Source organism: Triturus cristatus, chromosome 1_1, assembly GCF_964204655.1.
Source record: "Triturus cristatus chromosome 1_1, aTriCri1.1, whole genome shotgun sequence".
NCBI lineage: Eukaryota > Metazoa > Chordata > Amphibia > Caudata > Salamandridae > Triturus > Triturus cristatus.
The window spans coordinates 1217744686-1217812401 of NC_140579.1; positions in this window are offsets into that span (position 1 = coordinate 1217744686).

Below are 67716 nucleotides of genomic sequence, written 5' to 3' on the forward strand. Positions count from 1 at the left end.
AGCTCTCTGTCTCTAAAGCAGCTCTACTGACCTGGTTCTCTGGCTCTAGATCAGCTCTGCTTACTTGGTTATTAGGCTATAGAGCAGCTCTGCTGACCTAGTTCTCTGGCTCTAAAGCAGCTCTGCTGACCTGGTTCTCTCCCTCTACAGCAGCACTGCTGACCTAGTTTCTCTGGCTCTACAGCAGCTCTGCTGACCTGGTTCTCTGGTTCTAGAGGAGGTCTGCTGCCCTGGTTCTCTGGCTCTAAAGCAGCTCTGCTAACCTGGTTCTCTGCCTCTAGAGCAGCTCTGCTGACCTGGTGGTTCTGAGGCTCTAGAGCATCTCTGCTGACCTGGTTGTCTGGCTCTAAAACAGCTCTGTTGACCTGGTTCTTAGGCTCTAGAGCAGCTCTGCTGACCTGGTTCTCTCCCTCTACAGCAGCTCTGCTGACCTGGTTTCTCTGGCTCTACAGCAGCTCGGCTGACCTGGTTCTCTGGCTATAGAGCAGCTCTGCTGACCTGGTTCTTAGGCTCTAGAGCAGCTCTACTGACCTGGTTCTCAGGCTCTAGAGGAGCTGTGCTGACCTGGTTCTCTGGCTCTACAGCAGCTCTGCTGACCTGGTTCTCTGGCTCTACAGCAGCTGTGCTGACCTGGTTCTGAGGCTCTAGAGCAGCTCTGCTGACCTGGTTCTCTCCCTCTGAAGCAGCTCTCCTGACCTGGTTCTCTCCCTCTAAAGCAGCTCTGCTGACCTGGTTTCCCTGGCTCTACAGCAGCTCGGCTGACCTGGTTCTCTGGCTCTAAAGCAGCTCTGCTGACCTGGTTCTATGGCTCTAAATCAGCTCTGCTGACCTGGTTCTCTGGTTCGAGAGCAGCTCTGCTGCCCTGGTTCTCTGGCTCTAAAGCAGCTCTGCTGGCCTGGTTCTCTGGCTCTAAAACAGCTCTGCTGACCTGGTTCTCTAGCTCTAGAGCAGATCTGCTGACCTTGTTCTTAGTCTCTAGAGCAGCTCTGCTGACCTGGTTCTTAGGCTCTAAAGCAGCTCTGATGACCTGGTTCTCTGCCTCAAAAGCAGCTCTGCTGACCTCGTTATCTGGCTCAAGAGCAGCTGTGCTGACCTGGTTCTCAGGCTCTAGAGCATCTCTGCAGACCTGGTTGTCTGGCTCTAAAACAGCTCTGCTGACCTAGTTCTCTGGCTCTAAAGCAGCTCTGCTGACCTTGTTCTCTGGCTCTAGAGTAGCTCTGTTGACCTGGTTCTTAGGCTCTAGAGCAGCTCTGCTGATCTGGTTCTCTCCGTCTAGAGCAGCTCTGCTGACCTGGTTTCTCTGGCTCTACAGCAGCTCGGCTGACCTGGTTCTCTGGCTCTAGAGCAGCTCTGCTGACCTGGTTCTTAGGCTCTAGAGCAGCTCTACTGACCTGGTTCTCTGGCTCTAATGCAGCTCTGCTGACCTGTTTTCTCTGGCTCTACAGCAGCTCTGCTGACCTGGTTCTCTTGCTCTACAGCAGCTCTAATGACCTGGTTCTCAGGCTCTAGAGCAGCGCTGCTGACCTGGTTCTTAGGCTCTAGAGCAGCTCTACTGACCTGGTTCTCTGGCTCTAATGCAGCTCTGCTGACCTGCTTTCCCTGGCTCTACAAAAGCTCTGCGGACCTGGTTCTCTGGCTCTACAGCAGCTCTAATGACCTGGTTCTCAGGCTCTAGAGGAGCTGTGCTGACCTGGTTCTCTGGCTCCACAGCAGCTCTGCTGACCTGGTTCTCTGGCTCTACAGCAGCTGTGCTGACCTGGTTCTTAGGCTCTAGAGCAGCTCTGCTGACCTGGTTCTCTCCCTCTGAAGCAGCTCTCCTGACCTGGTTCTCTCCCTCTAAAGCTGCTCTGCTGACCTGGTTTCTCTGGCTCTACAGCAGCTCGGCTGACCTGGTTCTCTGGCTCTAAAGCAGCTCTGCTGGCCTGGTTCTCTGGCTCTAAAACAGCTCTGCTGACCTGGTTCTCTAGCTCTAGAGCAGATATGCTGACCTTGTTCTTAGTCTATAGAGCAGCTCTGATGACCTGGTTCTCTGCCTCAAAAGCAGCTCTGCTGACCTCGTTATCTGGCTCAAGAGCAGCTGTGCTGACCTGGTTCTCAGGCTCTAGAGCATCTCTGCTGACCTGGTTGTCTGGCTCTAAAACAGCTCTGCTGACCTAGTTCTCTGGCTCTAAAGCAGCTCTGCTGACCTTGTTCTCTGGCTCTAAAGTAGCTCTGTTGACCTGGTTCTTAGGCTCTAGAGCAGCTCTGCTGACCTGGTTCTCTCCCTCTAGAGCAGCTCTGCTGACCTGGTTTCTCTGGCTCTACAGCAGCTCGGCTGACCTGGTTCTCTGGCTCTAGAGCAGCTCTGCTGACCTGGTTCTTAGGCTCTAGAGCAGCTCTGCTGACCTGGTTCTCTCCCTCTAGAGCAGCTCTGCTGACCTGGTTTCTCTGGCTCTACAGCAGCTCGGCTGACCTGGTTCTCTGGCTCTAGAGCAGCTCTGCTGACCTGGTTCTTAGGCTCTAGAGCAGCTCTACTGACCTGGTTCTCTGGCTCTAATGCAGCTCTGCTGACCTGCTTTCTCTAGCTCTACAGCAGCTCTGCTGACCTGGTTCTCTGGCTCTACAGCAGCTCGAATGACCTGGTTCTCAGGCTCTAGAGCAGCTCTGCTGACCTGGTTCTTAGGCTCTAGAGCAGCTCTACTGACCTGGTTCTCTGGCTCTAATGCAGCTCTGCTGACCTGCTTTCTCTGGCTCTACAGCAGCTCTGCTGACCTGGTTCTCTGGCTCTACAGCAGCTCTAATGACCTGGTTCTCAGGCTCTAGAGGAGCTGTGCTGACCTGGTTCTCTGGCGCTACAGCAGCTCTGCTGACCTGGTTCTCTGGCTCTACAGCAGCTGTGCTGACCTGGTTCTTAGGCTCTGGAGCAGCTCTGCTGACCTGGTTCTCTCCCTCTGAAGCAGCTCTCCTGACCTGGTTCTCTCCCTCTAAAGCAGCTCTGCTGACCTGGTTCTCTGGCTCTAAAGCAGCTCTGCTGACCTGGTTCTATGGCACTAAATCAGCTCTGCTGACCTGGTTCTCTGGTTCGAGAGCAGCTCTGCTGGCCTGGTTCTATGGCTCTAAATCAGCTCTGCTGACCTGGTTCTCTGGCTCGAGAGCAGCTCTGCTGCCCTGGTTCTCTGGCTCTAAAGCAGCTCTGCTGGCCTGGTTCTCTGGCTCTAAAACAGCTCTGCTGACCTGGTTCTCTAGCTCTAGAGCAGATATGCTGACCTTGTTCTTAGTCTATAGAGCAGCTCTGATGACCTGGTTCTCTGCCTCAAAAGCAGCTCTGCTGACCTCGTTATCTTGCTCAAGAGCAGCTGTGCTGACCTGGTTCTCAGGCTCTAGAGCATCTCTGCTGACCTGGTTGTCTGGCTCTAAAACAGCTCTGCTGACCTAGTTCTCTGGCTCTAAAGCAGCTCTGCTGACCTTGTTCTCTGGCTCTAGAGTAGCTCTGTTGACCTGGTTCTTAGGCTCTAGAGCAGCTCTGCTGACCTGGTTCTCTCCCTCTAGAGCAGCTCTGCTGACCTGGTTTCTCTGGCTCTACAGCAGCTCGGCTGACCTGGTTCTCTGGCTCTAGAGCAGCTCTGCTGACCTGGTTCTTAGGCTCTAGAGCAGCTCTGCTGACCTGGTTCTCTCCCTCTAGAGCAGCTCTGCTGACCTGGTTTCTCTGGCTCTACAGCAGCTCGGCTGACCTGGTTCTCTGGCTCTAGAGCAGCTCTGCTGACCTGGTTCTTAGGCTCTAGAGCAGCTCTACTGACCTGGTTCTCTGGCTCTAATGCAGCTCTGCTGACCTGCTTTCTCTAGCTCTACAGCAGCTCTGCTGACCTGGTTCTCTGGCTCTACAGCAGCTCTAATGACCTGGTTCTCAGGCTCTAGAGCAGCTCTGCTGACCTGGTTCTTAGGCTCTAGAGCAGCTCTACTGACCTGGTTCTCTGGCTCTAATGCAGCTCTGCTGACCTGCTTTCTCTGGCTCTACAGCAGCTCTGCTGACCTGGTTCTCTGGCTCTACAGCAGCTCTAATGACCTGGTTCTCAGGCTCTAGAGGAGCTGTGCTGACCTGGTTCTCTGGCGCTACAGCAGCTCTGCGGACCTGGTTCTCTGGCTCTACAGCAGCTGTGCTGACCTGGTTCTTAGGCTCTGGAGCAGCTCTGCTGACCTGGTTCTCTCCCTCTGAAGCAGCTCTCCTGACCTGGTTCTCTCCCTCTAAAGCAGCTCTGCTGACCTGGTTTCTCTGGCTCTACAGCAGCTCGGCTGACCTGGTTCTCTGGCTCTAAAGCAGCTCTGCTGACCTGGTTCTATGGCACTAAATCAGCTCTGCTGACCTGGTTCTCTGGTTCGAGAGCAGCTCTGCTGCCCTGGTTCTCTGGCTCTAAAGCACCTCTGCTGGCCTGGTTCTCTGGCTCTAAAACAGATCTGCTGACCTTGTTCTTAGTCTCTAGAGCAGCTCTGCTGACCTGGTTCTCTGCCTCAAAAGCAGCTCTAATGACCTGGTTCTCAGGCTCTAGAGCAGCTCTGCTGACCTGGTTCTTAGGCTCTAGAGCAGCTCTACTGACCTGGTTCTCTGGCTCTAATGCAGCTCTGCTGACCTGCTTTCTCTGGCTCTACAGCAACTCTGCTGACCTGGTTCTCTGGCTCTACAGCAGCTCTAATGACCTGGTTCTCAGGCTCTAGAGGAGCTGTGCTGACCTGGTTCTCTGGCGCTACAGCAGCTCTGCTGACCTGGTTCTCTGGCTCTACAGCAGCTCTGCTGACCTGGTTCTTAGGCTCTGTAGCAGCTCTGCTGACCTGGTTCTCTCCCTCTGAAGCAGCTCTCCTGACCTGGTTCTCTCCCTCTAAAGCAGCTCTGCTGACCTGGTTTCTCTGGCTCTACAGCAGCTCAGCTGACCTGGTTCTCTGGCTCTAAAGCAGCTCTGCTGACCTGGTTCTATGGCACTAAATCAGCTCTGCTGACCTGGTTCTTAGGCTCTAGAGCAGCTCTACTGACCTGGTTCTCTGGCTCTAATGCAGCTCTGCTGACCTGCTTTCCCTGGCTCTACAGCAGCTCTGCTGACCTGGTTCTCTGGCTCTACAGCAGCTCTAATGACCTGGTTCTCAGGCTCTAGAGGAGCTGTGCTGACCTGGTTCTCTGGCTCCACAGCAGCTCTGCTGACCTGGTTCTCTGGCTCTACAGCAGCTGTGCTGACCTGGTTCATAGGCTCTAGAGCAGCTCTGCTGACCTGGTTCTCTCCCTCTGAAGCAGCTCTCCTGACCTGGTTCTCTCCCTCTAAAGCAGCTCTGCTGACCTGGTTTCTCTGGCTCTACAGCAGCTCGGCTGACCTGGTTCTCTGGCTCTAAAGCAGCTCTGCTGACCTGGTTCTATGGCTCTAAATCAGCTCTGCTGACCTGGTTCTCTGGTTCGAGAGCAGCTCTGCTGACCTGGTTCTTAGGCTCTAGAGCAGCTCTGCTGACCTGGTTCTCTCCCTCTAGAGCAGCTCTGCTGACCTGGTTTCTCTGGCTCTACAGCAGCTCGGCTGACCTGGTTCTCTGGCTCTAGAGCAGCTCTGCTGACCTGGTTCTTAGGCTCTAGAGCAGCTCTACTGACCTGGTTCTCTGTCTCTAATGCAGCTCTGCTGACCTGCTTTCTCTAGCTCTACAGCAGCTCTGCTGACCTGGTTCTCTGGCTCTACAGCAGCTCTAATGACCTGGTTCTCAGGCTCTAGAGCAGCTCTGCTGACCTGGTTCTTAGGCTCTAGAGCAGCTCTACTGACCTGGTTCTCTGGCTCTAATGCAGCTCTGCTGACCTGCTTTCTCTGGCTCTACAGCAGCTCTGCTGACCTGGTTCTCTGGCTCTACAGCAGCTCTAATGACCTGGTTCTCAGGCTCTAGAGGAGCTGTGCTGACCTGGTTCTCTGGCGCTACAGCAGCTCTGCTGACCTGGTTCTCTGGCTCTACAGCAGCTGTGCTGACCTGGTTCTTAGGCTCTAGAGCAGCTCTGCTGACCTGGTTCTCTCCCTCTGAAGCAGCTCTCCTGACCTGGTTCTCTCCCTCTAAAGCAGCTCTGCTGACCTGGTTTCTCTGGCTCTACAGCAGCTCGGCTGACCTGGTTCTCTGGCTCTAAAGCAGCTCTGCTGACCTGGTTCTATGGCTCTAAATCAGCTCTGCTGACCTGGTTCTCTGGTTCGAGAGCAGCTCTGCTGACCTGGTTCTTAGGCTCTAGAGCAGCTCTGCTGACCTGGTTCTCTCCCTCTAGAGCAGCTCTGCTGACCTGGTTTCTCTGGCTCTACAGCAGCTCGGCTGACCTGGTTCTCTGGCTCTAGAGCAGCTCTGCTGACCTGGTTCTTAGGCTCTAGAGCAGCTCTACTGACCTGGTTCTCTGGCTCTAATGCAGCTCTGCTGACCTGCTTTCTCTAGCTCTACAGCAGCTCTGCTGACCTGGTTCTCTGGCTCTACAGCAGCTCTAATGACCTGGTTCTCAGGCTCTAGAGCAGCTCTGCTGACCTGGTTCTTAGGCTCTAGAGCAGCTCTACTGACCTGGTTCTCTGGCTCTAATGCAGCTCTGCTGACCTGCTTTCTCTGGCTCTACAGCAGCTCTGCTGACCTGGTTCTCTGGCTCTACAGCAGCTCTAATGACCTGGTTCTCAGGCTCTAGAGGAGCTGTGCTGACCTGGTTCTCTGGCGCTACAGCAGCTCTGCTGACCTGGTTCTCTGGCTCTACAGCAGCTGTGCTGACCTGGTTCTTAGGCTCTGGAGCAGCTCTGCTGACCTGGTTCTCTCCCTCTGAAGCAGCTCTCCTGACCTGGTTCTCTCCCTCTAAAGCAGCTCTGCTGACCTGGTTTCTCTGGCTCTACAGCAGCTCGGCTGACCTGGTTCTCTGGCTCTAAAGCAGCTCTGCTGACCTGTTTCTATCGCACTAAATCAGCTCTGCTGACCTGGTTCTCTGGTTCGAGAGCAGCTCTGCTGCCCTGGTTCTCTGGCTCTAAAGCACCTCTGCTGGCCTGGTTCTCTGGCTCTAAAACAGCTCTGCTGACCTGGTTGTCTGGCTCTAAAACAGCTCTGTTGACCTGGTTCTTAGGCTCTAGAGCAGCTCTGCTGACCTGGTTCTCTCCCTCTACAGCAGCTCTGCTGACCTGGTTTCTCTGGCTCTACAGCAGCTCGGCTGACCTGGTTCTCTGGCTCTAGAGCAGCTCTGCTGACCTGGTTCTTAGGCTCTAGAGCAGCTCTACTGACCTGGTTCTCAGGCTCTAGAGGAGCTGTGCTGACCTGGTTCTCTGGCTCTACAGCAGCTCTGCTGACCTGGTTCTCTGGCTCTACAGCAGCTGTGCTGACCTGGTTCTTAGGCTCTAGAGCAGCTCTGCTGACCTGGTTCTCTCCCTCTGAAGCAGCTCTCCTGACCTGGTTCTCTCCCTCTAAAGCAGCTCTGCTGACCTGGTTTCCCTGGCTCTACAGCAGCTCGGCTGACCTGGTTCTCTGGCTCTAAAGCAGCTCTGCTGACCTGGTTCTATGGCTCTAAATCAGCTCTGCTGACCTGGTTCTCTGGTTCGAGAGCAGCTCTGCTGCCCTGGTTCTCTGGCTCTAAAGCAGCTCTGCTGGCCTGGTTCTCTGGCTCTAAAACAGCTCTGCTGACCTGGTTCTCTAGCTCTAGAGCAGATCTGCTGACCTTGTTCTTAGTCTCTAGAGCAGCTCTGCTGACCTGGTTCTTAGGCTCTAAAGCAGCTCTGATGACCTGGTTCTCTGCCTCAAAAGCAGCTCTGCTGACCTCGTTATCTGGCTCAAGAGCAGCTGTGCTGACCTGGTTCTCAGGCTCTAGAGCATCTCTGCAGACCTGGTTGTCTGGCTCTAAAACAGCTCTGCTGACCTAGTTCTCTGGCTCTAAAGCTGCTCTGCTGACCTTGTTCTCTGGCTCTAGAGTAGCTCTGTTGACCTGGTTCTTAGGCTCTAGAGCAGCTCTGCTGATCTGGTTCTCTCCGTCTAGAGCAGCTCTGCTGACCTGGTTTCTCTGGCTCTACAGCAGCTCGGCTGACCTGGTTCTCTGGCTCTAGAGCAGCTCTGCTGACCTGGTTCTTAGGCTCTAGAGCAGCTCTACTGACCTGGTTCTCTGGCTCTAATGCAGCTCTGCTGACCTGTTTTCTCTGGCTCTACAGCAGCTCTGCTGACCTGGTTCTCTTGCTCTACAGCAGCTCTAATGACCTGGTTCTCAGGCTCTAGAGCAGCGCTGCTGACCTGGTTCTTAGGCTCTAGAGCAGCTCTACTGACCTGGTTCTCTGGCTCTAATGCAGCTCTGCTGACCTGCTTTCCCTGGCTCTACAAAAGCTCTGCGGACCTGGTTCTCTGGCTCTACAGCAGCTCTAATGACCTGGTTCTCAGGCTCTAGAGGAGCTGTGCTGACCTGGTTCTCTGGCTCCACAGCAGCTCTGCTGACCTGGTTCTCTGGCTCTACAGCAGCTGTGCTGACCTGGTTCTTAGGCTCTAGAGCAGCTCTGCTGACCTGGTTCTCTCCCTCTGAAGCAGCTCTCCTGACCTGGTTCTCTCCCTCTAAAGCTGCTCTGCTGACCTGGTTTCTCTGGCTCTACAGCAGCTCGGCTGACCTGGTTCTCTGGCTCTAAAGCAGCTCTGCTGGCCTGGTTCTCTGGCTCTAAAACAGCTCTGCTGACCTGGTTCTCTAGCTCTAGAGCAGATATGCTGACCTTGTTCTTAGTCTATAGAGCAGCTCTGATGACCTGGTTCTCTGCCTCAAAAGCAGCTCTGCTGACCTCGTTATCTGGCTCAAGAGCAGCTGTGCTGACCTGGTTCTCAGGCTCTAGAGCATCTCTGCTGACCTGGTTGTCTGGCTCTAAAACAGCTCTGCTGACCTAGTTCTCTGGCTCTAAAGCAGCTCTGTTGACCTGGTTCTTAGGCTCTAGAGCAGCTCTGCTGACCTGGTTCTCTCCCTCTAGAGCAGCTCTGCTGACCTGGTTTCTCTGGCTCTACAGCAGCTCGGCTGACCTGGTTCTCTGGCTCTAGAGCAGCTCTGCTGACCTGGTTCTTAGGCTCTAGAGCAGCTCTGCTGACCTGGTTCTCTCCCTCTAGAGCAGCTCTGCTGACCTGGTTTCTCTGGCTCTACAGCAGCTCGGCTGACCTGGTTCTCTGGCTCTAGAGCAGCTCTGCTGACCTGGTTCTTAGGCTCTAGAGCAGCTCTACTGACCTGGTTCTCTGGCTCTAATGCAGCTCTGCTGACCTGCTTTCTCTAGCTCTACAGCAGCTCTGCTGACCTGGTTCTCTGGCTCTACAGCAGCTCTAATGACCTGGTTCTCAGGCTCTAGAGCAGCTCTGCTGACCTGGTTCTTAGGCTCTAGAGCAGCTCTACTGCCCTGGTTCTCTGGCTCTAATGCAGCTCTGCTGACCTGCTTTCTCTGGCTCTACAGCAGCTCTGCTGACCTGGTTCTCTGGCTCTACAGCAGCTCTAATGACCTGGTTCTCAGGCTCTAGAGGAGCTGTGCTGACCTGGTTCTCTGGCGCTACAGCAGCTCTGCTGACCTGGTTCTCTGGCTCTACAGCAGCTGTGCTGACCTGGTTCTTAGGCTCTGGAGCAGCTCTGCTGACCTGGTTCTCTCCCTCTGAAGCAGCTCTCCTGACCTGGTTCTCTCCCTCTAAAGCAGCTCTGCTGACCTGGTTCTCTGGCTCTAAAGCAGCTCTGCTGACCTGGTTCTATGGCACTAAATCAGCTCTGCTGACCTGGTTCTCTGGTTCGAGAGCAGCTCTGCTGGCCTGGTTCTATGGCTCTAAATCAGCTCTGCTGACCTGGTTCTCTGGTTCGAGAGCAGCTCTGCTGCCCTGGTTCTCTGGCTCTAAAGCAGCTCTGCTGACCTGGTTCTTAGGCTCTAGAGCAGCTCTGCTGACCTGGTTCTCTCCCTCTGAAGCAGCTCTCCTGACCTGGTTCTCTCCCTCTAAAGCAGCTCTGCTGACCTGGTTTCTCTGGCTCTACAGCAGCTCGGCTGACCTGGTTCTCTGGCTCTAAAGCAGCTCTGCTGACCTGTTTCTATCGCACTAAATCAGCTCTGCTGACCTGGTTCTCTGGTTCGAGAGCAGCTCTGCTGCCCTGGTTCTCTGGCTCTAAAGCACCTCTGCTGGCCTGGTTCTCTGGCTCTAAAACAGCTCTGCTGACCTGGTTGTCTGGCTCTAAAACAGCTCTGTTGACCTGGTTCTTAGGCTCTAGAGCAGCTCTGCTGACCTGGTTCTCTCCCTCTACAGCAGCTCTGCTGACCTGGTTTCTCTGGCTCTACAGCAGCTCGGCTGACCTGGTTCTCTGGCTCTAGAGCAGCTCTGCTGACCTGGTTCTTAGGCTCTAGAGCAGCTCTACTGACCTGGTTCTCAGGCTCTAGAGGAGCTGTGCTGACCTGGTTCTCTGGCTCTACAGCAGCTCTGCTGACCTGGTTCTCTGGCTCTACAGCAGCTGTGCTGACCTGGTTCTTAGGCTCTAGAGCAGCTCTGCTGACCTGGTTCTCTCCCTCTGAAGCAGCTCTCCTGACCTGGTTCTCTCCCTCTAAAGCAGCTCTGCTGACCTGGTTTCCCTGGCTCTACAGCAGCTCGGCTGACCTGGTTCTCTGGCTCTAAAGCAGCTCTGCTGACCTGGTTCTATGGCTCTAAATCAGCTCTGCTGACCTGGTTCTCTGGTTCGAGAGCAGCTCTGCTGCCCTGGTTCTCTGGCTCTAAAGCAGCTCTGCTGGCCTGGTTCTCTGGCTCTAAAACAGCTCTGCTGACCTGGTTCTCTAGCTCTAGAGCAGATCTGCTGACCTTGTTCTTAGTCTCTAGAGCAGCTCTGCTGACCTGGTTCTTAGGCTCTAAAGCAGCTCTGATGACCTGGTTCTCTGCCTCAAAAGCAGCTCTGCTGACCTCGTTATCTGGCTCAAGAGCAGCTGTGCTGACCTGGTTCTCAGGCTCTAGAGCATCTCTGCAGACCTGGTTGTCTGGCTCTAAAACAGCTCTGCTGACCTAGTTCTCTGGCTCTAAAGCAGCTCTGCTGACCTTGTTCTCTGGCTCTAGAGTAGCTCTGTTGACCTGGTTCTTAGGCTATAGAGCAGCTCTGCTGATCTGGTTCTCTCCGTCTAGAGCAGCTCTGCTGACCTGGTTTCTCTGGCTCTACAGCAGCTCAGCTGACCTGGTTCTCTGGCTCTAGAGCAGCTCTGCTGACCTGGTTCTTAGGCTCTAGAGCAGCTCTACTGACCTGGTTCTCTGGCTCTAATGCAGCTCTGCTGACCTGTTTTCTCTGGCTCTACAGCAGCTCTGCTGACCTGGTTCTCTTGCTCTACAGCAGCTCTAATGACCTGGTTCTCAGGCTCTAGAGCAGCGCTGCTGACCTGGTTCTTAGGCTCTAGAGCAGCTCTACTGACCTGGTTCTCTGGCTCTAATGCAGCTCTGCTGACCTGCTTTCCCTGGCTCTACAAAAGCTCTGCGGACCTGGTTCTCTGGCTCTACAGCAGCTCTAATGACCTGGTTCTCAGGCTCTAGAGGAGCTGTGCTGACCTGGTTCTCTGGCTCCACAGCAGCTCTGCTGACCTGGTTCTCTGGCTCTACAGCAGCTGTGCTGACCTGGTTCTTAGGCTCTAGAGCAGCTCTGCTGACCTGGTTCTCTCCCTCTGAAGCAGCTCTCCTGACCTGGTTCTCTCCCTCTAAAGCTGCTCTGCTGACCTGGTTTCTCTGGCTCTACAGCAGCTCGGCTGACCTGGTTCTCTGGCTCTAAAGCAGCTCTGCTGGCCTGGTTCTCTGGCTCTAAAACAGCTCTGCTGACCTGGTTCTCTAGCTCTAGAGCAGATATGCTGACCTTGTTCTTAGTCTATAGAGCAGCTCTGATGACCTGGTTCTCTGCCTCAAAAGCAGCTCTGCTGACCTCGTTATCTGGCTCAAGAGCAGCTGTGCTGACCTGGTTCTCAGGCTCTAGAGCATCTCTGCTGACCTGGTTGTCTGGCTCTAAAACAGCTCTGCTGACCTAGTTCTCTGGCTCTAAAGCAGCTCTGCTGACCTTGTTCTCTGGCTCTAAAGTAGCTCTGTTGACCTGGTTCTTAGGCTCTAGAGCAGCTCTGCTGACCTGGTTCTCTCCCTCTAGAGCAGCTCTGCTGACCTGGTTTCTCTGGCTCTACAGCAGCTCGGCTGACCTGGTTCTCTGGCTCTAGAGCAGCTCTGCTGACCTGGTTCTTAGGCTCTAGAGCAGCTCTGCTGACCTGGTTCTCTCCCTCTAGAGCAGCTCTGCTGACCTGGTTTCTCTGGCTCTACAGCAGCTCGGCTGACCTGGTTCTCTGGCTCTAGAGCAGCTCTGCTGACCTGGTTCTTAGGCTCTAGAGCAGCTCTACTGACCTGGTTCTCTGGCTCTAATGCAGCTCTGCTGACCTGCTTTCTCTAGCTCTACAGCAGCTCTGCTGACCTGGTTCTCTGGCTCTACAGCAGCTCTAATGACCTGGTTCTCAGGCTCTAGAGCAGCTCTGCTGACCTGGTTCTTAGGCTCTAGAGCAGCTCTACTGACCTGGTTCTCTGGCTCTAATGCAGCTCTGCTGACCTGCTTTCTCTGGCTCTACAGCAGCTCTGCTGACCTGGTTCTCTGGCTCTACAGCAGCTCTAATGACCTGGTTCTCAGGCTCTAGAGGAGCTGTGCTGACCTGGTTCTCTGGCGCTACAGCAGCTCTGCTGACCTGGTTCTCTGGCTCTACAGCAGCTGTGCTGACCTGGTTCTTAGGCTCTGGAGCAGCTCTGCTGACCTGGTTCTCTCCCTCTGAAGCAGCTCTCCTGACCTGGTTCTCTCCCTCTAAAGCAGCTCTGCTGACCTGGTTCTCTGGCTCTAAAGCAGCTCTGCTGACCTGGTTCTATGGCACTAAATCAGCTCTGCTGACCTGGTTCTCTGGTTCGAGAGCAGCTCTGCTGGCCTGGTTCTATGGCTCTAAATCAGCTCTGCTGACCTGGTTCTCTGGTTCGAGAGCAGCTCTGCTGCCCTGGTTCTCTGGCTCTAAAGCAGCTCTGCTGGCCTGGTTCTCTGGCTCTAAAACAGCTCTGCTGACCTGGTTCTCTAGCTCTAGAGCAGATATGCTGACCTTGTTCTTAGTCTATAGAGCAGCTCTGATGACCTGGTTCTCTGCCTCAAAAGCAGCTCTGCTGACCTCGTTATCTTGCTCAAGAGCAGCTGTGCTGACCTGGTTCTCAGGCTCTAGAGCATCTCTGCTGACCTGGTTGTCTGGCTCTAAAACAGCTCTGCTGACCTAGTTCTCTGGCTCTAAAGCAGCTCTGCTGACCTTGTTCTCTGGCTCTAGAGTAGCTCTGTTGACCTGGTTCTTAGGCTCTAGAGCAGCTCTGCTGACCTGGTTCTCTCCCTCTAGAGCAGCTCTGCTGACCTGGTTTCTCTGGCTCTACAGCAGCTCGGCTGACCTGGTTCTCTGGCTCTAGAGCAGCTCTGCTGACCTGGTTCTTAGGCTCTAGAGCAGCTCTGCTGACCTGGTTCTCTCCCTCTAGAGCAGCTCTGCTGTCCTGGTTTCTCTGGCTTTACAGCAGCTCGGCTGACCTGGTTCTCTGGCTCTAGAGCAGCTCTGCTGACCTGGTTCTTAGGCTCTAGAGCAGCTCTACTGACCTGGTTCTCTGGCTCTAATGCAGCTCTGCTGACCTGCTTTCTCTAGCTCTACAGCAGCTCTGCTGACCTGGTTCTCTGGCTCTACAGCAGCTCTAATGACCTGGTTCTCAGGCTCTAGAGCAGCTCTGCTGACCTGGTTCTTAGGCTCTAGAGCAGCTCTACTGACCTGGTTCTCTGGCTCTAATGCAGCTCTGCTGACCTGCTTTCTCTGGCTCTACAGCAGCTCTGCTGACCTGGTTCTCTGGCTCTACAGCAGCTCTAATGACCTGGTTCTCAGGCTCTAGAGGAGCTGTGCTGACCTGGTTCTCTGGCGCTACAGCAGCTCTGCGGACCTGGTTCTCTGGCTCTACAGCAGCTGTGCTGACCTGGTTCTTAGGCTCTGGAGCAGCTCTGCTGACCTGGTTCTCTCCCTCTGAAGCAGCTCTCCTGACCTGGTTCTCTCCCTCTAAAGCAGCTCTGCTGACCTGGTTTCTCTGGCTCTACAGCAGCTCGGCTGACCTGGTTCTCTGGCTCTAAAGCAGCTCTGCTGACCTGGTTCTATGGCACTAAATCAGCTCTGCTGACCTGGTTCTCTGGTTCGAGAGCAGCTCTGCTGCCCTGGTTCTCTGGCTCTAAAGCACCTCTGCTGGCCTGGTTCTCTGGCTCTAAAACAGATCTGCTGACCTTGTTCTTAGTCTCTAGAGCAGCTCTGCTGACCTGGTTCTCTGCCTCAAAAGCAGCTCTAATGACCTGGTTCTCAGGCTCTAGAGCAGCTCTGCTGACCTGGTTCTTAGGCTCTAGAGCAGCTCTACTGACCTGGTTCTCTGGCTCTAATGCAGCTCTGCTGACCTGCTTTCTCTGGCTCTACAGCAACTCTGCTGACCTGGTTCTCTGGCTCTACAGCAGCTCTAATGACCTGGTTCTCAGGCTCTAGAGGAGCTGTGCTGACCTGGTTCTCTGGCGCTACAGCAGCTCTGCTGACCTGGTTCTCTGGCTCTACAGCAGCTCTGCTGACCTGGTTCTTAGGCTCTGTAGCAGCTCTGCTGACCTGGTTCTCTCCCTCTGAAGCAGCTCTCCTGACCTGGTTCTCTCCCTCTAAAGCAGCTCTGCTGACCTGGTTTCTCTGGCTCTACAGCAGCTCAGCTGACCTGGTTCTCTGGCTCTAAAGCAGCTCTGCTGACCTGGTTCTATGGCACTAAATCAGCTCTGCTGACCTGGTTCTCTGGCTCTAATGCAGCTCTGCTGACCTGCTTTCCCTGGCTCTACAGCAGCTCTGCTGACCACCTGGTTCTCTGGCTCTACAGCAGCTCTAATGACCTGGTTCTCAGGCTCTAGAGGAGCTGTGCTGACCTGGTTCTCTGGCTCCACAGCAGCTCTGCTGACCTGGTTCTCTCCCTCTGAAGCAGCTCTCCTGACCTGGTTCTCTCCCTCTAAAGCAGCTCTGCTGACCTGGTTTCTCTGGCTCTACAGCAGCTCGGCTGACCTGGTTCTCTGGCTCTAAAGCAGCTCTGCTGACCTGGTTCTATGGCACTAAATCAGCTCTGCTGACCTGGTTCTCTGGTTCGAGAGCAGCTCTGCTGCCCTGGTTCTCTGGCTCTAAAGCACCTCTGCTGGCCTGGTTCTCTGGCTCTAAAACAGATCTGCTGACCTTGTTCTTAGTCTCTAGAGCAGCTCTGCTGACCTGGTTCTCTGCCTCAAAAGCAGCTCTAATGACCTGGTTCTCAGGCTCTAGAGCAGCTCTGCTGACCTGGTTCTTAGGCTCTAGAGCAGCTCTACTGACCTGGTTCTCTGGCTCTAATGCAGCTCTGCTGACCTGCTTTCTCTGGCTCTACAGCAACTCTGCTGACCTGGTTCTCTGGCTCTACAGCAGCTCTAATGACCTGGTTCTCAGGCTCTAGAGGAGCTGTGCTGACCTGGTTCTCTGGCGCTACAGCAGCTCTGCTGACCTGGTTCTCTGGCTCTACAGCAGCTCTGCTGACCTGGTTCTTAGGCTCTGTAGCAGCTCTGCTGACCTGGTTCTCTCCCTCTGAAGCAGCTCTCCTGACCTGGTTCTCTCCCTCTAAAGCAGCTCTGCTGACCTGGTTTCTCTGGCTCTACAGCAGCTCAGCTGACCTGGTTCTCTGGCTCTAAAGCAGCTCTGCTGACCTGGTTCTATGGCACTAAATCAGCTCTGCTGACCTGGTTCTTAGGCTCTAGAGCAGCTCTACTGACCTGGTTCTCTGGCTCTAATGCAGCTCTGCTGACCTGCTTTCCCTGGCTCTACAGCAGCTCTGCTGACCTGGTTCTCTGGCTCTACAGCAGCTCTAATGACCTGGTTCTCAGGCTCTAGAGGAGCTGTGCTGACCTGGTTCTCTGGCTCCACAGCAGCTCTGCTGACCTGGTTCTCTGGCTCTACAGCAGCTGTGCTGACCTGGTTCATAGGCTCTAGAGCAGCTCTGCTGACCTGGTTCTCTCCCTCTGAAGCAGCTCTCCTGACCTGGTTCTCTCCCTCTAAAGCAGCTCTGCTGACCTGGTTTCTCTGGCTCTACAGCAGCTCGGCTGACCTGGTTCTCTGGCTCTAAAGCAGCTCTGCTGACCTGGTTCTATGGCTCTAAATCAGCTCTGCTGACCTGGTTCTCTGGTTCGAGAGCAGCTCTGCTGACCTGGTTCTTAGGCTCTAGAGCAGCTCTGCTGACCTGGTTCTCTCCCTCTAGAGCAGCTCTGCTGACCTGGTTTCTCTGGCTCTACAGCAGCTCGGCTGACCTGGTTCTCTGGCTCTAGAGCAGCTCTGCTGACCTGGTTCTTAGGCTCTAGAGCAGCTCTACTGACCTGGTTCTCTGTCTCTAATGCAGCTCTGCTGACCTGCTTTCTCTAGCTCTACAGCAGCTCTGCTGACCTGGTTCTCTGGCTCTACAGCAGCTCTAATGACCTGGTTCTCAGGCTCTAGAGCAGCTCTGCTGACCTGGTTCTTAGGCTCTAGAGCAGCTCTACTGACCTGGTTCTCTGGCTCTAATGCAGCTCTGCTGACCTGCTTTCTCTGGCTCTACAGCAGCTCTGCTGACCTGGTTCTCTGGCTCTACAGCAGCTCTAATGACCTGGTTCTCAGGCTCTAGAGGAGCTGTGCTGACCTGGTTCTCTGGCGCTACAGCAGCTCTGCTGACCTGGTTCTCTGGCTCTACAGCAGCTGTGCTGACCTGGTTCTTAGGCTCTAGAGCAGCTCTGCTGACCTGGTTCTCTCCCTCTGAAGCAGCTCTCCTGACCTGGTTCTCTCCCTCTAAAGCAGCTCTGCTGACCTGGTTTCTCTGGCTCTACAGCAGCTCGGCTGACCTGGTTCTCTGGCTCTAAAGCAGCTCTGCTGACCTGGTTCTATGGCTCTAAATCAGCTCTGCTGACCTGGTTCTCTGGTTCGAGAGCAGCTCTGCTGACCTGGTTCTTAGGCTCTAGAGCAGCTCTGCTGACCTGGTTCTCTCCCTCTAGAGCAGCTCTGCTGACCTGGTTTCTCTGGCTCTACAGCAGCTCGGCTGACCTGGTTCTCTGGCTCTAGAGCAGCTCTGCTGACCTGGTTCTTAGGCTCTAGAGCAGCTCTACTGACCTGGTTCTCTGGCTCTAATGCAGCTCTGCTGACCTGCTTTCTCTAGCTCTACAGCAGCTCTGCTGACCTGGTTCTCTGGCTCTACAGCAGCTCTAATGACCTGGTTCTCAGGCTCTAGAGCAGCTCTGCTGACCTGGTTCTTAGGCTCTAGAGCAGCTCTACTGACCTGGTTCTCTGGCTCTAATGCAGCTCTGCTGACCTGCTTTCTCTGGCTCTACAGCAGCTCTGCTGACCTGGTTCTCTGGCTCTACAGCAGCTCTAATGACCTGGTTCTCAGGCTCTAGAGGAGCTGTGCTGACCTGGTTCTCTGGCGCTACAGCAGCTCTGCTGACCTGGTTCTCTGGCTCTACAGCAGCTGTGCTGACCTGGTTCTTAGGCTCTGGAGCAGCTCTGCTGACCTGGTTCTCTCCCTCTGAAGCAGCTCTCCTGACCTGGTTCTCTCCCTCTAAAGCAGCTCTGCTGACCTGGTTTCTCTGGCTCTACAGCAGCTCGGCTGACCTGGTTCTCTGGCTCTAAAGCAGCTCTGCTGACCTGTTTCTATCGCACTAAATCAGCTCTGCTGACCTGGTTCTCTGGTTCGAGAGCAGCTCTGCTGCCCTGGTTCTCTGGCTCTAAAGCACCTCTGCTGGCCTGGTTCTCTGGCTCTAAAACAGCTCTGCTGACCTGGTTGTCTGGCTCTAAAACAGCTCTGTTGACCTGGTTCTTAGGCTCTAGAGCAGCTCTGCTGACCTGGTTCTCTCCCTCTACAGCAGCTCTGCTGACCTGGTTTCTCTGGCTCTACAGCAGCTCGGCTGACCTGGTTCTCTGGCTCTAGAGCAGCTCTGCTGACCTGGTTCTTAGGCTCTAGAGCAGCTCTACTGACCTGGTTCTCAGGCTCTAGAGGAGCTGTGCTGACCTGGTTCTCTGGCTCTACAGCAGCTCTGCTGACCTGGTTCTCTGGCTCTACAGCAGCTGTGCTGACCTGGTTCTTAGGCTCTAGAGCAGCTCTGCTGACCTGGTTCTCTCCCTCTGAAGCAGCTCTCCTGACCTGGTTCTCTCCCTCTAAAGCAGCTCTGCTGACCTGGTTTCCCTGGCTCTACAGCAGCTCGGCTGACCTGGTTCTCTGGCTCTAAAGCAGCTCTGCTGACCTGGTTCTATGGCTCTAAATCAGCTCTGCTGACCTGGTTCTCTGGTTCGAGAGCAGCTCTGCTGCCCTGGTTCTCTGGCTCTAAAGCAGCTCTGCTGGCCTGGTTCTCTGGCTCTAAAACAGCTCTGCTGACCTGGTTCTCTAGCTCTAGAGCAGATCTGCTGACCTTGTTCTTAGTCTCTAGAGCAGCTCTGCTGACCTGGTTCTTAGGCTCTAAAGCAGCTCTGATGACCTGGTTCTCTGCCTCAAAAGCAGCTCTGCTGACCTCGTTATCTGGCTCAAGAGCAGCTGTGCTGACCTGGTTCTCAGGCTCTAGAGCATCTCTGCAGACCTGGTTGTCTGGCTCTAAAACAGCTCTGCTGACCTAGTTCTCTGGCTCTAAAGCTGCTCTGCTGACCTTGTTCTCTGGCTCTAGAGTAGCTCTGTTGACCTGGTTCTTAGGCTCTAGAGCAGCTCTGCTGATCTGGTTCTCTCCGTCTAGAGCAGCTCTGCTGACCTGGTTTCTCTGGCTCTACAGCAGCTCGGCTGACCTGGTTCTCTGGCTCTAGAGCAGCTCTGCTGACCTGGTTCTTAGGCTCTAGAGCAGCTCTACTGACCTGGTTCTCTGGCTCTAATGCAGCTCTGCTGACCTGTTTTCTCTGGCTCTACAGCAGCTCTGCTGACCTGGTTCTCTTGCTCTACAGCAGCTCTAATGACCTGGTTCTCAGGCTCTAGAGCAGCGCTGCTGACCTGGTTCTTAGGCTCTAGAGCAGCTCTACTGACCTGGTTCTCTGGCTCTAATGCAGCTCTGCTGACCTGCTTTCCCTGGCTCTACAAAAGCTCTGCGGACCTGGTTCTCTGGCTCTACAGCAGCTCTAATGACCTGGTTCTCAGGCTCTAGAGGAGCTGTGCTGACCTGGTTCTCTGGCTCCACAGCAGCTCTGCTGACCTGGTTCTCTGGCTCTACAGCAGCTGTGCTGACCTGGTTCTTAGGCTCTAGAGCAGCTCTGCTGACCTGGTTCTCTCCCTCTGAAGCAGCTCTCCTGACCTGGTTCTCTCCCTCTAAAGCTGCTCTGCTGACCTGGTTTCTCTGGCTCTACAGCAGCTCGGCTGACCTGGTTCTCTGGCTCTAAAGCAGCTCTGCTGGCCTGGTTCTCTGGCTCTAAAACAGCTCTGCTGACCTGGTTCTCTAGCTCTAGAGCAGATATGCTGACCTTGTTCTTAGTCTATAGAGCAGCTCTGATGACCTGGTTCTCTGCCTCAAAAGCAGCTCTGCTGACCTCGTTATCTGGCTCAAGAGCAGCTGTGCTGACCTGGTTCTCAGGCTCTAGAGCATCTCTGCTGACCTGGTTGTCTGGCTCTAAAACAGCTCTGCTGACCTAGTTCTCTGGCTCTAAAGCAGCTCTGCTGACCTTGTTCTCTGGCTCTAAAGTAGCTCTGTTGACCTGGTTCTTAGGCTCTAGAGCAGCTCTGCTGACCTGGTTCTCTCCCTCTAGAGCAGCTCTGCTGACCTGGTTTCTCTGGCTCTACAGCAGCTCGGCTGACCTGGTTCTCTGGCTCTAGAGCAGCTCTGCTGACCTGGTTCTTAGGCTCTAGAGCAGCTCTGCTGACCTGGTTCTCTCCCTCTAGAGCAGCTCTGCTGACCTGGTTTCTCTGGCTCTACAGCAGCTCGGCTGACCTGGTTCTCTGGCTCTAGAGCAGCTCTGCTGACCTGGTTCTTAGGCTCTAGAGCAGCTCTACTGACCTGGTTCTCTGGCTCTAATGCAGCTCTGCTGACCTGCTTTCTCTAGCTCTACAGCAGCTCTGCTGACCTGGTTCTCTGGCTCTACAGCAGCTCGAATGACCTGGTTCTCAGGCTCTAGAGCAGCTCTGCTGACCTGGTTCTTAGGCTCTAGAGCAGCTCTACTGACCTGGTTCTCTGGCTCTAATGCAGCTCTGCTGACCTGCTTTCTCTGGCTCTACAGCAGCTCTGCTGACCTGGTTCTCTGGCTCTACAGCAGCTCTAATGACCTGGTTCTCAGGCTCTAGAGGAGCTGTGCTGACCTGGTTCTCTGGCGCTACAGCAGCTCTGCTGACCTGGTTCTCTGGCTCTACAGCAGCTGTGCTGACCTGGTTCTTAGGCTCTGGAGCAGCTCTGCTGACCTGGTTCTCTCCCTCTGAAGCAGCTCTCCTGACCTGGTTCTCTCCCTCTAAAGCAGCTCTGCTGACCTGGTTCTCTGGCTCTAAAGCAGCTCTGCTGACCTGGTTCTATGGCACTAAATCAGCTCTGCTGACCTGGTTCTCTGGTTCGAGAGCAGCTCTGCTGGCCTGGTTCTATGGCTCTAAATCAGCTCTGCTGACCTGGTTCTCTGGCTCGAGAGCAGCTCTGCTGCCCTGGTTCTCTGGCTCTAAAGCAGCTCTGCTGGCCTGGTTCTCTGGCTCTAAAACAGCTCTGCTGACCTGGTTCTCTAGCTCTAGAGCAGATATGCTGACCTTGTTCTTAGTCTATAGAGCAGCTCTGATGACCTGGTTCTCTGCCTCAAAAGCAGCTCTGCTGACCTCGTTATCTTGCTCAAGAGCAGCTGTGCTGACCTGGTTCTCAGGCTCTAGAGCATCTCTGCTGACCTGGTTGTCTGGCTCTAAAACAGCTCTGCTGACCTAGTTCTCTGGCTCTAAAGCAGCTCTGCTGACCTTGTTCTCTGGCTCTAGAGTAGCTCTGTTGACCTGGTTCTTAGGCTCTAGAGCAGCTCTGCTGACCTGGTTCTCTCCCTCTAGAGCAGCTCTGCTGACCTGGTTTCTCTGGCTCTACAGCAGCTCGGCTGACCTGGTTCTCTGGCTCTAGAGCAGCTCTGCTGACCTGGTTCTTAGGCTCTAGAGCAGCTCTGCTGACCTGGTTCTCTCCCTCTAGAGCAGCTCTGCTGACCTGGTTTCTCTGGCTCTACAGCAGCTCGGCTGACCTGGTTCTCTGGCTCTAGAGCAGCTCTGCTGACCTGGTTCTTAGGCTCTAGAGCAGCTCTACTGACCTGGTTCTCTGGCTCTAATGCAGCTCTGCTGACCTGCTTTCTCTAGCTCTACAGCAGCTCTGCTGACCTGGTTCTCTGGCTCTACAGCAGCTCTAATGACCTGGTTCTCAGGCTCTAGAGCAGCTCTGCTGACCTGGTTCTTAGGCTCTAGAGCAGCTCTACTGACCTGGTTCTCTGGCTCTAATGCAGCTCTGCTGACCTGCTTTCTCTGGCTCTACAGCAGCTCTGCTGACCTGGTTCTCTGGCTCTACAGCAGCTCTAATGACCTGGTTCTCAGGCTCTAGAGGAGCTGTGCTGACCTGGTTCTCTGGCGCTACAGCAGCTCTGCGGACCTGGTTCTCTGGCTCTACAGCAGCTGTGCTGACCTGGTTCTTAGGCTCTGGAGCAGCTCTGCTGACCTGGTTCTCTCCCTCTGAAGCAGCTCTCCTGACCTGGTTCTCTCCCTCTAAAGCAGCTCTGCTGACCTGGTTTCTCTGGCTCTACAGCAGCTCGGCTGACCTGGTTCTCTGGCTCTAAAGCAGCTCTGCTGACCTGGTTCTATGGCACTAAATCAGCTCTGCTGACCTGGTTCTCTGGTTCGAGAGCAGCTCTGCTGCCCTGGTTCTCTGGCTCTAAAGCACCTCTGCTGGCCTGGTTCTCTGGCTCTAAAACAGATCTGCTGACCTTGTTCTTAGTCTCTAGAGCAGCTCTGCTGACCTGGTTCTCTGCCTCAAAAGCAGCTCTAATGACCTGGTTCTCAGGCTCTAGAGCAGCTCTGCTGACCTGGTTCTTAGGCTCTAGAGCAGCTCTACTGACCTGGTTCTCTGGCTCTAATGCAGCTCTGCTGACCTGCTTTCTCTGGCTCTACAGCAACTCTGCTGACCTGGTTCTCTGGCTCTACAGCAGCTCTAATGACCTGGTTCTCAGGCTCTAGAGGAGCTGTGCTGACCTGGTTCTCTGGCGCTACAGCAGCTCTGCTGACCTGGTTCTCTGGCTCTACAGCAGCTCTGCTGACCTGGTTCTTAGGCTCTGTAGCAGCTCTGCTGACCTGGTTCTCTCCCTCTGAAGCAGCTCTCCTGACCTGGTTCTCTCCCTCTAAAGCAGCTCTGCTGACCTGGTTTCTCTGGCTCTACAGCAGCTCAGCTGACCTGGTTCTCTGGCTCTAAAGCAGCTCTGCTGACCTGGTTCTATGGCACTAAATCAGCTCTGCTGACCTGGTTCTTAGGCTCTAGAGCAGCTCTACTGACCTGGTTCTCTGGCTCTAATGCAGCTCTGCTGACCTGCTTTCCCTGGCTCTACAGCAGCTCTGCTGACCTGGTTCTCTGGCTCTACAGCAGCTCTAATGACCTGGTTCTCAGGCTCTAGAGGAGCTGTGCTGACCTGGTTCTCTGGCTCCACAGCAGCTCTGCTGACCTGGTTCTCTGGCTCTACAGCAGCTGTGCTGACCTGGTTCATAGGCTCTAGAGCAGCTCTGCTGACCTGGTTCTCTCCCTCTGAAGCAGCTCTCCTGACCTGGTTCTCTCCCTCTAAAGCAGCTCTGCTGACCTGGTTTCTCTGGCTCTACAGCAGCTCGGCTGACCTGGTTCTCTGGCTCTAAAGCAGCTCTGCTGACCTGGTTCTATGGCTCTAAATCAGCTCTGCTGACCTGGTTCTCTGGTTCGAGAGCAGCTCTGCTGACCTGGTTCTTAGGCTCTAGAGCAGCTCTGCTGACCTGGTTCTCTCCCTCTAGAGCAGCTCTGCTGACCTGGTTTCTCTGGCTCTACAGCAGCTCGGCTGACCTGGTTCTCTGGCTCTAGAGCAGCTCTGCTGACCTGGTTCTTAGGCTCTAGAGCAGCTCTACTGACCTGGTTCTCTGTCTCTAATGCAGCTCTGCTGACCTGCTTTCTCTAGCTCTACAGCAGCTCTGCTGACCTGGTTCTCTGGCTCTACAGCAGCTCTAATGACCTGGTTCTCAGGCTCTAGAGCAGCTCTGCTGACCTGGTTCTTAGGCTCTAGAGCAGCTCTACTGACCTGGTTCTCTGGCTCTAATGCAGCTCTGCTGACCTGCTTTCTCTGGCTCTACAGCAGCTCTGCTGACCTGGTTCTCTGGCTCTACAGCAGCTCTAATGACCTGGTTCTCAGGCTCTAGAGGAGCTGTGCTGACCTGGTTCTCTGGCGCTACAGCAGCTCTGCTGACCTGGTTCTCTGGCTCTACAGCAGCTGTGCTGACCTGGTTCTTAGGCTCTAGAGCAGCTCTGCTGACCTGGTTCTCTCCCTCTGAAGCAGCTCTCCTGACCTGGTTCTCTCCCTCTAAAGCAGCTCTGCTGACCTGGTTTCTCTGGCTCTACAGCAGCTCGGCTGACCTGGTTCTCTGGCTCTAAAGCAGCTCTGCTGACCTGGTTCTATGGCTCTAAATCAGCTCTGCTGACCTGGTTCTCTGGTTCGAGAGCAGCTCTGCTGACCTGGTTCTTAGGCTCTAGAGCAGCTCTGCTGACCTGGTTCTCTCCCTCTAGAGCAGCTCTGCTGACCTGGTTTCTCTGGCTCTACAGCAGCTCGGCTGACCTGGTTCTCTGGCTCTAGAGCAGCTCTGCTGACCTGGTTCTTAGGCTCTAGAGCAGCTCTACTGACCTGGTTCTCTGGCTCTAATGCAGCTCTGCTGACCTGCTTTCTCTAGCTCTACAGCAGCTCTGCTGACCTGGTTCTCTGGCTCTACAGCAGCTCTAATGACCTGGTTCTCAGGCTCTAGAGCAGCTCTGCTGACCTGGTTCTTAGGCTCTAGAGCAGCTCTACTGACCTGGTTCTCTGGCTCTAATGCAGCTCTGCTGACCTGCTTTCTCTGGCTCTACAGCAGCTCTGCTGACCTGGTTCTCTGGCTCTACAGCAGCTCTAATGACCTGGTTCTCAGGCTCTAGAGGAGCTGTGCTGACCTGGTTCTCTGGCGCTACAGCAGCTCTGCTGACCTGGTTCTCTGGCTCTACAGCAGCTGTGCTGACCTGGTTCTTAGGCTCTGGAGCAGCTCTGCTGACCTGGTTCTCTCCCTCTGAAGCAGCTCTCCTGACCTGGTTCTCTCCCTCTAAAGCAGCTCTGCTGACCTGGTTTCTCTGGCTCTACAGCAGCTCGGCTGACCTGGTTCTCTGGCTCTAAAGCAGCTCTGCTGACCTGTTTCTATCGCACTAAATCAGCTCTGCTGACCTGGTTCTCTGGTTCGAGAGCAGCTCTGCTGCCCTGGTTCTCTGGCTCTAAAGCACCTCTGCTGGCCTGGTTCTCTGGCTCTAAAACAGCTCTGCTGACCTGGTTGTCTGGCTCTAAAACAGCTCTGTTGACCTGGTTCTTAGGCTCTAGAGCAGCTCTGCTGACCTGGTTCTCTCCCTCTACAGCAGCTCTGCTGACCTGGTTTCTCTGGCTCTACAGCAGCTCGGCTGACCTGGTTCTCTGGCTCTAGAGCAGCTCTGCTGACCTGGTTCTTAGGCTCTAGAGCAGCTCTACTGACCTGGTTCTCAGGCTCTAGAGGAGCTGTGCTGACCTGGTTCTCTGGCTCTACAGCAGCTCTGCTGACCTGGTTCTCTGGCTCTACAGCAGCTGTGCTGACCTGGTTCTTAGGCTCTAGAGCAGCTCTGCTGACCTGGTTCTCTCCCTCTGAAGCAGCTCTCCTGACCTGGTTCTCTCCCTCTAAAGCAGCTCTGCTGACCTGGTTTCCCTGGCTCTACAGCAGCTCGGCTGACCTGGTTCTCTGGCTCTAAAGCAGCTCTGCTGACCTGGTTCTATGGCTCTAAATCAGCTCTGCTGACCTGGTTCTCTGGTTCGAGAGCAGCTCTGCTGCCCTGGTTCTCTGGCTCTAAAGCAGCTCTGCTGGCCTGGTTCTCTGGCTCTAAAACAGCTCTGCTGACCTGGTTCTCTAGCTCTAGAGCAGATCTGCTGACCTTGTTCTTAGTCTCTAGAGCAGCTCTGCTGACCTGGTTCTTAGGCTCTAAAGCAGCTCTGATGACCTGGTTCTCTGCCTCAAAAGCAGCTCTGCTGACCTCGTTATCTGGCTCAAGAGCAGCTGTGCTGACCTGGTTCTCAGGCTCTAGAGCATCTCTGCAGACCTGGTTGTCTGGCTCTAAAACAGCTCTGCTGACCTAGTTCTCTGGCTCTAAAGCTGCTCTGCTGACCTTGTTCTCTGGCTCTAGAGTAGCTCTGTTGACCTGGTTCTTAGGCTCTAGAGCAGCTCTGCTGATCTGGTTCTCTCCGTCTAGAGCAGCTCTGCTGACCTGGTTTCTCTGGCTCTACAGCAGCTCGGCTGACCTGGTTCTCTGGCTCTAGAGCAGCTCTGCTGACCTGGTTCTTAGGCTCTAGAGCAGCTCTACTGACCTGGTTCTCTGGCTCTAATGCAGCTCTGCTGACCTGTTTTCTCTGGCTCTACAGCAGCTCTGCTGACCTGGTTCTCTTGCTCTACAGCAGCTCTAATGACCTGGTTCTCAGGCTCTAGAGCAGCGCTGCTGACCTGGTTCTTAGGCTCTAGAGCAGCTCTACTGACCTGGTTCTCTGGCTCTAATGCAGCTCTGCTGACCTGCTTTCCCTGGCTCTACAAAAGCTCTGCGGACCTGGTTCTCTGGCTCTACAGCAGCTCTAATGACCTGGTTCTCAGGCTCTAGAGGAGCTGTGCTGACCTGGTTCTCTGGCTCCACAGCAGCTCTGCTGACCTGGTTCTCTGGCTCTACAGCAGCTGTGCTGACCTGGTTCTTAGGCTCTAGAGCAGCTCTGCTGACCTGGTTCTCTCCCTCTGAAGCAGCTCTCCTGACCTGGTTCTCTCCCTCTAAAGCTGCTCTGCTGACCTGGTTTCTCTGGCTCTACAGCAGCTCGGCTGACCTGGTTCTCTGGCTCTAAAGCAGCTCTGCTGGCCTGGTTCTCTGGCTCTAAAACAGCTCTGCTGACCTGGTTCTCTAGCTCTAGAGCAGATATGCTGACCTTGTTCTTAGTCTATAGAGCAGCTCTGATGACCTGGTTCTCTGCCTCAAAAGCAGCTCTGCTGACCTCGTTATCTGGCTCAAGAGCAGCTGTGCTGACCTGGTTCTCAGGCTCTAGAGCATCTCTGCTGACCTGGTTGTCTGGCTCTAAAACAGCTCTGCTGACCTAGTTCTCTGGCTCTAAAGCAGCTCTGTTGACCTGGTTCTTAGGCTCTAGAGCAGCTCTGCTGACCTGGTTCTCTCCCTCTAGAGCAGCTCTGCTGACCTGGTTTCTCTGGCTCTACAGCAGCTCGGCTGACCTGGTTCTCTGGCTCTAGAGCAGCTCTGCTGACCTGGTTCTTAGGCTCTAGAGCAGCTCTGCTGACCTGGTTCTCTCCCTCTAGAGCAGCTCTGCTGACCTGGTTTCTCTGGCTCTACAGCAGCTCGGCTGACCTGGTTCTCTGGCTCTAGAGCAGCTCTGCTGACCTGGTTCTTAGGCTCTAGAGCAGCTCTACTGACCTGGTTCTCTGGCTCTAATGCAGCTCTGCTGACCTGCTTTCTCTAGCTCTACAGCAGCTCTGCTGACCTGGTTCTCTGGCTCTACAGCAGCTCTAATGACCTGGTTCTCAGGCTCTAGAGCAGCTCTGCTGACCTGGTTCTTAGGCTCTAGAGCAGCTCTACTGCCCTGGTTCTCTGGCTCTAATGCAGCTCTGCTGACCTGCTTTCTCTGGCTCTACAGCAGCTCTGCTGACCTGGTTCTCTGGCTCTACAGCAGCTCTAATGACCTGGTTCTCAGGCTCTAGAGGAGCTGTGCTGACCTGGTTCTCTGGCGCTACAGCAGCTCTGCTGACCTGGTTCTCTGGCTCTACAGCAGCTGTGCTGACCTGGTTCTTAGGCTCTGGAGCAGCTCTGCTGACCTGGTTCTCTCCCTCTGAAGCAGCTCTCCTGACCTGGTTCTCTCCCTCTAAAGCAGCTCTGCTGACCTGGTTCTCTGGCTCTAAAGCAGCTCTGCTGACCTGGTTCTATGGCACTAAATCAGCTCTGCTGACCTGGTTCTCTGGTTCGAGAGCAGCTCTGCTGGCCTGGTTCTATGGCTCTAAATCAGCTCTGCTGACCTGGTTCTCTGGTTCGAGAGCAGCTCTGCTGCCCTGGTTCTCTGGCTCTAAAGCAGCTCTGCTGACCTGGTTCTTAGGCTCTAGAGCAGCTCTGCTGACCTGGTTCTCTCCCTCTGAAGCAGCTCTCCTGACCTGGTTCTCTCCCTCTAAAGCAGCTCTGCTGACCTGGTTTCTCTGGCTCTACAGCAGCTCGGCTGACCTGGTTCTCTGGCTCTAAAGCAGCTCTGCTGACCTGTTTCTATCGCACTAAATCAGCTCTGCTGACCTGGTTCTCTGGTTCGAGAGCAGCTCTGCTGCCCTGGTTCTCTGGCTCTAAAGCACCTCTGCTGGCCTGGTTCTCTGGCTCTAAAACAGCTCTGCTGACCTGGTTGTCTGGCTCTAAAACAGCTCTGTTGACCTGGTTCTTAGGCTCTAGAGCAGCTCTGCTGACCTGGTTCTCTCCCTCTACAGCAGCTCTGCTGACCTGGTTTCTCTGGCTCTACAGCAGCTCGGCTGACCTGGTTCTCTGGCTCTAGAGCAGCTCTGCTGACCTGGTTCTTAGGCTCTAGAGCAGCTCTACTGACCTGGTTCTCAGGCTCTAGAGGAGCTGTGCTGACCTGGTTCTCTGGCTCTACAGCAGCTCTGCTGACCTGGTTCTCTGGCTCTACAGCAGCTGTGCTGACCTGGTTCTTAGGCTCTAGAGCAGCTCTGCTGACCTGGTTCTCTCCCTCTGAAGCAGCTCTCCTGACCTGGTTCTCTCCCTCTAAAGCAGCTCTGCTGACCTGGTTTCCCTGGCTCTACAGCAGCTCGGCTGACCTGGTTCTCTGGCTCTAAAGCAGCTCTGCTGACCTGGTTCTATGGCTCTAAATCAGCTCTGCTGACCTGGTTCTCTGGTTCGAGAGCAGCTCTGCTGCCCTGGTTCTCTGGCTCTAAAGCAGCTCTGCTGGCCTGGTTCTCTGGCTCTAAAACAGCTCTGCTGACCTGGTTCTCTAGCTCTAGAGCAGATCTGCTGACCTTGTTCTTAGTCTCTAGAGCAGCTCTGCTGACCTGGTTCTTAGGCTCTAAAGCAGCTCTGATGACCTGGTTCTCTGCCTCAAAAGCAGCTCTGCTGACCTCGTTATCTGGCTCAAGAGCAGCTGTGCTGACCTGGTTCTCAGGCTCTAGAGCATCTCTGCAGACCTGGTTGTCTGGCTCTAAAACAGCTCTGCTGACCTAGTTCTCTGGCTCTAAAGCAGCTCTGCTGACCTTGTTCTCTGGCTCTAGAGTAGCTCTGTTGACCTGGTTCTTAGGCTATAGAGCAGCTCTGCTGATCTGGTTCTCTCCGTCTAGAGCAGCTCTGCTGACCTGGTTTCTCTGGCTCTACAGCAGCTCAGCTGACCTGGTTCTCTGGCTCTAGAGCAGCTCTGCTGACCTGGTTCTTAGGCTCTAGAGCAGCTCTACTGACCTGGTTCTCTGGCTCTAATGCAGCTCTGCTGACCTGTTTTCTCTGGCTCTACAGCAGCTCTGCTGACCTGGTTCTCTTGCTCTACAGCAGCTCTAATGACCTGGTTCTCAGGCTCTAGAGCAGCGCTGCTGACCTGGTTCTTAGGCTCTAGAGCAGCTCTACTGACCTGGTTCTCTGGCTCTAATGCAGCTCTGCTGACCTGCTTTCCCTGGCTCTACAAAAGCTCTGCGGACCTGGTTCTCTGGCTCTACAGCAGCTCTAATGACCTGGTTCTCAGGCTCTAGAGGAGCTGTGCTGACCTGGTTCTCTGGCTCCACAGCAGCTCTGCTGACCTGGTTCTCTGGCTCTACAGCAGCTGTGCTGACCTGGTTCTTAGGCTCTAGAGCAGCTCTGCTGACCTGGTTCTCTCCCTCTGAAGCAGCTCTCCTGACCTGGTTCTCTCCCTCTAAAGCTGCTCTGCTGACCTGGTTTCTCTGGCTCTACAGCAGCTCGGCTGACCTGGTTCTCTGGCTCTAAAGCAGCTCTGCTGGCCTGGTTCTCTGGCTCTAAAACAGCTCTGCTGACCTGGTTCTCTAGCTCTAGAGCAGATATGCTGACCTTGTTCTTAGTCTATAGAGCAGCTCTGATGACCTGGTTCTCTGCCTCAAAAGCAGCTCTGCTGACCTCGTTATCTGGCTCAAGAGCAGCTGTGCTGACCTGGTTCTCAGGCTCTAGAGCATCTCTGCTGACCTGGTTGTCTGGCTCTAAAACAGCTCTGCTGACCTAGTTCTCTGGCTCTAAAGCAGCTCTGCTGACCTTGTTCTCTGGCTCTAAAGTAGCTCTGTTGACCTGGTTCTTAGGCTCTAGAGCAGCTCTGCTGACCTGGTTCTCTCCCTCTAGAGCAGCTCTGCTGACCTGGTTTCTCTGGCTCTACAGCAGCTCGGCTGACCTGGTTCTCTGGCTCTAGAGCAGCTCTGCTGACCTGGTTCTTAGGCTCTAGAGCAGCTCTGCTGACCTGGTTCTCTCCCTCTAGAGCAGCTCTGCTGACCTGGTTTCTCTGGCTCTACAGCAGCTCGGCTGACCTGGTTCTCTGGCTCTAGAGCAGCTCTGCTGACCTGGTTCTTAGGCTCTAGAGCAGCTCTACTGACCTGGTTCTCTGGCTCTAATGCAGCTCTGCTGACCTGCTTTCTCTAGCTCTACAGCAGCTCTGCTGACCTGGTTCTCTGGCTCTACAGCAGCTCTAATGACCTGGTTCTCAGGCTCTAGAGCAGCTCTGCTGACCTGGTTCTTAGGCTCTAGAGCAGCTCTACTGACCTGGTTCTCTGGCTCTAATGCAGCTCTGCTGACCTGCTTTCTCTGGCTCTACAGCAGCTCTGCTGACCTGGTTCTCTGGCTCTACAGCAGCTCTAATGACCTGGTTCTCAGGCTCTAGAGGAGCTGTGCTGACCTGGTTCTCTGGCGCTACAGCAGCTCTGCTGACCTGGTTCTCTGGCTCTACAGCAGCTGTGCTGACCTGGTTCTTAGGCTCTGGAGCAGCTCTGCTGACCTGGTTCTCTCCCTCTGAAGCAGCTCTCCTGACCTGGTTCTCTCCCTCTAAAGCAGCTCTGCTGACCTGGTTCTCTGGCTCTAAAGCAGCTCTGCTGACCTGGTTCTATGGCACTAAATCAGCTCTGCTGACCTGGTTCTCTGGTTCGAGAGCAGCTCTGCTGGCCTGGTTCTATGGCTCTAAATCAGCTCTGCTGACCTGGTTCTCTGGTTCGAGAGCAGCTCTGCTGCCCTGGTTCTCTGGCTCTAAAGCAGCTCTGCTGGCCTGGTTCTCTGGCTCTAAAACAGCTCTGCTGACCTGGTTCTCTAGCTCTAGAGCAGATATGCTGACCTTGTTCTTAGTCTATAGAGCAGCTCTGATGACCTGGTTCTCTGCCTCAAAAGCAGCTCTGCTGACCTCGTTATCTTGCTCAAGAGCAGCTGTGCTGACCTGGTTCTCAGGCTCTAGAGCATCTCTGCTGACCTGGTTGTCTGGCTCTAAAACAGCTCTGCTGACCTAGTTCTCTGGCTCTAAAGCAGCTCTGCTGACCTTGTTCTCTGGCTCTAGAGTAGCTCTGTTGACCTGGTTCTTAGGCTCTAGAGCAGCTCTGCTGACCTGGTTCTCTCCCTCTAGAGCAGCTCTGCTGACCTGGTTTCTCTGGCTCTACAGCAGCTCGGCTGACCTGGTTCTCTGGCTCTAGAGCAGCTCTGCTGACCTGGTTCTTAGGCTCTAGAGCAGCTCTGCTGACCTGGTTCTCTCCCTCTAGAGCAGCTCTGCTGTCCTGGTTTCTCTGGCTTTACAGCAGCTCGGCTGACCTGGTTCTCTGGCTCTAGAGCAGCTCTGCTGACCTGGTTCTTAGGCTCTAGAGCAGCTCTACTGACCTGGTTCTCTGGCTCTAATGCAGCTCTGCTGACCTGCTTTCTCTAGCTCTACAGCAGCTCTGCTGACCTGGTTCTCTGGCTCTACAGCAGCTCTAATGACCTGGTTCTCAGGCTCTAGAGCAGCTCTGCTGACCTGGTTCTTAGGCTCTAGAGCAGCTCTACTGACCTGGTTCTCTGGCTCTAATGCAGCTCTGCTGACCTGCTTTCTCTGGCTCTACAGCAGCTCTGCTGACCTGGTTCTCTGGCTCTACAGCAGCTCTAATGACCTGGTTCTCAGGCTCTAGAGGAGCTGTGCTGACCTGGTTCTCTGGCGCTACAGCAGCTCTGCGGACCTGGTTCTCTGGCTCTACAGCAGCTGTGCTGACCTGGTTCTTAGGCTCTGGAGCAGCTCTGCTGACCTGGTTCTCTCCCTCTGAAGCAGCTCTCCTGACCTGGTTCTCTCCCTCTAAAGCAGCTCTGCTGACCTGGTTTCTCTGGCTCTACAGCAGCTCGGCTGACCTGGTTCTCTGGCTCTAAAGCAGCTCTGCTGACCTGGTTCTATGGCACTAAATCAGCTCTGCTGACCTGGTTCTCTGGTTCGAGAGCAGCTCTGCTGCCCTGGTTCTCTGGCTCTAAAGCACCTCTGCTGGCCTGGTTCTCTGGCTCTAAAACAGATCTGCTGACCTTGTTCTTAGTCTCTAGAGCAGCTCTGCTGACCTGGTTCTCTGCCTCAAAAGCAGCTCTAATGACCTGGTTCTCAGGCTCTAGAGCAGCTCTGCTGACCTGGTTCTTAGGCTCTAGAGCAGCTCTACTGACCTGGTTCTCTGGCTCTAATGCAGCTCTGCTGACCTGCTTTCTCTGGCTCTACAGCAACTCTGCTGACCTGGTTCTCTGGCTCTACAGCAGCTCTAATGACCTGGTTCTCAGGCTCTAGAGGAGCTGTGCTGACCTGGTTCTCTGGCGCTACAGCAGCTCTGCTGACCTGGTTCTCTGGCTCTACAGCAGCTCTGCTGACCTGGTTCTTAGGCTCTGTAGCAGCTCTGCTGACCTGGTTCTCTCCCTCTGAAGCAGCTCTCCTGACCTGGTTCTCTCCCTCTAAAGCAGCTCTGCTGACCTGGTTTCTCTGGCTCTACAGCAGCTCAGCTGACCTGGTTCTCTGGCTCTAAAGCAGCTCTGCTGACCTGGTTCTATGGCACTAAATCAGCTCTGCTGACCTGGTTCTCTGGCTCTAATGCAGCTCTGCTGACCTGCTTTCCCTGGCTCTACAGCAGCTCTGCTGACCACCTGGTTCTCTGGCTCTACAGCAGCTCTAATGACCTGGTTCTCAGGCTCTAGAGGAGCTGTGCTGACCTGGTTCTCTGGCTCCACAGCAGCTCTGCTGACCTGGTTCTCTCCCTCTGAAGCAGCTCTCCTGACCTGGTTCTCTCCCTCTAAAGCAGCTCTGCTGACCTGGTTTCTCTGGCTCTACAGCAGCTCGGCTGACCTGGTTCTCTGGCTCTAAAGCAGCTCTGCTGACCTGGTTCTATGGCTCTAAATCAGCTCTGCTGACCTGGTTCTCTGGTTCGAGAGCAGCTCTGCTGACCTGGTTCTTAGGCTCTAGAGCAGCTCTGCTGACCTGGTTCTCTCCCTCTAGAGCAGCTCTGCTGACCTGGTTTCTCTGGCTCTACAGCAGCTCGGCTGACCTGGTTCTCTGGCTCTAGAGCAGCTCTGCTGACCTGGTTCTTAGGCTCTAGAGCAGCTCTACTGACCTGGTTCTCTGGCTCTAATGCAGCTCTGCTGACCTGCTTTCTCTAGCTCTACAGCAGCTCTGCTGACCTGGTTCTCTGGCTCTACAGCAGCTCTAATGACCTGGTTCTCAGGCTCTAGAGCAGCTCTGCTGACCTGGTTCTTAGGCTCTAGAGCAGCTCTACTGACCTGGTTCTCTGGCTCTAATGCAGCTCTGCTGACCTGCTTTCTCTGGCTCTACAGCAGCTCTGCTGACCTGGTTCTCTGGCTCTACAGCAGCTCTAATGACCTGGTTCTCAGGCTCTAGAGGAGCTGTGCTGACCTGGTTCTCTGGCGCTACAGCAGCTCTGCTGACCTGGTTCTCTGGCTCTACAGCAGCTGTGCTGACCTGGTTCTTAGGCTCTGGAGCAGCTCTGCTGACCTGGTTCTCTCCCTCTGAAGCAGCTCTCCTGACCTGGTTCTCTCCCTCTAAAGCAGCTCTGCTGACCTGGTTTCTCTGGCTCTACAGCAGCTCGGCTGACCTGGTTCTCTGGCTCTAAAGCAGCTCTGCTGACCTGTTTCTATCACACTAAATCAGCTCTGCTGACCTGGTTCTCTGGTTCGAGAGCAGCTCTGCTGCCCTGGTTCTCTGGCTCTAAAGCACCTCTGCTGGCCTGGTTCTCTGGCTCTAAAACAGCTCTGCTGACCTGGTTCTCTAGCTCTAGAGCAGATCTGCTGACCTTGTTCTTAGTCTCTAGAGCAGCTCTGCTGACCTGGTTCTTAGGCTCTAAAGCAGCTCTGATGACCTGGTTCTCTGCCTCAAAAGCAGCTCTAATGACCTGGTTCTCAGGCTCTAGAGCAGCTCTGCTGACCTGGTTCTTAGGCTCTAGAGCAGCTCTACTGACCTGGTTCTCTGGCTCTAATGCAGCTCTGCTGACCTGCTTTCTCTGGCTCTACAGCAGCTCTGCTGACCTGGTTCTCTGGCTCTACAGCAGCTCTAATGACCTGGTTCCCAGGCTCTAGAGGAGCTGTGCTGACCTGGTTCTCTGGCGCTACAGCAGCTCTGCTGACCTGGTTCTCTGGCTCTACAGCAGCTGTGATGACCTGGTTCTTAGGCTCTGGAGCAGCTCTGCTGACCTGGTTCTCTCCCTCTAAAGCAGCTCTGCTGACCTGGTTTCTCTGGCTCTACAGCAGCTCAGCTGACCTGGTTCTCTGGCTCTAAAGCAGCTCTGCTGACCTGGTTCTATGGCACTAAATCAGCTCTGCTGACCTGGTTCTCTGGTTCGAGAGCAGCTCTGCTGCCCTGGTTCTCTGGCTCTAAAGCAGCTCTGCTGGCCTGGTTCTCTGGCTCTAAAACAGCTCTGCTGACCTGGTTCTCTAGCTCTAGAGCAGATCTGCTGACCTTGTTCCTAGTCTCTAGAGCAGCTCTGCTGACTTGGTTCTTAGGCTCTAGAGCAGCTCTGCTGACCTGGTTCTCTCCCTCTAAAGCAGCACTGCTGACCTGGTTTCTCTGGCTCTACAGCAGCTCTGCTGACCTGGTTCTAGAGGAGGTCTGCTGCCCTGGTTCTCTGGCTCTAAAGTCGCTCTGCTGACTTGGTTCTCTGCCTCTAGAGCAGCTCTGCTGACCTGGTTCTCAGGCTCTAGAGCAGCTCTGCTGACCTAGTTGTCTGGCTCTAAAACAGCTCTGCTGACCTAGTTCTCTGGCTCTAAAGCAGCTCTGCTGACCTTGTTCTCTGGCTCTAGAGTAGATCTGCTGACCTGATTCTTAGGCTCTAAAGCAGCTCTGCTGACCTGGTTCTTAGGCTCTAGAGCAGCTCTGCTGACCTGGTTCTCTCCCTCTAGAGCAGCTCTGCTGGCCTGGTCTCTCTGGCTCTACAGCAGCTCGGCTGACCTGGTTCTCTGGCTCTAAAGCAGCTCTGCTGACCTTGTTCTCTGGCTCTAGAGTAGCTCTGTTGACCTGGTTCTTAGGCTCTAGAGCAGCTCTGCTGATCTGGTTCTCTCCGTCTAGAGCAGCTCTGCTGACCTGGTTTCTCTGGCTCTACAGCAGCTCGGCTGACCTGGTTCTCTGGCTCTAGAGCAGCTCTGCTGACCTGGTTCTTAGGCTCTAGAGCAGCTCTACTGACCTGGTTCTCTGGCTCTAATGCAGCTCTGCTGACCTGTTTTCTCTGGCTCTACAGCAGCTCTGCTGACCTGGTTCTCTTGCTCTACAGCAGCTCTAATGACCTGGTTCTCAGGCTCTAGAGCAGCGCTGCTGACCTGGGTCTTAGGCTCTAGAGCAGCTCTACTGACCTGGTTCTCTGGCTCTAATGCAGCTCTGCGGACCTGCTTTCCCTGGCTCTACAAAAGCTCTGCGGACCTGGTTCTCTGGCTCTACAGCAGCTCTAATGACCTGGTTCTCAGGCTCTAGAGGAGCTGTGCTGACCTGGTTCTCTGGCTCCACAGCAGCTCTGCTGACCTGGTTCTCTGGCTCTACAGCAGCTGTGCTGACCTGGTTCTTAGGCTCTAGAGCAGCTGTGCTGACCTGGTTCTTAGGCTCTAGAGCAGCTCTGCTGACCTGGTTCTCTCCCTCTGAAGCAGCTCTCCTGACCTGGTTCTCTCCCTCTAAAGCTGCTCTGCTGACCTGGTTTCTCTGGCTCTACAGCAGCTCGGCTGACCTGGTTCTCTGGCTCTAAAGCAGCTCTGCTGGCCTGGTTCTCTGGCTCTAAAACAACTCTGCTGACCTGGTTCTCTAGCTCTAGAGCAGATATGCTGACCTTGTTCTTAGTCTATAGAGCAGCTCTGATGACCTGGTTCTCTGCCTCAAAAGCAGCTCTGCTGACCTCGTTATCTGGCTCAAGAGCAGCTGTGCTGACCTGGTTCTCAGGCTCTAGAGCATCTCTGCTGACCTGGTTGTCTGGCTCTAAAACAGCTCTGCTGACCTAGTTCTCTGGCTCTAAAGCAGCTCTGCTGACCTTGTTCTCTGGCTCTAGAATAGCTCTGTTGACCTGGTTCTTAGGCTCTAGAGCAGCTCTGCTGACCTGGTTCTCTCCCTCTAGAGCAGCTCTGCTGACCTGGTTTCTCTGGCTCTACAGCAGCTCGGCTGACCTGGTTCTCTGGCTCTAGAGCAGCTCTGCTGACCTGGTTCTTAGGCTCTAGAGCAGCTCTGCTGACCTGGTTCTCTCCCTCTAGAGCAGCTCTGCTGACCTGGTTTCTCTGGCTCTACAGCAGCTCGGCTGACCTGGTTCTCTGGCTCTAGAGCAGCTCTGCTGACCTGGTTCTTAGGCTCTAGAGCAGCTCTACTGACCTGGTTCTCTGGCTCTAATGCAGCTCTGCTGACCTGCTTTCTCTAGCTCTACAGCAGCTCTGCTGACCTGGTTCTCTGGCTCTACAGCAGCTCTAATGACCTGGTTCTCAGGCTCTAGAGCAGCTCTGCTGACCTGGTTCTTAGGCTCTAGAGCAGCTCTACTGACCTGGTTCTCTGGCTCTAATGCAGCTCTGCTGACCTGCTTTCTCTGGCTCTACAGCAGCTCTGCTGACCTGGTTCTCTGGCTCTACAGCAGCTCTAATGACCTGGTTCTCAGGCTCTAGAGGAGCTGTGCTGACCTGGTTCTCTGGCGCTACAGCAGCTCTGCGGACCTGGTTCTCTGGCTCTACAGCAGCTGTGCTGACCTGGTTCTTAGGCTCTGGAGCAGCTCTGCTGACCTGGTTCTCTCCCTCTGAAGCAGCTCTCCTGACCTGGTTCTCTCCCTCTAAAGCAGCTCTGCTGACCTGGTTTCTCTGGCTCTACAGCAGCACGGCTGACCTGGTTCTCTGGCTCTAAAGCAGCTCTGCTGACCTGGTTCTATGGCACTAAATCAGCTCTGCTGACCTGGTTCTCTGGTTCGAGAGCAGCTCTGCTGCCCTGGTTCTCTGGCTCTAAAGCACCTCTGCTGGCCTGGTTCTCTGGCTCTAAAACAGATCTGCTGACCTTGTTCTTAGTCTCTAGAGCAGCTCTGCTGACCTGGTTCTTAGGCTCTAAAGCAGCTCTGATGACCTGGTTCTCTGCCTCAAAAGCAGCTCTAATGACCTGGTTCTCAGGCTCTAGAGCAGCTCTGCTGACCTGGTTCTTAGGCTCTAGAGCAGCTCTACTGACCTGGTTCTCTGGCTCTAATGCAGCTCTGCTGACCTGCTTTCTCTGGCTCTACAGCAACTCTGCTGACCTGGTTCTCTGGCTCTACAGCAGCTCTAATGACCTGGTTCTCAGGCTCTAGAGGAGCTGTGCTGACCTGGTTCTCTGGCGCTACAGCAGCTCTGCTGACCTGGTTCTCTGGCTCTACAGCAGCTGTGCTGACCTGGTTCTTAGGCTCTGTAGCAGCTCTGCTGACCTGGTTCTCTCCCTCTGAAGCAGCTCTCCTGACCTGGTTCTCTCCCTCTAAAGCAGCTCTGCTGACCTGGTTTCTCTGGCTCTACAGCAGCTCAGCTGACCTGGTTCTCTGGCTCTAAAGCAGCTCTGCTGACCTGGTTCTATGGCACTAAATCAGCTCTGCTGACCTGGTTCTCTGGCTCTAATGCAGCTCTGCTGACCTGCTTTCCCTGGCTCTACAGCAGCTCTGCTGACCTGGTTCTCTGGCTCTACAGCAGCTCTAATGACCTGGTTCTCAGGCTCTAGAGGAGCTGTGCTGACCTGGTTCTCTGGCTCCACAGCAGCTCTGCTGACCTGGTTCTCTGGCTCTACAGCAGCTGTGCTGACCTGGTTCTTAGGCTCTAGAGCAGCTCTGCTGACCTGGTTCTCTCCCTCTGAAGCAGCTCTCCTGACCTGGTTCTCTCCCTCTAAAGCAGCTCTGCTGACCTGGTTTCTCTGGCTCTACAGCAGCTCGGCTGACCTGGTTCTCTGGCTCTAAAGCAGCTCTGCTGACCTGGTTCTATGGCTCTAAATCAGCTCTGCTGACCTGGTTCTCTGGTTCGAGAGCAGCTCTGCTGACCTGGTTCTTAGGCTCTAGAGCAGCTCTGCTGACCTGGTTCTCTCCCTCTAGAGCAGCTCTGCTGACCTGGTTTCTCTGGCTCTACAGCAGCTCGGCTGACCTGGTTCTCTGGCTCTAGAGCAGCTCTGCTGACCTGGTTCTTAGGCTCTAGAGCAGCTCTACTGACCTGGTTCTCTGGCTCTAATGCAGCTCTGCTGACCTGCTTTCTCTAGCTCTACAGCAGCTCTGCTGACCTGGTTCTCTGGCTCTACAGCAGCTCTAATGACCTGGTTCTCAGGCTCTAGAGCAGCTCTGCTGACCTGGTTCTTAGGCTCTAGAGCAGCTCTACTGACCTGGTTCTCTGGCTCTAATGCAGCTCTGCTGACCTGCTTTCTCTGGCTCTACAGCAGCTCTGCTGACCTGGTTCTCTGGCTCTACAGCAGCTCTAATGACCTGGTTCTCAGGCTCTAGAGGAGCTGTGCTGACCTGGTTCTCTGGCGCTACAGCAGCTCTGCTGACCTGGTTCTCTGGCTCTACAGCAGCTGTGCTGACCTGGTTCTTAGGCTCTGGAGCAGCTCTGCTGACCTGGTTCTCTCCCTCTGAAGCAGCTCTCCTGACCTGGTTCTCTCCCTCTAAAGCAGCTCTGCTGACCTGGTTTCTCTGGCTCTACAGCAGCTCGGCTGACCTGGTTCTCTGGCTCTAAAGCAGCTCTGCTGACCTGGTTCTATCGCACTAAATCAGCTCTGCTGACCTGGTTCTCTGGTTCGAGAGCAGCTCTGCTGCCCTGGTTCTCTGGCTCTAAAGCACCTCTGCTGGCCTGGTTCTCTGGCTCTAAAACAGCTCTGCTGACCTGGTTCTCTAGCTCTAGAGCAGATCTGCTGACCTTGTTCTTAGTCTCTAGAGCAGCTCTGCTGACCTGGTTCTTAGGCTCTAAAGCAGCTCTGATGACCTGGTTCTCTGCCTCAAAAGCAGCTCTAATGACCTGGTTCTCAGGCTCTAGAGCAGCTCTGCTGACCTGGTTCTTAGGCTCTAGAGCAGCTCTACTGACCTGGTTCTCTGGCTCTAATGCAGGTCTGCTGACCTGCTTTCTCTGGCTCAACAGCAGCTCTGCTGACCTGGTTCTCTGGCTCTACAGCAGCTCTAATGACCTGGTTCTCAGGCTCTAGAGGAGCTGTGCTGACCTGGTTCTCTGGCGCTACAGCAGCTCTGCTGACCTGGTTCTCTGGCTCTACAGCAGCTGTGATGACCTGGTTCTTAGGCTCTGGGGCAGCTCTGCTGACCTGGTTCTCTCCCTCTGAAGCAGCTCTCCTGACCTGGTTCTCTCCCTCTAAAGCAGCTCTGCTGACCTGGTTTCTCTGGCTCTACAGCAGCTCAGCTGACCTGGTTCTCTGGCTCTAAAGCAGCTCTGCTGACCTGGTTCTATGGCACTAAATCAGCTCTGCTGACCTGGTTCTCTGGTTCGAGAGCAGCTCTGCTGCCCTGGTTCTCTGGCTCTAAAGCAGCTCTGCTGGCCTGGTTCTCTGGCTCTAAAACAGCTCTGCTGACCTGGTTCTCTAGCTCTAGAGCAGATCTGCTGACCTTGTTCTTAGTCTCTAGAGCAGCTCTGCTGACCTGGTTCTTAGGATCTAAAGCAGCTCTGATGACCTGGTTCTCTGCCTCAAAAGCAGCTCTGCTGACCTCGTTATCTGGCTCAAGAGCAGCTGTGCTGACTTGGTTCTTAGGCTCTAGAGCAGCTCTGCTGACCTGGTTCTCTCCCTCTAAAGCAGCACTGCTGACCTGGTTTCTCTGGCTCTACAGCAGCTCTGCTGACCTGGTTCTAGAGGAGGTCTGCTGCCCTGGTTCTCTGGCTCTAAAGTCGCTCTGCTGACCTGGTTCTCTGCCTCTAGAGCAGCTCTGCTGACCTGGTTCTCAGGCTCTAGAGCAGCTCTGCTGACCTAGTTGTCTGGCTCTAAAACAGCTCTGCTGACCTAGTTCTCTGGCTCTAAAGCAGCTCTGCTGACCTTGTTCTCTGGCTCTAGAGTAGATCTGCTGACCTGATTCTTAGGCTCTAAAGCAGCTCTGCTGACCTGGTTCTTAGGCTCTAGAGCAGCTCTGCTGACCTGGTTCTCTCCCTCTAGAGCAGCTCTGCTGGCCTGGTCTCTCTGGCTCTACAGCAGCTCGGCTGACCTGGTTCTCTGGCTCTAGAGCAGCTCTTCTGACCTAGTTCTCTGGCTCTAAAGCAGATCTGTTGACCTGGTTCTCTGGCACTAGAGCAGCTGTGCTTACCTGGTTCTTAGGCTCTAGAGCAGCTCTGCTGACCTGGTTCTCTCCCTCTAAAGCAGCTATTCTCACCTGGTTTCTCTGGCTCTATAGCAGCTCTGCTGACCTGTTCTCTGGCTCTACAGCAGCTCTGATGACCTGGTTCTCTGGCTCTAGAGCAGCTGTGCTGTCCTGGTTCTTATGCTCTAGAGCAGCTCTGCTGACCTGGTTTTCTCCCTCTGAAGCAGCTCTCTTGACCTGGTTCTCTCCCTCTAAAGCAGCTCTGCTGACCTGGTTTCTCTGGCTCTACAGCAGCTCAGCTGACCTGGTTCTCTGGCTCTAAAGCAGCTCTGCTGACCAGGTTCTATGGCTCTAAATCAGCTCTGCTGACCTGGTTCTCTGGTTCGACAGCAGCTCTTCTGCCCTGGTTCTCTGGCTCTAAAGCAGCTCTGCTGACCTGGTTCTCTCCCTTTAGAGCAGCTCTGCTGACCTGGTTTTCAGGCTCTAGATCAGCTCTGCTGGCCTGGTTCTCTGGCTGTAAAGCAGCTCTGCTGACCTGTTTCCCTGGCTCTAAAGCAGCTCTGCAGACCTGCTTCTCTGCGTCCAGAGCAGCTATGCTGACCTGGTTCTCAAGCTCTAGAGCAGCTCTGCTGACCTGGTTCTCTGGCTCTAAAACAGCTCTGCTGACCTGGTTCTCTAGCTCTAGAGCAGATCTGCTGACCTTGTTCTTAGTCTCTAGAGCAACTCTGCTGACCTGTTTCTTAGGCTCTAAAGCAGCTCTGATGACCTGGTTCTCTGCCTCTAAAGCAGCTCTGCTGACCTGGTTATCTGGCTCAAGAGCAGCTGTGCTGACTTGGTTCTTAGGCTCTAGAGCAGCTCTGCTGACCTGGTTCTCTCCCTCTAAAGCAGCTCTGCTGACCTGGTTTCTCTGGCTCTACAGCAGCTCAGCTGACCTTGTTCACTGGATCTATAGCAGCTCTGCTGACCTTGTTCTTAGGTTCTAAAGCAGCTCTGCTGACCTGGTTCTCTCCCTCTACAGCAGCACTGCTAACCTGGTTTCTCTGGCTCTACAGCAGCCCTGCTGACCTGGTTCTCTGGCTCTAGAGCACCTCTGCTGATGTGGTTGTTTGGCTCTAAAGCAGCTCTTCTGACCTGGTTCTTAGGCTCTACAGCAGCTCTGCTGACCCGTTCTATGGCTCTACAGCAGCCCTGCTGACCTGGTTCTCTGGCTCTACAGCAGCTCGTCTGACCTAGTTCTCTGGCTCTAAAGCAGATCTGTTGACCTGGTTCTCTGGCACTAGAGCAGCTGTGCTTACCTGGTTCTTGGGCTCTAGAGCAGCTCTGCTGGCCTGGTTCTCTGGCTCTACAGCAGCTCTGATGACCTGGTTCTCTGGCTCTAGAGCACCTGAGCTGACCTGATTCTTAGGCTCTAGAGCAGCTCTGCTGACCTGGTTCTCTCCCTCTGAAGCAGCTCTCTTGACCTGGTTCTCTCCCTCTAAAGCAGCTCTGCTGACCTGGTTTCTCTGGCTCTACAGCAGCTCAGCTGACCTGGTTCTTAGGCTCTAAAGCAGCTCTGATGACCTGGTTCTCTGGCTCTAGAGCAGCTCTGCTGACCTGGTTCTTAGGCTCTAGAGCAGCTCTACTGACCTGGTTCTCTGGCTCTAATGCAGCTCTGCTGACCTGCTTTCTCTGGCTCTACAGCAGCTCTGCTGACCTGGTTCTCTGGCTCTACAGCAGCTCTAATGACCTGGTTCTCAGGCTCTAGAGGAGCTGTGCTGGCCTGGTTCTCTAGCTCAAAAGCAGCTCTGCTGACCTAGTTCTCTGGCTCTAAAGCAGATCTGCTGACCTGGTTCTCTGGCTCTACAGCAGCTCTGCTGACCTCGTTCTCTTGCTCTACAGCAGCTCTGTTGACCTGGTTCTCTGGCTCTAGAGCAGCTGTGCTGACCTGGTTCTTAGGCTCTAGAGCAGCTCTGCTGACCTGGTTCTCTCCCTCTGAAGCAGCTCTCCTGACCTGGTTCTCTCCCTCCAAAGCAGCTCTGCTGACCTGGTTTCTCTGGCTCTACAGCAGCTCGGCTGACCTGGTTCTCTGGCTCTAAAGCAGCTCTGCTGACCTGGTTCTATGGCTCTAAATCAGCTCTGCTGACCTGGTTCTCTGGTTCGAGAGCAGCTCTGCTGCCCTGGTTCTCTGGCTCTAAAGCAGCTCTGCTGGCCTGGTTCTCTGGCTCTAAAACAGCTCTGCTGACCTGGTTCTCCAGCTTTAGAGCAGATCTGCTGACCTTGTTCTTAGTCTCTAGAGCAGCTCTGCTGACCTGGTTCTTAGGCTCTAAAGCAGCTCTGATGACCTGGTTCTCTGCCTCAAAAGCAGCTCTGCTGACCTCGTTATCTGGCTCAAGAGCAGCTGTGCTGACTTGGTTCTTAGGCTCTAGAGCAGCTCTGCAGACCTGGTTCTCTCCCTCTAAAGCAGCACTGCTGACCTGGTTTCTCTGGCTCTACAGCAGCTCTGCTGACCTGGTTCTAGAGGAGGTCTGCTGCCCTGGTTCTCTGGCTCTAAAGCCGCTCTGCTGACCTGGTTCTCTGCCTCTAGAGCAGCTCTGCTGACCTGGTTCTCAGGCTCTAGAGCAGCTCTGCTGACCTGGTTCTCTGGCTCTAAAGCAGCTCCGCTGACCTGGTTCTCTGCCTCTAAAGCAGCATTGCTGACCTGGTTTCTCTGGCTCTATAGCAGCTTGGCTGACCTGGTTCTCTGGCTCTAGAGAACCTCTGCTGACCTGGTTATCAGGCTCTAGAGCAGCTCTGCTGAACTGGTTCTCTGGCTCTATAGCTGCTCTGCTGACCTGGTTCTCTGTCTCTAGAGCAGCTCTGCTGACCTGGTTCTCAGGCTCTAGAGCAGATCTGTTGATCTCGTTCTCTGGCTCTAAAACAGGTCTGCTGACCTAGTTCTCTGGCTCTAAAGCAGCTCTACTGACCTGGTTCTCTGGCTCTAGATCAGCTCTGCTTACTTGGTTATTAGGCTATAGAGCAGCTCTGCTGACCTAGTTCTCTGGCTCTAAAGCAGCTCTGCTGACCTGGTTCTCTCCCTCTACAGCAGCACTGCTGACCTGGTTTCTCTGGCTCTACAGCAGCTCTGCTGACCTGGTTCTCTGGTTCTAGAGGAGGTCTGCTGCCCTGGTTCTCTGGCTCTAAAGCAGCTCTGCTAACCTGGTTCTCTGCCTCTAGAGCAGCTCTGCTGACCTGGTTCTCAGGCTCTAGAGCATCTCTGCTGACCTGGTTGTCTGGCTCTAAAACAGCTCTGCTGACCTAGTTCTCTGGCTCTAAAGCAGCTCTGCTGACCTTGCTCTCTGGCTCTAGAGTAGCTCTGTTGACCTGGTTCTTAGGCTCTAGAGCAGCTCTGCTGACCTGGTTCTCTCCCTCTAGAGCAGCTCTGCTGACCTGGTTTCTCTGGCTCTACAGCAGCTCGGCTGACCTGGTTCTCTGGCTCTAGAGCAGCTCTGCTGACCTGGTTCTTAGGCTCTAGAGCAGCTCTGCTGGCCTGGTTCTCTGGCTCTACAGCAGCTCTGATAACCTGGATCTCTGGCTCTAGAGCACCTGAGCTGACCTGGTTCTTAGGCTCTAGAGCAGCTCTGCTGACCTGGTTCTCTCCCTCTGAAGCAGCTCTCTTGACCTGGTTCTCTCCCTCTAAAGCAGCTCTGCTGACCTGGTTTCTCTGGCTCTACAGCAGCTCAGCTGACCTGGTTCTTAGGCTCTAAAGCAGCTCTGATGACCTGGTTCTCTGGCTCTAGAGCAGCTCTGCTGACCTGGTTCTTAGGCTCTAGAGCAGCTCTACTGACCTGGTTCTCTGGCTCTAATGCAGCTCTGCTGACCTGCTTTCTCTGGCTCTACAGCAGCTCTGCTGACCTGGTTCTCTGGATCTACAGCAGCTCTAATGACCTGGTTCTCAGGCTCTAGAGGAGCTGTGCTGGCCTGGTTCTCTAGCTCAAAAGCAGCTCTGCTGACCTAGTTCTCTGGCTCTAAAGCAGATCTGCTGACCTGGTTCTCTGGCTCTACAGCAGCTCTGCTGACCTGGTTCTCTTGCTCTACAGCAGCTCTGTTGACCTGGTTCTCTGGCTCTAGAGCAGCTGTGCTGACCTGGTTCTTAGGCTCTAGAGCAGCTCTGCTGACCTGGTTCTCTCCCTCTGAAGCAGCTCTCCTGACCTGGTTCTCTCCCTCCAAAGCAGCTCTGCTGACCTGGTTTCTCTGGCTCTACAGCAGCTCGGCTGACCTGGTTCTCTGGCTCTAAAGCAGCTCTGCTGACCTGGTTCTATGGCTCTAAATCAGCTCTGCTGACCTGGTTCTCTGGTTCGAGAGCAGCTCTGCTGCCCTGGTTCTCTGGCTCTAAAGCAGCTCTGCTGGCCTGGTTCTCTGGCTCTAAAACAGCTCTGCTGACCTGGTTCTCCAGCTCAGGAGCAGATCTGCTGACCTTGTTCTTAGTCTCTAGAGCAGCTCTGCTGACCTGGTTCTTAGGCTCTAAAGCAGCTCTGATGACCTGGTTCTCTGCCTCAAAAGCAGCTCTGCTGACCTCGTTATCTGGCTCAAGAGCAGCTGTGCTGACTTGGTTCTCTGGCTCTACAGCAGCTCTGCTGACCTGGTTCTAGAGGAGGTCTGCTGCCCTGGTTCTCTGGCTCTAAAGTCGCTCTGCTGACCTGGTTCTCTGCCTCTAGAGCAGCTCTGCTGACCTGGTTCTCAGGCTCTAGAGCAGCTCTGCTGACCTGGTTCTCTGGCTCTAAAGCAGCTCCGCTGACCTGGTTCTCTGCCTCTAAAGCAGCATTGCTGACCTGGTTTCTCTTGCTCTATAGCAGCTTGGCTGACCTGGTTCTCTGGCTCTAGAGAAGCTCTGCTGACCTGGTTATCAGGCTCTAGAGCAGCTCTGCTGAACTGGTTCTCTGGCTCTACAGCAGCTCTGTTGACCTGGTTCTCTGGCTCTAAAGCAGCTCTGCTGACCTGGTTCTCTGGCTCTATAGCTGCTCTGCTGACCTGGTCCTCTGTCTCTAGAGCAGCTCTGCTGACCTGGTTCTCAGGCTCTAGAGCAGATCTGTTGATCTCGTTCTCTGGCTCTAAAACAGGTCTGCTGACCTAGTTCTCTGGCTCTAAAGCAGCTCTACTGACCTGGTTCTCTGGCTCTAGATCAGCTCTGCTTACTTGGTTATTAGGCTATAGAGCAGCTCTGCTGACCTAGTTCTCTGGCTCTAAAGCAGCTCTGCTGACCTGGTTCTCTCCCTCTACAGCAGCACTGCTGACCTGGTTTCTCTGGCTCTACAGCAGCTCTGCTGACCTGGTTCTCTGGTTCTAGAGGAGGTCTGCTGCCCTGGTTCTCTGGCTCTAAAGCAGCTCTGCTAACCTGGTTCTCTGCCTCTAGAGCAGCTCTGCTGACCTGGTTCTCAGGCTCTAGAGCATCTCTGCTGACCTGGTTGTCTGGCTCTAAAACAGCTCTGCTGGCCTAGTTCTCTGGCTCTAAAGCAGCTCTGCTGACCTTGCTCTCTGGCTCTAGAGTAGCTCTGTTGACCTGGTTCTTAGGCTCTAGAGCAGCTCTGCTGACCTGGTTCTCTCCCTCTAGAGCAGCTCTGCTGACCTGGTTTCTCTGGCTCTACAGCAGCTCGGCTGACCTGGTTCTCTGGCTCTAGAGCAGCTCTGCTGACCTGGTTCTTAGGCTCTAGAGCAGCTCTACTGACCTGGTTCTCTGGCTCTAATGCAGCTCTGCTGACCTGCTTTCTCTGGCTCTACAGCAGCTCTGCTGACCTGGTTCTCTGGCTCTACAGCAGCTCTAATGACCTGGTTCTCAGGCTCTAGAGGAGCTGTGCTGACCTGGTTCTATGGCTCTACAGTAGCTCTGCTGACCTGGTTCTCTGGCTCTAAAGTAGCTCTGCTGACCTAGTTCTCCGGCTCTAAAGCAGCTCTGCTGACCTGCTTTCTCTGGCTTTACAGCAGCTCAGCTGACCTGGCTCTAGAGCAGCTCTGCTGACCTGGTTCTTAGGCTCTACAGCAGCTCTGCTGACCTGGTTTCTCTGGCCCTAAAGCAGCTCTGCTGACCTGGTTCTCTGGCTCTAAAGCAGCTCCGCTGACCTAGTTCTCTGGCTCTAAAGCAGCTCCGCTGACCTGGTTCTCTGCCTCTAAAGCAGCATTGCTGACCTGGTTTCTCTGGCTCTACAGCAGCTTGGCTGACCTGGTTCTCTGGCTCTAGAGAAGCTCTTCTGACCTGGTTATCAGGCTCTAGAGCAGCTCTGCTGAACTGGTTCTCTGGCTCTACAGCAGTTCTGCTGACCTGGTTCTCTGGCTCTAAAGCAGCTCTGCTGACCTGGTTCTCTGGCTCTATAGCTGCTCTGCTGACCTGGTTCTCTGGCTCTAGAGCAGCTCTGCTGACCTGGTTCTCAGGCTCTAGAGCAGATCTGTTGATCTGGTTCTCTGGCTCTAAAACAGATCTGCTGACCTAGTTCTCTGGCTCTAAAGCAGCTCTACTGACCTGGTTCTCTGGCTCTAGATCAGCTCTGCTTACTTGGTTATTAGGCTATAGAGCAGCTCTGCTGACCTAGTTCTCTGGCTCTAAAGCAGCTCTGCTGACCTGGTTCTCTCCCTCTACAGTAGCACTGCTGACCTGCTTTCTCTGTCTCTACAGCAGCTCTGCTGACCTGGTTCTCTGGTTCTAGAGGAGGTCTGCTGCCCTGGTTCTCTGGCGCTAAAGCAGCTCTGCTGACCTGGTTCTCTGCCTCTAGAGCAGCTCTGCTGACCTGGTTCTCAGGCTCTAGAGCATCTCTGCTGACCTGGCTGCCTGGCTTTAAAACAGCTCTGCTGACCTAGTTCTCTGGCTCTAAAGCAGCTCTGCTGACCTTGTTCTCCGGCTCTAGAGTAGCTCTGTTGACCTGGTTCTTAGGATCTAGAGCAGCTCTGCTGACCTGGTTCTCTCCCTCTAGAGCAGCTCTGCTGACCTGGTTTCTCTGGCTCTACAGCAGCTCGGCTGACCTGGTTCTCTGGCTCTAGAGCAGCTCTGCTGACCTGGTTCTTAGGCTCTATAGCAGCTCTACTGACCTGGTTCTCTGGCTCTAATGCAGCTCTGCTGACCTGCTTTCTCTGGCTCTACAGCAGCTCTGCTGACCTGGTTCTCTGGCTCTACAGCAGCTCTAATGACCTGGTTCTCAGGCTCTAGAGCAGCTGTGCTGACCTGGTTCTCTGGCTCAAAAGCAGCTCTGCTGACCTAGTTCTCTGGCTCTAAAGCAGATCTGCTGACCTGGTTCTCTGGCTCTACAGCAGCTCTGATGGCCTGGTTCTCTGGCTCTAGAGCAGCTGTGCTGTCCTGGTTCTTATGCTCTAGAGCAGCTCTGCTGACCTGGTTCTCTCCCTCTGAAGCAGCTCTCTTGACCTGGTTCTCTCCCTCTAAAGCAGCTCTGCTGACCTGGTTTCTCTGGCTCTACAGCAGCTCAGCTGACCTGGTTCTCTGGCTCTAAAGCAGCTCTGCTGACCTGGTTCTATGGCTCTAAATCAGCTCTGCTGACCTGGTTCTCTGGTTCGACAGCAGCTCTTCTGCCCTGGTTCTCTGGCTCTAAAGCAGCTCTGCTGACCTGGTTCTCTGCCTCTAGAGCAGCTCTGCTGACCTGGTTTTCAGGCTCTAGATCAGCTCTGCTGGCCTGGTTCTCTGGCTGTAAAGCAGCTCTGCTGACCTGTTTCCCTGGCTCTAAAGCAGCTCTGCTGACCTGGTTCTCTGCGTCCAGAGCAGCTATGCTGACCTGGTTCTCAAGCTCTAGAGCAGCTCTGCTGACCTGGTTCTCTGGCTCTAAAACAGCTCTGCTGACCTGGTTCTCTAGCTCTAGAGCAGATCTGCTGACCTTGTTCTTAGTCTCTAGAGCAACTCTGCTGACCTGTTTCTTAGGCTCTAAAGCAGCTCTGATGACCTGGTTCTCTGCCTCTAAAGCAGCTCTGCTGACCTGGTTATCTGGCTCAAGAGCAGCTGTGCTGACTTGGTTCTTAGGCTCTAGAGCAGCTCTGCTGACCTGGTTCTCTCCCTCTAAAGCAGCTCTGCTGACCTGGTTTCTCTGGCTCTACAGCAGCTCAGCTGACCTTGTTCACTGGATCTAGAGCAGCTCTGCTGACCTTGTTCTTAGGTTCTAAAGCAGCTCTGCTGACTTGGTTCTCTCCCTCTACAGCAGCACTGCTAACCTGGTTTCTCTGGCTCTACAGCAGCTCTGCTGACCTGGTTCTCTGGCTCTAGAGCACCTCTGCTGATGTGGTTCTTTGGCTCTAAAGCAGCTCTTCTGACCTGGTTCTTAGGCTCTACAGCAGCTCTGCTGACCCGTTCTATGGCTCTACAGCAGCCCTGCTGACCTGGTTCTCTGGCTCTACAGCAGCTCGTCTGACCTAGTTCTCTGGCTCTAAAGCAGATCTGTTGACCTGGTTCTCTGGCACTAGAGCAGCTGTGCTTACCTGGTTCTTAGGCTCTAGAGCAGCTCTGCTGACCTGGTTCTCTGGCTCTACAGCAGCTCTGATGACCTGGTTCTCTGGCTCTAGAGCACCTGAGCTGACCTGGTTCTTAGGCTCTAGAGCAGCTCTGCTGACCTGGTTCTCTCCCTCTGAAGCAGCTCTCTTGACCTGGTTCTCTCCCTCTAAAGCAGCTCTGCTGACCTGGTTTCTCTGGCTCTACAGCAGCTCAGCTGACCTGGTTCTTAGGCTCTAAAGCAGCTCTGATGACCTGGTTCTCTGCCTCAAAAGCAGCTCTGCTGACCTCGTTATCTGGCTCAAGAGCAGCTGTGCTGACTTGGTTCTTAGGCTCTAGAAAAGCTAGAATCGTGTCAAAAAAGCCAGATGGGGTGGTAGAGCTTTTTCGTTTCATGCGGCTAGCCGGTTGAATGAGCTCCCTGGCTTTGTTAAACTTACGGAAAGTCACCAAGTTTTCAGAAAACTGATAAAAACACGGCTGTTTGATACGACTCGGTGTTAGATGGAGTGGTCTCTCTCTATGGACTAGCGCCAAGACGCCTCGGCATTTGTTCGCGCTCTATAAATGATGATCCTATCCTATCGTAGAGCAGCTCTGCTGACCTGGTTCTCTCCCTCTAAAGCAGCACTGCTGACCTGGTTTCTCTGGCTCTACAGCAGCTCTGCTGACCTGGTTCTAGAGGAGGTCTGCTGCCCTGGTTCTCTGGCTCTAAAGTCGCTCTGCTGACCTGGTTCTCTGCCTCTAGAGCAGCTCTGCTGACCTGGTTCTCAGGCTCTAGAGCAGCTCTGCTGACCTAGTTCTCTGGCTCTAAAACAGCTCTGTTGACCTAGTTCTCTGGCTCTAAAGCAGCTCTGCTGACCTTGTTCTCTGGCTCTAGAGTAGATCTGCTGACCTGATTCTTAGGCTCTAAAGCAGCTCTGCTGACCTGGTTCTTAGGCTCTAGAGCAGCTCTGCTGACCTGGTTCTCTCCCTCTAGAGCAGCTCTGCTGGCCTGGTCTCTTTGGCTCTATAGCAGCTCGGCTGACCTGGTTCTCTGGCTCTAGAGCAGCTCTTCTGACCTAGTTTTCTGGCTCTAAAGCAGATCTGTTGACCTGGTTCTCTGGCACTAGAGCAGCTGTGCTTACCTGGTTCTTAGGCTCTAGAGCAGCTCTGCTGACCTGGTTCTCTCCCTCTAAAGCAGCTATTCTCACCTGGTTTCTCTGGCTCTATAGCAGCTCTGCTGACCTGGTTCTCTGGCTCTACAGCAGCTCTGATGACCTGGTTCTCTGGCTCTAGAGCAGCTGTGCTGTCCTGGTTCTTATGCTCTAGAGCAGCTCTGCTGACCTGGTTCTCTCCCTCTGAAGCAGCTCTCTTGACCTGGTTCTCTCCCTCTAAAGCAGCTCTGCTGACCTGGTTTCTCTGGCTCTACAGCAGCTCAGCTGACCTGGTTCTCTGGCTCTAAAGCAGCTCTGCTGACCTGGTTCTATGGCTCTAAATCAGCTCTGCTGACCTGGTTCTCTGGTTCGACAGCATCTCTTCTGCCCTGGTTCTCTGGCTCTAAAGCAGCTCTGCTGACCTGGTTCTCTGCCTCTAGAGCAGCTCTGCTGACCTGGTTTTCAGGCTCTAGATCAGCTCTGCTGGCCTGGTTCTCTGACTGTAAAGCAGCTCTGCTGACCTGTTTCCCTGGCTCTAAAGCAGCTCTGCTGACCTGGTTCTCTGCGTCCAGAGCAGCTATGCTGACCTGGTTCTCAAGCTCTAGAGCAGCTCTGCTCACCTGGTTCTCTGGCTCTAAAACAGCTCTGCTGACCTGGTTCTCTAGCTCTAGAGCAGATCTGCTGACCTTGTTCTTAGTCTCTAGAGCAACTCTGCTGACCTGTTTCTTAGGCTCTAAAGCAGCTCTGATGACCTGGTTCTCTGCCTCTAAAGCAGCTCTGCTGACCTGGTTATCTGGCTCAAGAGCAGCTGTGCTGACTTGGTTCTTAGGCTCTAGAGCAGCTCTGCTGACCTGGTTCTCTCCCCCCTAAGCAGCTCTGCTGACCTGATTTCTCTGGCTCTACAGCAGCTCAGCTGACCTTGTTCACTGGATCTAGAGCAGCTCTGCTGACCTTGTTCTTAGGTTCTAAAGCAGCTCTGCTGACCTGGTTCTCTCCCTCTACAGCAGCACTGCTAACCTGGTTTCTCTGGCTCTACAGCAGCTCTGCTGACCTGGTTCTCTGGCTCTAGAGCACCTCTGCTGATGTGGTTCTTTGGCTCTAAAGCAGCTCTTCTGACCTGGTTCTTAGGCTCTACAGCAGCTCTGCTGACCCGTTCTATGGCTCTACAGCAGCCCTGCTGACCTGGTTCTCTGGCTCTACAGCAGCTCGTCTGACCTAGTTCTCTGGCTCTAAAGCAGAACTGTTGACCTGGTTCTCTGGCACTAGAGCAGCTGTGCTTACCTGGTTCTTAGGCTCCAGAGCAGCTCTGCTGACCTGGTTCTCTGGCTCTACAGCAGCTCTGATGACCTGGTTCTCTGGCTCTAGAGCACCTTAGCTGACCTGGTTCTTAGGCTCTAGAGCAGCTCTGCTGACCTGGTTCTCTCCCTCTGAAGCAGCTCTCTTGACCTAGTTCTCTCCCTCTAAAGCAGCTCTGCTGACCTGGTTTCTCTGGCTCTACAGCAACTCAGCTGACCTGGTTCTTAGGCTCTAAAGCAGCTCTGATGACCTGGTTCTCTCCCTCTGAAGCAGCTCTCTTGACCTGGTTCTCTCCCTCTAAAGCAGCTCTGCTGACCTGGTTTCTCTGGCTCTACAGCAGCTCAGCTGACCTGGTTCTTAGGCTCTAAAGCAGCTCTGATGACCTGGTTCTCTGCCTCAAAAGCAGCTCTGCTGACCTCGTTATCTGGCTCAAGAGCAGCTGTGCTGACTTGGTTCTTAGGCTCTAGAAAAGCTAGAATCGTGTCAAAAAAGCCAGATGGGGTGGTAGAGCTTTTTCGTTTCATGCGGCTAGCCGATTGAATGAGCTCCCTGGCTTTGTTAAACTTACGGAAAGTCACCAAGTTTTCAGAAAACTGATAAAAACACGGCTGTTTGATACGACTCGGTGTTAGATGGAGTGGTCTCTCTCTATGGACTAGCGCCAAGACGCCTCGGCATTTGTTCGCGCTCTATAAATGATGATCCTATCCTATCGTAGAGCAGCTCTGCTGACCTGGTTCTCTCCCTCTAAAGCAGCACTGCTGACCTGGTTTCTCTGGCTCTACAGCAGCTCTGCTGACCTGGTTCTAGAGGAGGTCTGCTGCCCTGGTTCTCTGGCTCTAAAGTCGCTCTGCTGACCTGGTTCTCTGCCTCTAGAGCAGCTCTGCTGACCTGGTTCTCAGGCTCTAGAGCAGCTCTGCTGACCTAGTTCTCTGGCTCTAAAACAGCTCTGTTGACCTAGTTCTCTGGCTCTAAAGCAGCTCTGCTGACCTTGTTCTCTGGCTCTAGAGTAGATCTGCTGACCTGATTCTTAGGCTCTAAAGCAGCTCTGCTGACCTGGTTCTTAGGCTCTAGAGCAGCTCTGCTGACCTGGTTCTCTCCCTCTAGAGCAGCTCTGCTGGCCTGGTCTCTTTGGCTCTATAGCAGCTCGGCTGACCTGGTTCTCTGGCTCTAGAGCAGCTCTTCTGACCTAGTATTCTGGCTCTAAAGCAGATCTGTTGACCTGGTTCTCTGGCACTAGAGCAGCTGTGCTTACCTGGTTCTTAGGCTCTAGAGTAGCTCTGCTGACCTGGTTCTCTCCCTCTAAAGCAGCTATTCTCACCTGGTTTCTCTGGCTCTATAGCAGCTCTGCTGACCTGTTTCTCTGGCTCTACAGCAGCTCTGATGACCTGGTTCTCTGGCTCTAGAGCAGCTGTGCTGTCCTGGTTCTTATGCTCTAGAGCAGCTCTGCTGACCTGGTTCTCTCCCTCTGAAGCAGCTCTCTTGACCTGGTTCTCTCCCTCTAAAGCAGCTCTGCTGACCTGGTTTCTCTGGCTCTACAGCAGCTCAGCTGACCTGGTTCTCTGGCTCTAAAGCAGCTCTGCTGACCTGGTTCTATGGCTCTAAATCAGCTCTGCTGACCTGGTTCTCTGGTTCGACAGCATCTCTTCTGCCCTGGTTCTCTGGCTCTAAAGCAGCTCTGCTGACCTGGTTCTCTGCCTCTAGAGCAGCTCTGCTGACCTGGTTTTCAGGCTCTAGATCAGCTCTGCTGGCCTGGTTCTCTGGCTGTAAAGCAGCTCTGCTGACCTGTTTCCCTGGCTCTAAAGCAGCTCTGCTGACCTGGTTCTCTGCGTCCAGAGCAGCTATGCTGACCTGGTTCTCAAGCTCTAGAGCAGCTCTGCTCACCTGGTTCTCTGGCTCTAAAACAGCTCTGCTGACCTGGTTCTCTAGCTCTAGAGCAGATCTGCTGACCTTGTTCTTAGTCTCTAGAGCAACTCTGCTGACCTGTTTCTTAGGCTCTAAAGCAGCTCTGATGACCTGGTTCTCTGCCTCTAAAGCAGCTCTGCTGACCTGGTTATCTGGCTCAAGAGCAGCTGTGCTGACTTGGTTATTAGGCTCTAGAGCAGCTCTGCTGACCTGGTTCTCTCCCCCCTAAGCAGCTCTGCTGACCTGATTTCTCTGGCTCTACAGCAGCTCAGCTGACCTTGTTCACTGGATCTAGAGCAGCTCTGCTGACCTTGTTCTTAGGTTCTAAAGCAGCTCTGCTGACCTGGTTCTCTCCCTCTACAGCAGCACTGCTAACCTGGTTTCTCTGGCTCTACAGCAGCTCTGCTGACCTGGTTCTCTGGCTCTAGAGCACCTCTGCTGATGTGGTTCTTTGGCTCTAAAGCAGCTCTTCTGACCTGGTTCTTAGGCTCTACAGCAGCTCTGCTGACCCGTTCTATGGCTCTACAGCAGCCCTGCTGACCTGGTTCTCTGGCTCTACAGCAGCTCGTCTGACCTAGTTCTCTGGCTCTAAAGCAGAACTGTTGACCTGGTTCTCTGGCACTAGAGCAGCTGTGCTTACCTGGTTCTTAGGCTCTAGAGCAGCTCTGCTGACCTGGTTCTCTGGCTCTACAGCAGCTCTGATGACCTGGTTCTCTGGCTCTAGAGCACCTGAGCTGACCTGGTTCTTAGGCTCTAGAGCAGCTCTGCTGACCTGGTTCTCTCCCTCTGAAGCAGCTCTCTTGACCTAGTTCTCTCCCTCTAAAGCAGCTCTGCTGACCTGGTTTCTCTGGCTCTACAGCAACTCAGCTGACCTGGTTCTTAGGCTCTAAAGCAGCTCTGATGACCTGGTTCTCTGCCTCAAAAGCAGCTCTGCTGACCTCGTTATCTGGCTCAAGAGCAGCTGTGGTGACTTGGTTCTTAGGCTCTAGAAAAGCTAGAATCGTGTCAAAAAAGCCAGATGGGGTGGTAGAGCTTTTTCGTTTCATGCGGCTAGCCGGTGGAATGAGCTCCCTGGCTTTGTTAAACTTACGGAAAGTCACCAAGTTTTCAGAAAACTGATAAAAACACGGCTGTTTGATACGACTCGGTGTTAGATGGAGTGGTCTCTCTCTATGGACTAGCGCCAAGACGCCTCGGCATTTGTTCGCGCTCTATAAATGATGATCCTATCCTATCGTAGAGCAGCTCTGCTGACCTGGTTCTCTCCCTCTAAAGCAGCACAGCTGACCTGGTTTCTCTGGCTCTACAGCAGCTCTGCTGACCTGGTTCTAGAGGAGGTCTGCTGCCCTTGTTCTCTGGCTCTAAAGTCGCTCTGCTGACCTGGTTCTCTGCCTCTAGAGCAGCTCTGCTGACCTGGTTCTCAGGCTCTAGAGCAGCTCTGCTGACCTAGTTCTCTGGCTCTAAAACAGCTCTGTTGACCTAGTTCTCTGGCTCTAAAGCAGCTCTGCTGACCTTGTTCTCTGGCTCTAGAGTAGATCTGCTGACCTGATTCTTAGGCTCTAAAGCAGCTCTGCTGACCTGGTTCTTAGGATCTAGAGCAGCTCCTCTGACCTGGTTCTCTCCCTCTAGAGCAGCTCTGCTGGCCTGGTTTCTCTGGCTCTACAGCAGCTCGGCTGACCTGGTTCTCTGGCTCTAGAGCAGCTCTTCTGACCTAGTTCTCTGGCTCTAAAGCAGATCTGTTGACCTGTTTCTCTGGCACTGGAGCAGCTGTGCTTACCTGGTTCTTAGGCTCTAGAGCAGCTCTGCTGACCTGGTTCTCTCCCTCTAAAGCAGCTATTCTCACCTGGTTTCCCTGGCTCTACAGCAGCTCTGCTGACCTGGTTCTCTGGCTCTACAGCAGCTCTGATGACCTGGTTCTCTGGCTCTAGAGCAGCTGTGCTGACCTGGTTCTTATGCTCTAGAGCAGCTCTGCTGACCTGGTTCTCTCACCCCGGAAACAGCTCTCTAGACCTGGTTCTCTCCCTCTAAAGCAGCTCTGCTGACCTGGTTTCTCTGGCTCTACAGCAGCTCAGCTGACCTGGTTCTCTGGCTCTAAAGCAGCTCTGCTGACCTGGTTCTATGGCTCTAAATCAGCTCTGCTGACCTGGTTCTCTGGTTCGACAGCAGCTCTTCTGCCCTGGTTCTCTGGCTCTAAAGCAGCTCTGCTGACCTGGTTCTCTGCCTCTAGAGCAGCTCTGCTGACCTGGTTTTCAGGCTCTAGATCAGCTCTGCTGGCCTGGTTCTCTGGCTGTAAAGCAGCTCTGCTGCCCTGTTTCCCTGGCTCTAAAGCAGCTCTGCTGACCTGGTTCTCTGCGTCCAGAGCAGCTATGCTGACCTGGTTCTCAAGCTCTAGAGCAGCTCTGCTGACCTGGTTCTCTGGCTCTAAAACAGCTCTGCTGACCTGGTTCTCTAGCTCTAGAGTAGATCTGCTGACCTTGTTCTTAGTCTCTAGAGCAACTCTGCTGACCTGTTTCTTAGGCTCTAAAGCAGCTCTGATGACCTGGTTCTCTGCCTCTAAAGCAGCTCTGCTGACCTGGTTATCTGGCTCAAGAGCAGCTGTGCTGACTTGGTTCTTACGCTCTAGAGCAGCTCTGCTGACCTGGTTTCTCTGGCTCTACAGAAGCTCAGCTGACCTTGTTCACTGGATCTAGAGCAGCTCTGCTGACCTTGTTCTTAGGTTCTAAAGCAGCTCTGCTGACCTGGTTCTCTCCCTCTACAGCAGCACTGCTAACCTGGTTTCTCTGGCTCTACAGCAGCTCTGCTGACCTGGTTCTCTGGCTCTAGAGCACCTCTGCTGATGTGGTTCTTTGGCTCTAAAGCAGCTCTTCTGACCTGGTTCTTAGGCTCTACAGCAGCTCTGCTGACCCGTTCTATGGCTCTACAGCAGCCCTGCTGACCTGGTTCTCTGGCTCTACAGCAGCTCGTCTGACCTAGTTCTCTGGCTCTAAAGCAGATCTGTTGACCTAGTTCTCTGGCACTAGAGCAGCTGTGCTTACCTGGTTCTTAGGCTCTAGAGCAGCTCTGCTGACCTGGTTCTCTGGCTCTACAGCAGCTCTGCTGACCTGGTTCTATGGCTCTAAATCAGCTCTGCTGACCTGGTTCTCTGGTTCGAGAGCAGCTCTGCTGCCCTGGTTCTCTGGCTCTAAAGCAGCTCTGCTGGCCTGGTTCTCTGGCTCTAAAACAGCTCTGCTGACCTGGTTCTCTAGCTCTAGAGCAGATCTGCTGACCTTGTTCTTAGTCTCTAGAGCAGCTCTGCTGACCTGGTTCTTAGGCTCTAAAGCAGCTCTGATGACCTGGTTCTCTGCCTCAAAAGCAGCTCTGCTGACCTCGTTATCTGGCTCAAGAGCAGCTGTGCTGACCTGGTTCTCAGGCTCTAGAGCATCTCTGCTGACCTGGTTGTCTGGCTCTAAAACAGCTCTGCTGACCTAGTTCTCTGGCTCTAAAGCAGCTCTGCTGACCTTGTTCTCTGGCTCTAGAGTAGCTCTGTTGACCTGGTTCTTAGGCTCTAGAGCAGCTCTGCTGATCTGGTTCTCTCCCTCTAGAGCAGCTCTGCTGACCTGGTTTCTCTGGCTCTACAGCAGCTCGGCTGACCTGGTTCTCTGGCTCTAGAGCAGCTCTGCTGACCTGGTTCTTAGGCTCTAGAGCAGCTCTACTGACCTGGTTCTCTGGCTCTAATGTAGCTCTGCTGACCTGTTTTTCTGGCTCTACAGCAGCTCTGCTGACCTGGTTCTCTTGCTCTACAGCAGCTCTAATGACCTGGTTCTCAGGCTCTAGAGCAGCGCTGCTGACCTGGTTCTTAGGCTCTAGAGCAGCTCTACTGACCTGGTTCTCTGGCTCTAATGCAGCTCTGCTGACCTGCTTTCCCTGGCTCTACAAAAGCTCTGCGGACCTGGTTCTCTGGCTCTACAGCAGCTCTAATGACCTGGTTCTCAGGCTCTAGAGGAGCTGTGCTGACCTGGTTCTCTGGCTCCACAGCAGCTCTGCTGACCTGGTTCTCTGGCTCTACAGCAGCTGTGCTGACCTGGTTCTTAGGCTCTAGAGCAGCTCTGCTGACCTGGTTCTCTCCCTCTGAAGCAGCTCTCCTGACCTGGTTCTCTACCTCTAAAGCTGCTCTGCTGACCTGGTTTCTCTGGCTCTACAGCAGCTCGGCTGACCTGGTTCTCTGGCTCTAAAGCAGCTCTGCTGGCCTGGTTCTCTGGCTCTAAAACAGCTCTGCTGACCTGGTTCTCTAGCTCTAGAGCAGATATGCTGACCTTGTTCTTAGTCTATAGAGCAGCTCTGCTGACCTCGTTATCTGGCTCAAGAGCAGCTGTGCTGACCTGGTTCTCAGGCTCTAGAGCATCTCTGCTGACCTGGTTGTCTGGCTCTAAAACAGCTCTGCTGACCTAGTTCTCTGGCTCTAAAGCAGCTCTACTGACCTTGTTCTCTGGCTCTAGAGTAGCTCTGTTGACCTGGTTCTTAGGCTCTAGAGCAGCTCTGCTGACCTGGTTCTCTCCCTCTAGAGCAGCTCTGCTGACCTGGTTTCTCTGGCTCTACAGCAGCTCGGCTGACCTGGTTCTCTGGCTCTAGAGCAGCTCTGCTGACCTGGTTCTTAGGCTCTAGAGCAGCTCTGCTGACCTGGTTCTCTCCCTCTAGAGCAGCTCTGCTGACCTGGTTTCTCTGGCTCTACAGCAGCTCGGCTGACCTGGTTCTCTGGCTCTAGAGCAGCTCTGCTGACCTGGTTCTTAGGCTCTAGAGCAGCTCTACTGACCTGGTTCTCTGGCTCTAATGCAGCTCTGCTGACCTGCTTTCTCTAGCTCTACAGCAGCTCTGCTGACCTGGTTCTCTGGCTCTACAGCAGCTCTAATGACCTGGTTCTCAGGCTATAGAGCAGCTCTGCTGACCTGGTTCTTAGGCTCTAGAGCAGCTCTACTGACCTGGTTCTCTGGCTCTAATGCAGCTCTGCTGACCTGCTTTCTCTGGCTCTACAGCAGCTCTGCTGACCTGGTTCTCTGGCTCTACAGCAGCTCTAATGACCTGGTTCTCAGGCTCTAGAGGAGCTGTGCTGACCTGGTTCTCTGGCGCTACAGCAGCTCTGCTGACCTGGTTCTCTGGCTCTACAGCAGCTGTGCTGACCTGGTTCTTAGGCTCTGGAGCAGCTCTGCTGACCTGGTTCTCTCCCTCTGAAGCAGCTCTCCTGATCTGGTTCTCTCCCTCTAAAGCAGCTCTGCTGACCTGGTTCTCTGGCTCTAAAGCAGCTCTGCTGACCTAGTTCTATGGCACTAAATCAGCTCTGCTGACCTGGTTCTCTGGTTCGAGAGCAGCTCTGCTGGCCTGGTTCTATGGCTCTAAATCAGCTCTGCTGACCTGGTTCTCTGGTTCGAGAGCAGCTCTGCTGCCCTGGTTCTCTGGCTCTAAAGCAGCTCTGCTGGCCTGGTTCTCTGGCTCTAAAACAGCTCTGCTGACCTGGTTCTCTAGCTCTAGAGCAGATATGCTGACCTTGTTCTTAGTCTATAGAGCAGCTCTGATGACCTGGTTCTCTGCCTCAAAAGCAGCTCTGCTGACCTCGTTATCTGGCTCAAGAGCAGCTGTGCTGACCTGGTTCTCAGGCTCTAGAGCATCTCTGCTGACCTGGTTGTCTGGCTCTAAAACAGCTCTGCTGACCTAGTTCTCTGGCTCTAAAGCAGCTCTGCTGACCTTGTTCTCTGGCTCTAGAGTAGCTCTGTTGACCTGGTTCTTAGGCTCTAGAGCAGCTCTGCTGACCTGGTTCTCTCCCTCTAGAGCAGCTCTGCTGACCTGGTTTCTCTGGCTCTACAGCAGCTCGGCTGACCTGGTTCTCTGGCTCTAGAGCAGCTCTGCTGACCTGGTTCTTAGGCTCTAGAGCAGCTCTGCTGACCTGGTTCTCTCCCTCTAGAGCAGCTCTGCTGACCTGGTTTCTCTGGTTCTACAGCAGCTCGGCTGACCTGGTTCTCTGGCTCTAGAGCAGCTCTGCTGACCTGGTTCTTAGGCTCTAGAGCAGCTCTACTGACCTGGTTCTCTGGCTCTAATGCAGCTCTGCTGACCTGCTTTCTCTAGCTCTACAGCAGCTCTGCTGACCTGGTTCTCTGGCTCTACAGCAGCTCTAATGACCTGGTTCTCAGGCTCTAGAGCAGCTCTGCTGACCTGGTTCTTAGGCTCTAGAGCAGCTCTACTGACCTGGTTCTCTGGCACTAATGCAGCTCTGCTGACCTGCTTTCTCTGGCTCTACAGCAGCTCTGCTGACCTGGTTCTCTGGCTCTACAGCAGCTCTAATGACCTGGTTCTCAGGCTCTAGAGGAGCTGTGCTGACCTGGTTCTCTGGCGCTACAGCAGCTCTGCGGACCTGGTTCTCTGGCTCTACAGCAGCTGTGCTGACCTGGTTCTCTGGCTCTAAAGCAGCTCTGCTGACCTGGTTCTATGGCACTAAATCAGCTCTGCTGACCTGGTTCTCTGGTTCGAGAGCAGCTCTGCTGCCCTGGTTCTCTGGCTCTAAAGCACCTCTGCTGGCCTGGTTCTCTGGCTCTAAAACAGATCTGCTGACCTTGTTCTTAGTCTCTAGAGCAGCTCTGCTGACCTGGTTCTTAGGCTCTAAAGCAGCTCTGATGACCTGGTTCTCTGCCTCAAAAGCAGCTCTAATGACCTGGTTCTCAGGCTCTAGAGCAGCTCTGCTGACCTGGTTCTTAGGCTCTAGAGCAGCTCTACTGACTTGGTTCTCTGGCTCTAATGCAGCTCTGCTGACCTGCTTTCTCTGGCTCTACAGCAACTCTGCTGACCTGGTTCTCTGGCTCTACAGCAGCTCTAATGACCTGGTTCTCAGGCTCTAGAGGAGCTGTGCTGACCTGGTTCTCTGGCGCTACAGCAGCTCTGCTGACCTGGTTCTCTGGCTCTACAGCAGCTGTGCTGACCTGGTTCTTAGGCTCTGTAGCAGCTCTGCTGACCTGGTTCTCTCCCTCTGAAGCAGCTCTCCTGACCTGGTTCTCTCCCTCTAAAGCAGCTCTGCTGACCTGGTTTCTCTGGCTCTACAGCAGCTCAGCTGACCTGGTTCTCTGGCTCTAAAGCAGCTCTGCTGACCTGGTTCTATGGCACTAAATCAGCTCTGCTGACCTGGTTCTCTGGCTCTAATGCAGCTCTGCTGACCTGCTTTCCCTGGCTCTACAGCAGCTCTGCTGACCTGGTTCTCTGGCTCTACAGCAGCTCTAATGACCTGGTTCTCAGGCTCTAGAGGAGCTGTGCTGACCTGGTTCTCTGGCTCCACAGCAGCTCTGCTGACCTGGTTCTCTGGCTCTACAGCAGCTGTGCTGACCTGGTTCTTAGGCTCTAGAGCAGCTCTGCTGACCTGGTTCTCTCCCTCTGAAGCAGCTCTCCTGACCTGGTTCTCTCCCTCTAAAGCAGCTCTGCTGACCTGGTTTCTCTGGCTCTACAGCAGCTCGGCTTACCTGGTTTTCTGGCTCTAAAGCAGCTCTGCTGACCTGGTTCTATGGCTCTAAATCAGCTCTGCTGACCTGGTTCTCTGGTTCGAGAGCAGCTCTGCTGACCTGGTTCTTAGGCTCTAGAGCAGCTCTGCTGACCTGGTTCTCTCCCTCTAGAGCAGCTCTGCTGACCTGGTTTCTCTGGCTCTACAGCAGCTCGGCTGACCTGGTTCTCTGGCTCTAGAGCAGCTCTGCTGACCTGGTTCTTAGGCTCTAGAGCAGCTCTACTGACCTGGTTCTCTGGCTCTAATGCAGCTCTGCTGACCTGCTTTCTCTAGCTCTAGAGCAGCTCTGCTGACCTGGTTCTCTGGCTCTACAGCAGCTCTAATGACCTGGTTCTCAGGCTCTAGAGCAGCTCTGCTGACCTGGTTCTTAGGCTCTAGAGCAGCTCTACTGACCTGGTTCTCTGGCTCTAATGCAGCTCTGCTGACCTGCTTTCTCTGGCTCTACAGCAGCTCTGCTGACCTGGTTCTCTGGCTCTACAGCAGCTCTAATGACCTGGTTCTCAGGCTCTAGAGGAGCTGTGCTGACCTGGTTCTCTGGCGCTACAGCAGCTCTGCTGACCTGGTTCTCTGGCTCTACAGCAGCTGTGCTGACCTGGTTCTTAGGCTCTGGAGCAGCTCTGCTGACCTGGTTCTCTCCCTCTGAAGCAGCTCTCCTGACCTGGTTCTCTCCCTCTAAAGCAGCTCTGCTGACCTGGTTTCTCTGGCTCTACAGCAGCTCGGCTGACCTGGTTCTCTGGCTCTAAAGCAGCTCTGCTGACCTCGTTCTATCGCACTAAATCAGCTCTGCTGACCTGGTTCTCTGGTTCGAGAGCAGCTCTGCTGCCCTGGTTCTCTGGCTCTAAAGCAGCTCTGCTGGCCTGGTTCTCTGGCTCTAAAACAGCTCTGCTGACCTGGTTCTCTAGCTCTAGAGCAGATCTGCTGACCTTGTTCTTAGTCTCTAGAGCAGCTCTGCTGACCTGGTTCTTAGGATCTAAATCAGCTCTGATGACCTGGTTCTCTGCCTCAAAAGCAGCTCTGCTGACCTCGTTATCTGGCTCAAGAGCAGCTGTGCTGACTTGGTTCTTAGGCTCTAGAGCAGCTCTGCTGACCTGGTTCTCTCCCTCTAAAGCAGCACTGCTGACCTGGTTTCTCTGGCTCTACAGCAGCTCTGCTGACCTGGTTCTAGAGGAGGTCTGCTGCCCTGGTTCTCTGGCTCTAAAGTCGCTCTGCTGACCTGGTTCTCTGCCTCTAGAGCAGCTCTGCTGACCTGGTTCTCAGGCTCTAGAGCAGCTCTGCTGACCTAGTTGTCTGGCTCTAAAACAGCTCTGCTGACCTAGTTCTCTGGCTCTAAAGCAGCTCTGCTGACCTTGTTCTCTGGCTCTAGAGTAGATCTGCTGACCTGATTCTTAGGCTCTAAAGCAGCTCTGCTGACCTGGTTCTTAGGCTCTAGAGCAGCTCTGCTGACCTGGTTCTCTCCCTCTAGAGCAGCTCTGCTGGCCTGGTCTCTCTGGCTCTACAGCAGCTCGGCTGACCTGGTTCTCTGGCTCTAGAGCAGCTCTTCTGACCTAGTTCTCTGGCTCTAAAGCAGATCTGTTGACCTGGTTCTCTGGCACTAGAGCAGCTGTGCTTACCTGGTTCTTAGGCTCTAGAGCAGCTCTGCTGACCTGGTTCTCTCCCTCTAAAGCAGCTATTCTCACCTGGTTTCTCTGGCTCTATAGCAGCTCTGCTGACCTGTTCTCTGGCTCTACAGCAGCTCTGATGACCTGGTTCTCTGGCTCTAGAGCAGCTGTGCTGTCCTGGTTCTTATGCTCTAGAGCAGCTCTGCTAACCTGGTTTTCTCCCTCTGAAGCAGCTCTCTTGACCTGGTTCTCTCCCTCTAAAGCAGCTCTGCTGACCTGGTTTCTCTGGCTCTACAGCAGCTCAGCTGACCTGGTTCTCTGGCTCTAAAGCAGCTCTGCTGACCAGGTTCTATGGCTCTAAATCAGCTCTGCTGACCTGGTTCTCTGGTTCGACAGCAGCTCTTCTGCCCTGGTTCTCTGGCTCTAAAGCAGCTCTGCTGACCTGGTTCTCTGCCTCTAGAGCAGCTCTGCTGACCTGGTTTTCAGGCTCTAGATCAGCTCTGCTGGCCTGGTTCTCTGGCTGTAAAGCAGCTCTGCTGACCTGTTTCCCTGGCTCTAAAGCAGCTCTGCTGACCTGGTTCTCTGCGTCCAGAGCTGCTATGCTGACCTGGTTCTCAAGCTCTAGAGCAGCTCTGCTGACCTGGTTCTCTGGCTCTAAAACAGCTCTGCTGACCTGGTTCTCTAGCTCTAGAGCAGATCTGCTGACCTTGTTCTTAGTCTCTAGAGCAACTCTGCTGACCTGTTTCTTAGGCTCTAAAGCAGCTCTGATGACCTGGTTCTCTGCCTCTAAAGCAGCTCTGCTGACCTGGTTATCTGGCTCAAGAGCAGCTGTGCTGACTTGGTTCTTAGGCTCTAGAGCAGCTCTGCTGACCTGGTTCTCTCCCTCTAAAGCAGCTCTGCTGACCTGGTTTCTCTGGCTCTACAGCAGCTCAGCTGACCTTGTTCACTGGATCTATAGCAGCTCTGCTGACCTTGTTCTTAGGTTCTAAAGCAGCTCTGCTGACCTGGTTCTCTCCCTCTACAGCAGCACTGCTAACCTGGTTTCTCTGGCTCTACAGCAGCTCTGCTGACCTGGTTCTCTGGCTCTAGAGCACCTCTGCTGATGTGGTTCTTTGGCTCTAAAGCAGCTCTTCTGACCTGGTTCTTAGGCTCTACAGCAGCTCTGCTGACCCGTTCTATGGCTCTACAGCAGCCCTGCTGACCTGGTTCTCTGGCTCTACAGCAGCTCGTCTGACCTAGTTCTCTGGCTCTAAAACAGATCTGTTGACCTGGTTCTCTGGCACTAGAGCAGCTGTGCTTACCTGGTTCTTAGGCTCTAGAGCAGCTCTGCTGGCCTGGTTCTCTGGCTCTACAGCAGCTCTGATGACCTGGTTCTCTGGCTCTAGAGCACCTGAGCTGACCTGGTTCTTAGGCTCTAGAGCAGCTCTGCTGACCTGGTTCTCTCCCTCTGAAGCAGCTCTCTTGACCTGGTTCTCTCCCTCTAAAGCAGCTCTGCTGACCTGGTTTCTCTGGCTCTACAGCAGCTCAGCTGACCTGGTTCTTAGGCTCTAAAGCAGCTCTGATGACCTGGTTCTCTGGCTCTAGAGCAGCTCTGCTGACCTGGTTCTTAGGCTCTAGAGCAGCTCTACTGACCTGGTTCTCTGGCTCTAATGCAGCTCTGCTGACCTGCTTTCTCTGGCTCTACAGCAGCTCTGCTGACCTGGTTCTCTGGCTCTACAGCAGCTCTGCTGACCTCGTTCTCAGGCTCTAGAGGAGCTGTGCTGGCCTGGTTCTCTGGCTCAAAAGCAGCTCTGCAGACCTAGTTCTCTGGCTCTAAAGCAGATCTGCTGACCTGGTTCTCTGGCTCTACAGCAGCTCTGCTGACCTGGTTCTCTTGCTCTACAGCAGCTCTGTTGACCTGGTTCTCTGGCTCTAGAGCAGCTCTGCTGACCTGGTTCTCTCCCTCTAGAGCAGCTCTGCTGGCCTGGTCTCTCTGGCTCTACAGCAGCTCGGCTGACCTGGTTCTCTGGCTCTAGAGCAGCTCTTCTGACCTAGTTCTCTGGCTCTAAAGCAGATCTGTTGACCTGGTTCTCTGGCACTAGAGCAGCTGTGCTTACCTGGTTCTTAGGCTCTAGAGCAGCTCTGCTGACCTGGTTCTCTCCCTCTAAAGCAGCTATTCTCACCTTGTTTCTCTGGCTCTATAGCAGCTCTGCTGACCTGTTCTCTGGCTCTACAGCAGCTCTGATGACCTGGTTCTCTGGCTCTAGAGCAGCTGTGCTGTCCTGGTTCTTATGCTCTAGAGCAGCTCTGCTAACCTGGTTTTCTCCCTCTGAAGCAGCTCTCTTGACCTGGTTCTCTCCCTCTAAAGCAGCTCTGCTGACCTGGTTTCTATGGCTCTACAGCAGCTCAGCTGACCTGGTTCTCTGGCTCTAAAGCAGCTCTGCTGACCAGGTTCTATGGCTCTAAATCAGCTCTGCTGACCTGGTTCTCTGGTTCGACAGCAGCTCTTCTGCCCTGGTTCTCTGGCTCTAAAGCAGCTCTGCTGACCTGGTTCTCTGCCTCTAGAGCAGCTCTGCTGACCTGGTTTTCAGGCTCTAGATCAGCTCTGCTGGCCTGGTTCTCTGGCTGTAAAGCAGCTCTGCTGACCTGTTTCCCTGGCTCTAAAGCAGCTCTGCTGACCTGGTTCTCTGCGTCCAGAGCAGCTATGCTGACCTGGTTCTCAAGCTCTAGAGCAGCTCTGCTGACCTGGTTCTCTGGCTCTAAAACAGCTCTGCTGACCTGGTTCTCTAGCTCTAGAGCAGATCTGCTGACCTTGTTCTTAGTCTCTAGAGCAACTCTGCTGACCTTTTTCTTAGGCTCTAAAGCAGCTCTGATGACCTGGTTCTCTGCCTCTAAAGCAGCTCTGCTGACCTGGTTATCTGGCTCAAGAGCAGCTGTGCTGACTTGGTTCTTAGGCTCTAGAGCAGCTCTGCTGACCCGGTTCTCTCCCTCTAAAGCAGCTCTGCTGACCTGGTTTCTCTGGCTCTACAGCAGCTCAGCTGACCTTGTTCACTGGATCTATAGCAGCTCTGCTGACCTTGTTCTTAGGTTCTAAAGCAGCTCTGCTGACCTGGTTCTCTCCCTCTACAGCAGCACTGCTAACCTGGTTTCTCTGGCTCTACAGCAGCTCTGCTGACCTGGTTCTCTGGCTCTAGAGCACCTCTGCTGATGTGGTTCTTTGGCTCTAAAGCAGCTCTTCTGACCTGGTTCTTAGGCTCTACAGCAGCTCTGCTGACCCGTTCTATGGCTCTACAGCAGCTCGTCTGACCTAGTTCTCTGGCTCTAAAGCAGATCTGTTGACCTGGTTCTCTGGCACTAGAGCAGCTGTGCTTACCTGGTTCTTAGGCTCTAGAGCAGCTCTGCTGGCCTGGTTCTCTGGCTCTACAGCAGCTCTGATGACCTGGTTCTCTGGCTCTAGAGCACCTGAGCTGACCTGGTTCTTAGGCTCTAGAGCAGCTCTGCTAACCTGGTTCTCTCCCTCTGAAGCAGCTCTCTTGACCTGGTTCTCTCCCTCTAAAGCAGCTCTGCTGACCTGGTTTCTCTGGCTCTACAGCAGCTCAGCTGACCTGGTTCTTAGGCTCTAAAGCAGCTCTGATGACCTGGTTCTCTGGCTCTAGAGCAGCTCTGCTGACCTGGTTCTTAGGCTCTAGAGCAGCTCTACTGACCTGGTTCTCTGGCTCTAATGCAGCTCTGCTGACCTGCTTTCTCTGGCTCTACAGCAGCTCTGCTGACCTGGTTCTCTGGCTCTACAGCAGCTCTAATGACCTGGTTCTCAGGCTCTAGAGGAGCTGTGCTGGCCTGGTTCTCTGGCTCAAAAGCAGCTCTGCTGACCTAGTTCTCTGGCTCTAAAGCAGATCTGCTGACCTGGTTCTCTGGCTCTACAGCAGCTCTGCTGACCTGGTTCTCTTGCTCTACAGCAGCTCTGTTGACCTGGTTCTCTGGCTCTAGAGCAGCTGTGCTGACCTGGTTCTTAGGCTCTAGAGCAGCTCTGCTGACCTGGTTCTCTCCCTCTGAAGCAGCTCTCCTGACCTGGTTCTCTCCCTCCAAAGCAGCTCTGCTGACCTGGTTTCTCTGGCTCTACAGCAGCTCGGCTGACCTGGTTCTCTGGCTCTAAAGCAGCTCTGCTGACCTGGTTCTATGGCTCTAAATCAGCTCTGCTGACCTGGTTCTCTGGTTCGAGAGCAGCTCTGCTGCCCTGGTTCTCTGGCTCTAAAGCAGCTCTGCTGGCCTGGTTCTCTGGCTCTAAAACAGCTCTGCTGACCTGGTTCTCCAGCTCTAGAGCAGATCTGCTGACCTTGTTCTTAGTCTCTAGAGCAGCTCTGCTGACCTGGTTCTTAGGCTCTAAAGCAGCTCTGATGACCTGGTTCTCTGCCTCAAAAGCAGCTCTGCTGACCTCGTTATCTGGCTCAAGAGCAGCTGTGCTGACTTGGTTCTTAGGCTCTAGAGCAGCTCTGCAGACCTGGTTCTCTCCCTCTAAAGCAGCACTGCTGACCTGGTTTCTCTGGCTCTACAGCAGCTCTGCTGACCTGGTTCTAGAGGAGGTCTGCTGCCCTGGTTCTCTGGCTCTAAAGTCGCTCTGCTGACCTGGTTCTCTGCCTCTAGAGCAGCTCTGCTGACCTGGTTCTCAGGCTCTAGAGCAGCTCTGCTGACCTGGTTCTCTGGCTCTAAAGCAGCTCCGCTGACCTGGTTCTCTGCCTCTAAAGCAGCATTGCTGACCTGGTTTCTCTGGCTCTACAGCAGCTTGGCTGACCTGGTTCTCTGGCTCTAGAGAAGCTCTGCTGACCTGGTTATCAGGCTCTAGAGCAGCTCTGCTGAACTGCTTCTCTGGCTCTACAGTAGCTCTGTTGACCTGGTTCTCTGGCTCTAAAGCAGCTCTGCTGACCTGGTTCTCTGGCTCTATAGCTGCTCTGCTGACCTGGTTCTCTGTCTCTAGAGCAGCTCTGCTGACCTGGTTCTCAGGCTCTAGAGCAGATCTGTTGATCTCGTTCTCTGGCTCTAAAACAGGTCTGCTGACCTAGTTCTCTGGCTCTAAAGCAGCTCTACTGACCTGGTTCTCTGGCTCTAGATCAGCTCTGCTTACTTGGTTATTAGGCTATAGAGCAGCTCTGCTGACCTAGTTCTCTGGCTCTAAAGCAGCTCTGCTGACCTGGTTCTCTCCCTCTACAGCAGCACTGCTGACCTGGTTTCTCTGGCTCTACAGCAGCTCTGCTGACCTGGTTCTCTGGTTCTAGAGGAGGTCTGCTGCCCTGGTTCTCTGGCTCTAAAGCAGCTCTGCTAACCTGGTTCTCTGCCTCTAGAGCAGCTCTGCTGACCTGGTTCTCAGGCTCTAGAGCATCTCTGCTGACCTGGTTGTCTGGCTCTAAAACAGCTCTGCTGACCTAGTTCTCTGGCTCTAAAGCAGCTCTGCTGACCTTGCTCTCTGGCTCTAGAGTAGCTCTGTTGACCTGGTTCTTAGGCTCTAGAGCAGCTCTGCTGACCTGGTTCTCTCCCTCTAGAGCAGCTCTGCTGACCTGGTTTCTCTGGCTCTACAGCAGCTCGGCTGACCTGGTTCTCTGGCTCTAAAGCAGCTCTGCTGACCTGGTTCTTAGGCTCTAGAGCAGCTCTACTGACCTGGTTCTCTGGCTCTAATGCAGCTCTGCTGACCTGCTTTCTCTGGCTCTACAGCAGCTCTGCTGACCTGGTTCTCTGGCTCTACAGCAGCTCTAATGACCTGGTTCTCAGGCTCTAGAGGAGCTGCGCTGACCTGGTTCTCTGGCTCTACAGTAGCTCTGCTGACCTGGTTCTCTGGCCATAAAGCAGCTCTGCTGACATAGTTCTCCGGCTCTAAAGCAGCTCTGCTGACCTGCTTTCTCTGGCTTTACAGCAGCTCAGCTGACCTGGCTCTAGAGCAGCTCTGCTGACCTGGTTCTTAGGCTC